At 49.2% G+C, this 69,602-nt stretch overlaps 6 protein-coding genes and 1 long non-coding RNA gene across 9 annotated transcripts in view; 3 read left to right on the top strand and 4 right to left on the bottom strand.

Moving 5' to 3' along the window:
* LOC122372445 (exocyst complex component 5-like) overlaps positions 1-80 on the bottom strand; it is a 7,798-nt gene extending 7,718 nt beyond the window's left edge. Inside the window, exon 1 of the mRNA XM_043349613.1 lies at positions 1-80. This exon is cut by the window's left edge and continues 29 nt beyond it. The gene's annotated coding sequence lies outside the window, so the exon portion shown is untranslated.
* A 1,012-nt stretch (positions 81-1,092) lies between these two features.
* On the bottom strand, positions 1,093-5,884 carry LOC122372451 (torsin-1A-like). Of its 3 annotated transcripts, XM_043349620.1 has the most exons (3): positions 5,719-5,884; positions 4,239-4,304; positions 1,093-2,458 (listed from the first exon to the last, which is right to left on the bottom strand). In XM_043349620.1, exon 3 carries the CDS (start codon positions 2,410-2,412, stop codon positions 1,321-1,323), a length of 1,092 nt encoding a protein of 363 aa, XP_043205555.1. In that variant the 5' UTR covers positions 2,413-2,458; positions 4,239-4,304; positions 5,719-5,884; the 3' UTR covers positions 1,093-1,320. The 3 variants fall into 3 exon arrangements, with proteins under 3 accessions (XP_043205555.1, XP_043205556.1, XP_043205554.1); XM_043349621.1 differs by lacking the exon at positions 4,239-4,304; XM_043349619.1 differs by lacking the exon at positions 5,719-5,884 and having other exon boundaries at positions 4,239-4,477.
* A 1,571-nt stretch (positions 5,885-7,455) lies between these two features.
* Positions 7,456-10,476, bottom strand: LOC122372450. The gene is made up of 3 exons (XR_006254877.1): positions 10,125-10,476; positions 9,029-9,150; positions 7,456-8,300 (listed from the first exon to the last, which is right to left on the bottom strand). It is a non-coding gene; the product is annotated as an uncharacterized LOC122372450 (long non-coding RNA).
* Positions 10,477-10,855: 379 nt separating this feature from the next.
* LOC122372444 (nascent polypeptide-associated complex subunit alpha, muscle-specific form-like) lies at positions 10,856-20,192 on the top strand. The gene is made up of 7 exons (XM_043349612.1): positions 10,856-10,920; positions 14,731-14,881; positions 15,249-15,335; positions 15,551-16,441; positions 16,709-16,882; positions 18,671-19,854; positions 20,139-20,192. Exons 2-7 carry the CDS (start codon positions 14,737-14,739, stop codon positions 20,190-20,192), a joined length of 2,535 nt encoding a protein of 844 aa, XP_043205547.1. The 5' UTR covers positions 10,856-10,920; positions 14,731-14,736.
* A 488-nt stretch (positions 20,193-20,680) lies between these two features.
* LOC122372448 lies at positions 20,681-23,718 on the top strand. The gene is made up of 4 exons (XM_043349618.1): positions 20,681-20,800; positions 21,429-21,598; positions 22,171-22,279; positions 22,814-23,718. Exons 1-4 carry the CDS (start codon positions 20,704-20,706, stop codon positions 22,960-22,962), a joined length of 525 nt encoding a protein of 174 aa, XP_043205553.1. The 5' UTR covers positions 20,681-20,703; the 3' UTR covers positions 22,963-23,718.
* A 6,985-nt stretch (positions 23,719-30,703) lies between these two features.
* LOC122372453 (ankyrin-1-like) lies at positions 30,704-34,756 on the top strand. Its single transcript, XM_043349625.1, has 4 exons — positions 30,704-31,418; positions 32,036-32,279; positions 32,515-32,756; positions 32,999-34,756. Exons 1-4 carry the CDS (start codon positions 30,828-30,830, stop codon positions 33,311-33,313), a joined length of 1,392 nt encoding a protein of 463 aa, XP_043205560.1. The 5' UTR covers positions 30,704-30,827; the 3' UTR covers positions 33,314-34,756.
* Positions 34,757-36,806: 2,050 nt separating this feature from the next.
* On the bottom strand, positions 36,807-56,121 carry LOC122372443. The gene is made up of 4 exons (XM_043349611.1): positions 55,988-56,121; positions 42,293-42,393; positions 36,947-38,178; positions 36,807-36,902 (listed from the first exon to the last, which is right to left on the bottom strand). Exons 2-4 carry the CDS (start codon positions 42,390-42,392, stop codon positions 36,807-36,809), a joined length of 1,428 nt encoding a protein of 475 aa, XP_043205546.1. The 5' UTR covers position 42,393; positions 55,988-56,121.
* Positions 56,122-69,602: the final 13,481 nt, after the last annotated feature.

The raw sequence follows: 69,602 nt of genomic DNA, 5'->3' as shown, positions 1-69,602 counted from the left end.
ACGCCGAATCAACAAAAAATTAGTCAAACCTAAAACAACGATTTCGCTCAATCTCAATCTTTCCCTTCTTCCTTCACGTATACGATAATAGATAAAAAGTCAACACTTATCGCCGGCCTGGGCGTTACTCATTCTTTGACCCTGTTTCAGCATGTGATGCTACCGATGTTGACGTTCGGTTTCCATAGAAACCTGAGGAGATATTGGCAATTGTATCTACGTTTCTATGGAAACCAAACGCCAAAATTAGTAGCGTAAGAACACTGAAACAGGGCTTTTTGTAACATCTGCGCCGCAAGTACTACCATATAGAGCTACCATATCCCAAGACCTCCCTATCAACCTACAAAAAAACTTTTTTTATCGGTGGAATTCGCCATATGGTGTAATGCCCTAAATGACCCTAAACGTTGATGTCGTATGCGGTTTTCCTTGTTTTTCCCCACCAATAAATGGGCGTAGGAACCTCACGGATGGGAGGGGGGAGGGCGGGCAGCGAAACTTCAATGCTACTTTGTGGGAGCCCCAATACCCCCTGTAAAGCAATTCTTTGCAGTTTTGTGCTATCTCACCATGGATGAAGTATTCCCTGCTTAGTTTTGTACATATTTAAATCAAAAATAAATATTTTGCTTGAAAAGTGGCTGAAAAGTGAGGGGCCATGGCCCCCCGCTCCCTCCCTGTTTCAACGCGACCAAAACAGCGTCCAAAGCTCAAAACTGGCATCCGACGTTTTCCGGTTTTGTAATCTACCTGAAGTGTACAAAAACTTCAGAAAGTTTGCTAATCCATGACAGGTGGCCTTTATCATACTGCACTGCAATACGTACAGAAGCGATCGCGAAGCCCGATGAGAAAATCGATTTCTTTAGATGGAGTAGGCCAAGGCCTCCCACAGCGGCTCAAACGTCCTATCGGCTCCGCCAATGTACATATACAATTCACATCTAATTTCATTTCTAAGACGGGCACAGCACAAAGTCATGTTCACCACTAGCACGAGAGATGAGTAACAGGTGCGATGTAGCAATGCCAAAACACGCAACCTTTGTCAGGCTGCGTCAAACTATCTGGAATGTTAAACACAGTGTAGCCAATAACACGCTAAAATGTATCATCAAAAGACGATTAATCACAACGCATCACATTATTTCATGATCGTGACAATGACAGACTTATGACTATTCTGCTGCCAATATCCAGACCAAGAGGCTTAGCTTCAATATGTATGACATTCATAGAAAAAAACTGCACCCGGTGCACACAAGCAATGCCAAAGGCAGTGAATCACAGGAGTTCTCTCAGCCAGTACGGCCAAGCTCACGTCTCTTCAAACATCGAATGGTCCAGCACCATGTTCACCTTATTGGCTACGTCCTTGCAGCCGACACGGGCGAACACCTGCTCGGAGGTGTCGAAGCGCACCTGTCGCAGCACGTGCTGGACGGCCTCCTCCTGGCCGGTGGACACGCCGCGCCGTCGCAGCTCGTCCAGCACACACAGCCGCACGTGCTGCCTCTCCAGCGGCAGGAACGGCAGGTACAGGTCCACCAGAGCTGCCGAGACGATGTCCGACTTGTACAGGCCGCCGGTCTCGCTGAACGCCCTCTTCTCCATCACCGGCTGGAAGGCGGCGATGGTCACCTGATCGCGGGCCACGCCGTCACGCCACTGCTGCAGCATGAACGCGTTGATGGCGAGGCCGCCCGTGTTGCTGAGCAGTATGAAGATGGCGCCGGCCACGTCGACGCCGTGCAGACTGCCGTGGAAGTCCATCAGGGAACGGATGCCCGATAGCACGCCCGGCGGCATCTTGTCCACCTCGTCAAATATAAAGAGGCTGCGCTCGCACCGCGTCAGATTTCCGAGCACGGCGCGGCGCAGGGTGTCAGAGTACCGCTGGATGCTCTCCTCGTCCGAGTACGGAAAGTCCAGGCTGCCCACGTACAGGTGCACGAACCGACTCTGCATGCCGCGCTGGTACAGGCTCTCGGCCACCACGCGACTCACGTGGTTTTTACCGACACCCGTGGTGCCGTGCATGCTGATAACCAGCGGTTTGCGCGGCCGTTGGTCGTGTAGGTGGTTGCTGATCACGCGCGGTATCACTTCGGCCACCAGGTGTTGGCCGTGCACCACCTCGCGCAGACGGTCCCCGAGGTACGGCACCGAGCGCCGAATGTACGGCTCGTCACAGCACTCGCGCATGGTGCACTCCACGGCCCTGACGGGCGCCGAGCGCGCCACCTGGCGCACCAGCGCCGTGTCTCGCACCGACTCCCACACGTAGCTGAGTCCGCCGATGGCGCCCACCGCGCCGGCCACCGACCACGGGTCGATGGCGGCCGACGGACCGACCGCAGCGACCAGCAGCGTCAGCAGGCCGGGCAGCGCCCAGCCGCGCCGCCGCATGGTCCAGCGCTCTGCAGACCAGCGGCGTTCGGTGGCTCAGCAGACCCTGAAACAATGCCAGCCTCATGTCAGACAAATGTTAAAGTGATATGCCTAAAAAATGTCAGCTGTGTAACTGGTGAAGTGTAAGCAAATTCGCTAACATAGCAGGAGGGATTCACTTTTAATTTTTCATTGGATAGATAGGTATAGGTATAGCCCGAGGTATATAGATAATGGACTTTGGGTAGCAGTATGCTATTTGTTGTCCATGTCATTATTGGCTAGGAAATATGTAAGGGTACTCAGTGAGGTTGGAGGTCACAGGTCACAGTTGGCTTTGAGCTGGAGGTGCTTATCTAGCAATTAGCCTTAAATGAAGCAGTGGTGTCAGCAGACACATGGTAGCTTGTTCCAGTCATTAGACACCCTCTGTGAGAAGAACCTTTGTCTGGCTTAATGGACTGACTGCTCCTTGTGTAATTTTGTACTTAGGGCCTTGTGTAATTTCATATGGTGACCTCTTGTGTTTGTCGTCCTCAGTTTGAAAAACTTCTCTCTGTTCACATTGAGCTTCCCTCAGACCCTGACATGCTCTTATAGGTCTCAATCAAGTCACCTCTTTTTATCCTGCCTTATGGTCTTCAAGACTTTTAGTCTGTCTTGGTATGACCTGTGCTTTAACCCCCTCACCAATCTTGTAGCTCTGTGCTGGATGTTTCCTAGCTTTCTGGATTCTTTCTAGATCCTAGAACAATTGTTGTTTAGAAAAAATTACATAATATATGAATAAAATAAAATGGCATCATGAATAAATATCTAATCAAGCAGATTGACCAGACCATAATCTGTGTCAACTGTCAACCAGGACTAAAAAGTTTGTTAATGCCACCAGATATTGGCACTCAGGTTCCACAGACTGAGACAAATAGCCATACTTCAAAGAACCTAGCACCAGTTAAAAGCAGCGTTGAGTATAGGGGAAGGTGAAACCCAAAACCATGTCAAAATAGTGTAATCCACAAAAGAATGAGCTACCTTTAACCTACTGCCTATATTCAGTTACAATATTCATGGGCATTGGGCACTGCTTATAATTTGTTGTTCAAACCTTACCTAGAATATAAGGTAAAGTTTGAACAACAAATTATAATCAGTGCCCCTAAAAATATTTTGTAACTGAATATAGGCAGTAGGTAGCTCATTTAGTAGCTACAGTAGTAGCATCAAAACAGGACTTAAAGGGACTATCCCACCTTCTAAAATGTTGTTAAAACCAGTTAAATTGTGCCCAACTTTATAGATTGGATGACCAGGAACACGGTTCTGGCATTTATTTTTCATTAAACATCTTAGGCTTCCCATATTCCAAACACAAACTTTCAAATATGTGATGTCACAGCCCAAAATTACCTCCTTCCCCAGGCCACATTTCTGTCATAAAGCTGATTCTTTTTACTCTGTAGGCACCACAACAAAGTTCAGACCAAGTTTTAAACGATTTTTCAACAAACAAACCCATTTAAATCAGAATGACTTAACGAGGTGACGTCACACCAACGGTCGCTCCATGTTGAAGATAGGGCCTTGTACAAGGCCCATTTTCAAATGAAGGGAACAAATTTCTTCAACACCAAGAGGCCGTGGGGGTTGCAACCTAGATAGATAGTGGTTTCTGAACCTCGCCACAAACTTGGCTATCTCAACTCAAACCCCATGTTAAAGGTGGGATAGTCCCTTTAACTTTTGAATATGAAAGAATTCTGCCTCTGGTGACGAATCTAGTGACTTTTCCCAAACCGGTGGCAGCATGTGAGATGCTTGCTATAAGAATACCCATATCTTACTCAGTCTATGTTCAGCCCAGTCTGCAATACGTGGCAGAGTTTGACATGTTCTTGCCCGGGTCGACTCTGCGGGGCAGGGAGGAAGCGTCACAAAGAGTCAGCTGGACAAAGATTTGTCCTTGAATTGCTTGAAACTATTCTGTAGTCACTCAGTGTATTAGTCAAAAGTTAGAACACATTGCATTGAAACTAGGGATCGGACGCTAGGGCCTTAGGGCTGTGCGCCCGAATCCACCAACAACTTGAATGGAAGCCACCAAAGCACACTAGACCTCTTGATGCCAGAAACCATTTTAATTTGATCTTCAGATACCAGTTGGGCAAACTAGACCTTTGGAATCAAAATATGGAGGCATCAAAAGATTGATTCCTTATGACCATATTTGGGCATAAATGCAGACCATTTCTAAATCACCAATCATATAAAAATAAGAGAGTGTTTAAAGAAGGAGCATGCCTGATCTTGAACAGAAATGCTGGAACTATCTCCTAAGCAAAATAATATTGCTCCTTTCATAACAATTTGAATTCTATAGGTAGTGAAAGGCAATCAAGGAATGGATTCACTTTAAACAGATAATCATAATATTGATTCCCCATCAGCTGCCTAATCATTATTTTGATTCACAGGTAATGTTAACAGATAGGCAACAATGACTTCCAAGAATACAGCATTTATCTTGCTATTATTCTCATTTAGTGGTATCCTCAGCACCACAACAGATACCTATAGCATTGTTGTACTTTACCTTCACTACATTTGATAACAATTCACAATTTTTAAATGTCAAGACAACATAAACTGAAGCAACAGGTAAAAACCCTATAAATAATATAAAAGCACTACAACAATGATAATTAGGGGTTTATAAATTTCATTTTGCCATTTTACACAAATACTGACTGTTTAGTATGTGATTCATGAAACAAGAATAACATACAGTGTGATTTCCTCAAAACAGCTTTTACGTGATGGACAGTGGCTCTGTCTTTTTCCCATTCACAAGGCGAAAGGGACAATTTCTTAGCTTTGAGGTAACACTTTTTGCAAACCTACCACATTTTTCTACCTTTTTAAAGAAAAATCTCACCGTCATGGGCCTTTTTTCAGCCGTAACGGTACATTTGAATTCAAAAGTGTACCCAAATGAATCAAAAAAATGATTCCATGCCCATATTTGGTCATGGCTCCTCCCACCAGAATCAAATTATTGATGCCTCCATATTTTGATTCCAAAAGTCTAGTTTGCCCAACTGATACTTTGGCTTGATCCATTTGTAGCCTGTAGGGCGTTTTCTGCTACGCGCCCTAACCCAGAACAACAACAACAACTGTAGGGCGTCATCCCAATCGAAACAACGTAATGGCTCATATTCCCAGCATCTTGTTTTTACCCCGGTTGTGCTTTTATTCAACGCAGACATGTAAAATAAATAAAGGTGTAAAATAATGTAAAATAAACTACCTATACATACCTACCAACCAGTGCTACAGTTTTTTTTTTCAGCTGAGCCCGCTTCTCAAAAAACGCCTGCGCCGGATATGTAACAAAAATCATATCAAGGAATTGAAAATATGTGAAAGGAAAAAAACGTCATTTTCTTTGTAAAGTGACGTAAGAATATCAAGAGAGAAAAAGCAAAAAACTTTGATTTATCGTTGCTGATTACCAATAAACAACCTTGATCCAATAAATACAATTAGCAGCAGCCAAGCAAATAGATTTTCCCACAGTGTATATAAATACAGTGTCGGCAAATGAGCCTGGTCACGTGACCGGCGGACTCGTGGTTTTTCGAGGGATCCGCACGTGCGGTTGTGGCGGGGGCACCTCCCGGTAACTGTGGTGCCGACTCGCTCTCGGCCCCCATAGGGATACAATGGGACCTACTTTTTGATTAGCTCTCCTGACTAAACTAGGACGAATTTTTCAAAGATACAACTAGCACCACATGCAGTCGTGTGTAAGCTTTCTAACGGTACCAAAAATATATTTTTATCGGCAAAATTGAATAAGTACAGGCCCATTTTAGGTTCGATTCGTGCTTATGACGGAAGAGAAGCCACCACTAATTATAAATACAACGAACAAGTGTTGAAAACCGGAGTATAAATGCAGTTTTGAATTACATTAAAGCCATTTTCAGTCACTGCAACCGATGAGTGGAAGTGATCGGTGAATTAGGTCACCCGTTACCGTTAGGTATTACTTTTTAACTACCGACCAACAACACCCATAGGTATTGTTCTGATCTATTCCAGACAACAAACTAAGGTTTTGTGTTGAACTGTGCCAGAAAGAGCAGTTAGATCAAATATGGATACGAAGGTAAATAGGACTATACGAGCATCCATGTTGATACGTTTATGCTGGAGCTAGTAGTTGATAGGTGTTCCGTTCTATTGATGCGGGCAAACAACGAATCGGGGTTGTCATGGGCGAATCTATAGGTATAATTGTGTCTTGTATGAAACATGCACGGTATCTGCAAATACTAGAATGCTGCTGCTAAGCTGAAAGAAGGCTCAGCCGGACTTTTATACTATGAACCGGCCATGTTTAGTTTATGCCGGGCTCGAGGGTGCAGTGTTCGTCACGGGCCAGCCAACCCACAGAGCACAGCCCAGCCCAAGCGGGGCCCATGGGCGCCGAACCCAGCCCAGCTCAGGCCCATTGAATTTCACACGCTTTTGAGGCTTTTATGGCGGTCGCCGGAATAGGCAAATGGTAGATCAACTCTTCAAAAATTGTTTCAATATCTACTTCGCTGGGAGGAAATGAGCTTTGATTGTCAAAAAATGCAAAACTTTGCATTTGTTACAGGCACAACATCCGAAATGCAACATGTGCTTACAGTTGTACGCCCGTCCTTAACATGGTTGTCATGAAAGTTGGGGGAGGGGGGAGGCGGCCGCACGTTGAGGGGTCACAGTCCGGTATTTTGACGCCCCCCCCCCCCCTTTACCGCCTGAACGGGAACCTTCACTCCATCCCGTCCTCTGTATTAACCGCCTTTAAGCCCGCCCGATGACCCTGCCGTTTTCAAAGCCAACCTGAGCTGAGCAAGATAATTCGGTGTAAACGTCGACAACTGCAGTGAGTTGTGTGCAGTCCCGGTGTTCCGCTACAACATTATTGCACCTCTCGTTTTCGCCATCATCGACGCCGTGCACTTCCGAAACATGGATGCTCCGGGACAGTTTGAAACAAGTAGATGTCCTACACGGACGCTTTGCACATCCAGTGTCTATACATATTTCCATATTTCAAACAAATCGAGCAGAAAATATTATAACGAAACAGTGGCGTACAGCGTACAGCGTGCAGCGGGGATATCTGAACAATGCACCATACATGACGAAGAGCCAGCAGACCCTGGTGCAGCTCAAGACGGCGGTCGTTGATACCACTCTTGTGCCTGCGCCCAATGCGCGCCAACGTTGGCGGGGGGGGGGGGGGGGGAGCAGTGAGTCATTCAATACGTTGAGCTACTTTGAACATGTTCCATAGCGGCCTGACAGTAGCAAATGTGTGTTGGCTAGCTGCGCAACTGAGTAAATTTTCACACAATTTTACTTCCTTTGATTTGCAAATCCTTTTATCTGGTAAACATGCTTGAAAGTAGAATGATAATGAAGTGATTCAGTTTTTGGAAACGTTTCAGAACAAAACATATTAAAACAATGTCTCATACGTATTATCAGAATAACAACAAAGACCGCCGGCCATCGGTCATGAACACCGTTCACCTGTCACTATCACTGCCAGTGGAAACGCACACACACACGCGCGCACACGGACACACACGTCAGCCGCAGTCAGTTACAGGTAAGCTCCCAGAGGCCTCTCCGACGGCGGCCGGCCGGCTCCCAGAGGCTGCTCCGACAGCGGCTGGCCGTGGCTCCCAGGGACTGCTCCGACGGCGCGGCGGCTGTCGCTACCAGGGGCTGCTCCGACGGCGCCTGGTGCGCCGCTCGCAGATCCTCCTTGGAGTTCTAGCGCGCTGATGGTGGCTGTGTGATCCGCTTTCCCTTTCTGAGCTTGGTGTAGCACAGGCGACCTGCAACCACATCACAAAAACTGAGTTTGTGAATTTGAATCAACTTTGAACTGAACCACAACTATTATGTTTTTTATGAAGATTTACCAAACCAACAATTTCAACTTCCACACTGCGCTGACAGGTATACACATAATACACAAATAAAGGCTAAAACCGTTTTTCCACTTCTTCCACTTGTCATCAATACATTTTGCCCAAGATATGAGTGTGCAACAAGTAATACATATGACTAGCCTGCTGCATCGCTTTGATGGCTTCGTGCAAAATGTAAACCTAAAAATTTCGCTCTTTCTGATTTATGGTACATCACTTTTATGCCAATTTATTAACTTTTTGGAAGGTGGCATTGTCCCTTTAACACAGGCAAGCCCTTGCCGAGCCCGGCATATGCCCGGCCTCCTCGAGCTTAGGCCCGGCAAAAGTCCGGCGGGTCCGATTTTAAGCCCGACACCGGGGCCCTGTTTCACCGGTGATAGCAGCACGATGCTTTTACACGTGTCAAATTGGGTTTCCATGGAGACATGAACAGGCCCATTGCTCCAACACTACCACAAGTGTGACGTCAGCTCGCGCAATTTGATAGCAGCGTGGTAGCAGCGTCCCGTGAAACACCGCCCGGGCCCGTAGGCTCAAGACTTGCATCATTACTATGTATATACTGGTATGGTAAGCAACCTGGCATATGAGTTGGACTCAAACAATGAAGTTAAGTGGCTAGTGCTTACCGGAAATGAGCAATCTGGTACCCGATGTCCCGTTGTACTGGAAGAGTGTTGGGATGCAGCTGCCCTCTTCAAAATGACAGGAACAGAGCTGGGAAGTGCTCCTGGGAACTGCATCTGCACGTCTGTAAATGACAGATGCAACAAATGTAACAACTGGCATACTGTTCTTGCACGTGGACTTTTACATACAAAATGCCTTGTGTTTAGAGGTAAGATATTGACTCAGACAGCACAGCCACAGCTTCTAAACAAGATGGTATCACTGACACTGTATCATGTTATTTTGGCTCCAGAATCCAGAATCAGAAGGTTGACATCCTCACCTAGCAATCAAAATGTAGCTAATTGGCTTTATATCAATGTGAGGTGCTAAGAGTGAACAATTATGATTATTTACAATGCTTCAGAACATGGTCAAACCTTAACTAACCCAACCTACAGTGGTTCGCTAGCAACATTCGTAGCACGTCTTTTTTGTACATAGTAACTGGAATATATGCTAGGTAAGAGTACCTACATCTTTTCTTTTTTTTGTTAAAGAGGTATGCATTTGGCCTGTAGCCTATAACACACCTCTTCAACCAAAAATATTTTCCTTACCCATCCGAACACATCCCTTAGAGCTGCCTGCGGCATTACACTCAACGGATTACCAGGTCAAAGCATTACCTTCATTAGGTAACTTGTGATAAACATGATAAGCTTTTAATGGATTTCATGTTCTCTTTCCTGTAATTAGTTTTATGCAATGGATTTGATTTGTTATGCTCATTATGATCAGCACAAAAATAAAACCTTTATATAAACAATATTTTCTGTATTTTAATAAAAGAAGAACTATATATTGTAAAATTCAAACCCATTGGCTGTTAGCAGCATGCTGATTAGCTGACGATGACATGGCTGCATTCCTCAGCAAATTCCTCAAGAAGGCACTTTTCCAGGACGAGAAATGGAATCTTTGCCTATGGTGATCATTGGGCTGTAAAAGCTCCTGGTTTGTGCTTGTCATTACATAACATTTATTACATTTATCATTACTACATAATGTATTGCATTTATCAATACAGCTAACAAGGACACATCTGGATCTTACCTGACAGCCCTCACCCAAGCGACCCTCATCTTCTCCTCTCTTGTAAACCTCCTAAATGTACCTACATCTTGCAGCGCTGTTGTGGTGGCTGCACCCAGATGCAAAACACCCTGGCATGCTGCTTGCTAACACAAAACTGAATCAGAGTAAGAGCTCTGCAATCTGCAATAAAATACTAGGCAGGTCACAGCAAAATACAAGAGAAAAGATTGCAAATTTGATACAAGCTTAAAATTGTATAAGATTTGGAGCAAGCAGTTTGTTGACGCCATCAAATGTATCAACCGCGCAGTATTTGTCATCAAATTTTGGTGCCGAGTCAAGGTCAAATGTCACGTGACATTTGGCCGACAGTTGGATTTTCCTTTTCTAAATCAAAGGTTGAAATATTTCACAACAGGGTTAATTTGCAAGGTTTTCTTGGATTTTCTCAAATTCTCAAGTGAGAGGCAATATACTTTTGCTGATTGATAAATCTTTATTTTAACCACTTTTTACTAGCTTTAAGCCTTCTAAAAAACCCATCTTTGGATTTCTCTCGATTACACTCATTTTTGCAGCAAATCAATGCCAATGCACTTGTTTTGATGGCGCGTCGGAATCGGCGGTAATTTGAATCTGCGGCGCAATGGGCACAATTTTTGGTTTGTTGTCTGTTGAGCACGCCAGGGTATATAGAACCAAGGCCCTATTATAGAACATAGAACAACACGCGAGGGGTTCAGGTTGTGTGGTGTGGGGATGGGGACTCTATGGACTCTTTTCTTTGCTTTTTGTTAAGAACATATCGTAAAAGGTACTGACAGAGCAGTGATCACTTTAGTACTACTGCAAACAATATTCAGTCATATTGAATATATCTACTATTATAATGGAAAGCTTATTGAATTCAAATTGCAGTTTTGTCATTTTTTCACATTGATTATAAATACCTACTTTTCTTGTTCTTGGTAGTCGGCACATTTCTTATAGGTATCTTGGTCGGCACCGGCCCAAGCCCCTGCTCCGAGCCTGCTTTAACCCTCGCCCGTAAACGGCGATCTGCCACCTTCGCCCATGCAGGGGGGGGGTTGGTGCGACCCCCCCCTTGGCGTTTGAAAACGGAGCGTCGTAGAGCTTAGCGGAAAAGACCAACGGATTGCTCTCGCCGAGATCTCGCGATTGGTGGTATATTTTTTGGTCCTAGGTCAACATTTGACCTACTTTTGACCGGTCAAAGGTCAAATTTTCGGAAAAATAGACTTTTTTCAACTTTCCGCGGCGATTGCGGCAAAACGGTGGGCGATATCGACTTGAAACCTTCACTATCGTGTTCCTTGATCAATTCTCTATCGTTTGGTATGTATTTCGTTTCCCTAGCTCTAAAAATGGCGCGTTGGGAGCGCCGGAAGTCGGCAAGGTCACAGTCGGCGGCAGAAATTCGAAAAATCAAAATTTAAATTTTTGAAATCTGATTGTATTTTTGGATTTGGGAGGTCCATTTGCTCCCTATAGACGCTAATATTGCTGCATATTCCCATTGAGGTGACAAGAATTAGCAAAATAGTGGTTCGGGCGCTTTTCAAAAATAGTACCGGACGCTGTTCCTCTTGTGACGTCATAGCTCCGTGACCTGACCTGACCTGGTCAAGTTTCTTATACCATATGATAGCCAATACTTGCCCCAACATGCATGGGAAGTTTCATCACGATCCATCAACCGATGTCCGTACCACCGGCAGGAAACCTCGGGCGTTGGTACTCAGTTTGTGAAAATCCGGCCGGAGGCTGTTCCCTTTGTGACGTCATAACTCCGTGACCTGACATGACCCGGTCAAATTTTTTCTATCAAAAGATGCGCAAGGTTTGCCCCATAAGGTACCCAAAATTTGGCGGCGCTGCGCGCCGCTGTTTTTGCACTATTTCCGAAAAACCTCAGGGGGGGGGTTGCACCAACCCCCCCCCTACATGGGCGAGGGTTAAGTGATCAAGGTTATGATGTATTGTTTTCCTACTTTTATACATTTGTTATGAACATAATTTGAATTGATGCTTGTGATGAACTCTGTTGTGTCCCACACATTGTTTTGTTACAGCCGCCAATCAATTCCATGTCACCACGCACCATTGACGACCATTGTCACATTCAGGGTAACAGATTGATTGCGCCAACAATTCTGAGCAGTGCCTATTAACCACAACAAATTTTGGTGCATGGATGGACGAAGATATTTTGGCACAAATGGATGATTAATTCTGGTCCAAGATGATGAGGCGTAATCTTAGCGAACATCACTGGCCACTTACTACACTAATAACTCGCTCCGCAAACATAGTATGAAAGTGAAATTTTGGCTACCTGTCCAGAATTGAATTCGTGATCTTCTCTTGCAAGAAATAAGAAAATCGGTTCACAACTTTTCTAGTAATGGCGTTGTAAAGTCAAACATCCTGCCGCGGCGGCTGCCGGCGACGGCCGTTACGCGCCGCTGGATTGTAGACTGTGCCGGGGCGGGACGGTTCCGTCTTTACATCGCGCTCCTTACCGCTGATTATACCTATTCGATTCGCGTCAAATTTTGTGAGAAGACTAAGAATTGTACAGGCAATCTTATGGTAAAATAATTTTGGAAATCGGCAGGTAAAAACTTGAGTTATGTGCGTGTAAACACAAAATTGCGATTGCCGCGTTTCCCGCGTCGGCCGATCCCGCTTCAGCCGGCGACAGCTTATCTTACTCTTAGCAGGCTTCTAACCAGGGCTGCGGAGTCGATGGATTTTAGGGTGACTCCGACTCCGACTCCGGCTTCAAAAATCGACTCCGACTCCAACTCCGACTCCGACTCCGGATGTTTTTTTTTTTTAAATCCATACCATGATATTGAAGTTCATAATGGAGACGTTTTTATCTTGCCTGAAACGATCCCTTGTGCTTTCCAAGGCTTTGCGTTGCAAATAGGCGTTAAAAATAACATGCAGACATGCAGAGTTACGAAGCAAAGCAGGTTCTAAGGAATTCACCGTCTTCTGCTTGTCTCGCTGAAAACGTTCGTTTACAACAGCGAAATGGCCTTTTTTTTCCGACAAAATCTAATTTTGAGCGCAGTATCGTCAATCATATAGGTGCAGTGCATGACGTTGAGCCGCTAGCGTTAACTCGGTAAGATTTTACCGGTAAGATTTTGTAAGAACGGTAGGATTTTGGTGACTCCGACTCCGACTCCGGGCAGAACTGTCGACTCCGACCGACTCCAACTCCGACTCCGACTCCGCAGCCCTGCTTCTAACTGTCATATTCATTGTAAGATTAACTAGAAATTCACCATACATACTCACAATTGTATGTTCTTTGGTGTTGTGAAAGAAAAAGAAAATCGGATGGTAACTTTTTGAGTTATCGGCGTGTAAACGCAAAAAAGTCGCTCATATGGCAGATTTGACCACATTTAACCTCATTTCACCTTGAAGATATTGACCAAGAGTCATGAAATTAACACACAACAGAGTTCCCCAGGGCCCCCACCTACCCACCAAATTTCGTCTTTCTATGTAGCTCCAGTGGAAGCAAAGATCTTAGGAGGGGGGGGGGGGCGACATCCGCCTCCCTTTCCACTGGGCGTAGTACTCGCAACCCTTCCACTGCGCGTGTTAACATGGTTGAAGACACCAGCTAAGGTGACAGATTTACTCTAATCTGCACTTATCAGGCTGGAAGTCTTGACCAGCCAACACCCAACAAAGCGTAGGACTTTTGGTAGGTACATAATGAAATGATTCTGTATTTCTGTTCATGTAGTTGTACCCGTTTGTTGTTTATCTTTTTTTTTGCCACTTGCTGATCCTGTAGTGTCGTTCTCTGCATCTTTTTCCCGGGCAATATCGGCTAGCACAGTGGTTGAGCACAGCAATACAATACTTGGATCTGCTGTTTGCACCATTCCACAAACTTCCTGCTCCAGCTACAACCTGGCACACCGCATTTCACAGTAAATTCGCCTTACACAACACGCAGTCTCATTGCGTCCACAACTCCACACTGACAAGATTTTTGGCATTGTCATTCTTTTATTAGGTATAGCAGTAAGGGATTTGAAGGGGCAACTGGCAGATGCCAAACTTTGTATTCAAAATTTGCCTGTCCCATAGGTAGGTAACTCAGTTGGCAGAGCGTTGGACTCTCAGTAGTCAGGAGTGAACTCGGGTTCGGGTCGCCTCTGCGGCCAGCGCTCGATATTTGAGGCACCTGACAGGGATGGTTGGTGAGAGGCGAGAGCAGCCGCAGCCAGTTGGAGTCAATTGAGTAGGACAGGGTGCATCCTACTTTGACGCCACGCTAAACTTGGACACCTAAATTCTCGCGGTTCAACCCGAAATCGCGTGATCATTCTTGGGGTCGCGGTGTGCGCAACAAGCTCTGCTTAGTGTGGACTCCGACTCTAGCAACTCCTCCATTTACCTAATGGTTCTGTAATCTGTGGTATCTGTAATCGAGCGACATAGTTAGGTTCTCAAACTTAACTTTTCCGCCATGTTTCCGATATCTACCAGCTGAGCTACAGAGCCGACAAGTTAGAGCTGTTATGCAGCTTTACTAACCACAGTCCCCAACCCTGTTGTGGGTTTTCAGTGAACCATGGACGACCTCGACTGGGCGGCCATCACTGGCGAGCCGAGCGAGCCGCTGCTGCGCAGTTCGCTCCTCGATGACTCGCTCCAGCTGCCGCCGGTCAAACCAAAGTACTGGTGGCAGGCCGGCTATGTCAGCGACAATGACGTTGGTGAGTGCTAAGTCGCTATTCCTCTGCATTTCATTATGGACTACAGACTAAGTGGTTCAGGCCGTGTTCTTGTGCTTGTGTCGTGGTGTCGTCATCTGTGTGCACCTTTTTAGATAATGTGTTCAGAACATTGCCATTTTTAAAAAATATGTTAAGGTATTCATTTAGAATTGCGATGTCCATCAAGCTGTATGAATTATAAATCGATTGAAGCGTGTTTTCACGGAAAATCAATTCAATGCATGTTGTGCATTCCCAGTAGGTTGAATGTTTATTGCACACTCGCCTGTATTTTCCCTGTGCTATTGTAGAGCAGCATATGGCTGCTTCCCATGCATCCGTTGATAACGCCCTCGTGCTCCGGCAGTGATCCATTCCGACACGGATGGATCGTTCATGGGACACGCCGCCAAGCCGGCCGCCAAGAGCCAAGTGGACAGCCTGCTCAATGACGGTAAATACGAAGATGTCAACAATCAGCGTTTTGCTGGAGGGCAGAAGCCATATCATTTGGCTGTGGCATACCATAAATTGTCTGTCTAGGATGCTTAGTTATGCTTTCTTCATGGTGGAAAGGTGTTTTGTGAGTACCAGTAGATAATTGCACGTTGTAACATTCTCTATTTCTAATATCTATTTCTAATATCTATTTCCTTATTCTTTTTGCAGTGCTACCTGTAAAATCGGGTAAAAAGGCCGGTAGACCAAAGAAAGCTCCGGTCGAAAAAGCCAACACGACATCAGGAAAGTCAAAATCTGCTCCGAAGGCGGCTACGGCTGCAGCATCTGGAGTTCTTGGTCTGCTGGAGGCCGAGTTTCCACGCCCCGGCGCGTCCACTGCCAATGCCACGGCCGGCAAGAAACCGGCGTCCAAGTCGGTACCGGCCGCCGGCCGGCAGGGGTTTTTCGACAGCGCCGCCCTGGACCGCGACTCGAGCGGCGCCTCGGAGGTGTTTGTCGTGCCTCTGCCTCCCAAGGCGGCCAAGAGGACCAAGAAGACGGCTCCGGTCGCGCGGTCGCCGTCGCCGCCGCCGCCTCCGCCACCGCAGCCGGACCTTTTATCCAACTGCAGGCCGGTGTCGGTAGACCGTATGTCGGTGGATAGCATGGCGTCAGAGGCCATCGTGAAGCCGACGGTGTTCCCAGTGCCCAGAGCGGCGCCGGCGCCGAGCCGCGTCGTGCCGCCCGCCGCCGGTCTGTCGCGGATCATCGACGACGCTGTCCCGCCTGGCAAGCCGCCGGCCGCCGCCAAGCGGGGTAAAAAGCCGGCAGCGGCGCCAGCCGCCGGGCGGGCGAGGAAACGAGCGCCGGTCGTGGCCGATACGTCCGGGGAGGAGCCGACGCCGCGCCCGGCCGCCGCCAGGGGCAAGAAGGCGGCTCGCGGTGGTGCCCGGTCGGCGCTGAGACTGGAGACCTCGCCGGATACGACGGGGGAGGACTGGGAGCCGGCGGCGGCGCGTCGGCCGGCCGCCGGTCGCCGGCGCAGGGCGGCCATACACTCCGAGTCGGAGGACGAGGGCGACGTACTCGACCTAGGGTCGGCGCCGGCGCCCCCGCCCGGTGAGTTCACGTAGAGATGTTAGAGCGCCATGATTGGCCACGCAGGAGGGCGTGTTAATGGCAGTTTGGTAGTGCTATGGAAGATAAAATACTTTACTTTCATGTAACCAATTTATATATTGTTGTTTAATGAGGCTTGGACACACATTTTTGTAATTTTTGGTGATAGCTTTGAAATGCAAGCATGGGTGACAAATCATGTAATCCAGGGTAATATGCTTGGTCGTATGTCAATGGGCCGTCTCTGACCCCCTCTGGTTGCAGCAGGTCGGGCCAGGCCGCAGGGGGCTGCCCGGCTGGTGTACAGGGAAGAGTCGTCTCTGGACCTGAGCAGCAGCCGGGACACGTCGACCCCGGGCGACCTGACCTCGGACGGCGCCGACTCGGAGTACGTGCCCACCCCGGCCGCCGGCCGCCGACCCGCCGCCACTGAGCAGCCAGGTACGGCCAGAGGCACTGTGACGCTGGGCAGGGGCTGGCGTGGGCCCGGCGGGGCAGGAACGGTGGGAACAGGGTGATGACTGTTGAGAATGGTAAAGTAAGGAAGCGTACGCTGCCGTGCAAAGGCAAAAACTACTATGCTGGGTCAAGTCATGTTGGTTCAGATGTTGTTGCAAAAAGATCTGACCCATAGGCAAAAACTACAGGGTTTGGTGTTTGTTTAATTTTTCAAATAAACAAACATAAACAAACTGTTCACGAACAAATGTGTTCGCGAACAAGTGACGTCATCGGTCAAATTTTGGTAAACAAACAACGAACAGTTCGCGAACGTTCATAAACTGTTCGCGAACACGGTAAAGAGGGGGTAGATAAGACCCCCTCCTTAGCCATTTCGCTCCCAATTGAGATAGAACCTCGCGGAAAAAGCCAGCGTGTGCGTCTTTACGAACCACAGCGATTGGTATAAGATTTCAAGGTCTTACACCAACCGGTGACCCCTGAGGTCAGGTCAAGTATCATAAAGTAGGGGTTTGGTTTTTGGTACATAACTTCGCCACAAATGATGGCAGAGCCGCGATTGTGGCACCATCGTGCTCATCGTGGCCAGGCGCTTCGAATGATATGCTTTTTGTTTGGATTAGGTCTTTTTAGTATGTTGACCTCAGGTCAAGGTCAGGTCAAAGCCACTCGGGTCACAAAGCTGCATGGAGGATGTTATGCTGCGTATCATTCGATGTGGCAGTTCTTTCTGGGTCGATTGATGGCTCAACCGACTCGCTAGCTCAATTTGATCGGAAGTTATTAGCGAAAAGCTCCTACTGCACCAAACAACCTTAGTGGCGTCTTATATGACGCCATGCAAGGTCTTAAATGCACAATTTAAGCCTCAGCGTTGGGAGAATAATTATTAATCACGATTACATGTGCTTTAGATATGACTGGTGCATTTTTTTCACATGTAAATCATGTCTGGAGTCATGTCTGCACCGTATGATAGCAGTTGCTCCAAAGATATCAGAAATGATGACTTGTTCATGAACGTTCATGAACGTTCACGAACTGTTCGTGAACAGAGAATCGTTGGTAAACATGTGACCTTGAATGCCAAAATTCGTTAACTATCAAATAAACAAACAAACAAACAAACAAACAAACATTGTTCACGAACTGTTCATGAACAAATATACAAACACCAAACCCTGAAAAACTACTATGCTTGGTCAGGTCATGTTGGGTCAGAAGTTGGGTGACCCAGCGTAGTAGTTTTTGCCTTTGCACGACAGTACGATGCTGCTAGCCGGTTACAACAGGTAAAAGAAGATATGTAGTCGCAGCGCACTTTGTTGCCAATTTTTGTTAAAAGAAGTTTTTCTTGGTTTATGAACTGGAGGATGAATGCGAACCGTGACGCTGTGTGACGTGGTTGCAAGATATCTAACCTTTACGTTACGTATCTTAACGTTGATGTCATTGTTCACGTACATGTTTTGCAACATGTGAAGTCGGTTGAACGATGACATCACGTGCTTTGCCATTTGTCGCATCTCGGTCGCATACGTCGCACCCAGATGGCCCACTTTGCACATACATATGGCCTTGTTGCACCCGTTTTTAGAGCCTTGGTCGCACCCATGTCACCGATGGTAGCAGATGGTAATATCAGGGCCTTAATAAATCTATGAGAGCGCAAGCCTTGCATACGACATACGACTATGTAGTGTATGTACGACTAGAGTAATAGCGTCTCTGCCCATGTAGCGTTCTGACAGTCGTGTCGCGTTTCAGCTGCCCCAGCCGCCGCAGCGGAGGAGCCTTCGTTTGAGATGCCACCATCGCCACCGCCCTCCAATATGTCGCACCTGCCGGACCTGGAGTCCTACAGGGACCCGAAGCCACCGGCCCCGAAAAGGTCGGCAGCGAAACAACGGAAGCCGGCAGCTCCGCCGCCCCGGGAACCCACACCGCCGTCTGTGGAGCCGGTCCAGCCGCCGTCCAGGGATGTGTCTCCGTCTCCAATCCGCAGAAAAGCGACCGCAAACCGCCGCAAACCGGCAGCTCTACCAAAACAGAACGTGCAACCGCCGCCGCCTGAAGAGCCAATCCAGCCGCCGTCCAGGGATGTGTCTCCGTCAACAGTGGGGAAGAAACCGGCCGCAAACCGCCGAAAACCGGCAGCTCTACCAAAACAGAACGTGCAACCGCCGCCGCCGCCTGCGGAGCCGATGCAGTTGCCGTCTAGGGATGCGTCTCCGTCACCAGTGGGGAAGAAAGCGACCGCAAACCGCCGGAAACCGGCAGCTCTACCAAAGCAGAACGCGCGAGCACCACCGCCACCGCCGGTTGCAGAGCCGAATGAACCGTCGTCCAGAGATTCATCTCCGTCAACAGTGGGAAAGAAACCGACGGCAAACCGCAGGAAGCTCACAGCTCCATCGAAGAAGGACGCACAAGCACCACAACAGCCACCGCTGGCCACAGCAGAGCCAACCGATCCGCAGCCTAGAGATCTGTCTCCGTCCCCAGTGGGGAAGAAAGCGGCCGCAAACCGCCGAAAACCGGCAGCTGTACCCAAGAAGGACGTGCCGCCGCCACCGCCGCCAGCCCGGTCGCCATCCCCGCCCGTGTCGGAGCCCGAACCGCCACCAGCCCAGAAACCGGCCTCAAACCGGCGGCGGCCCAAGTCCCCGCCGCCGCGAGAGCCCTCCCCGCCGCCACCCGCGCCTCCGCCAGCCGCTACAGAGGCGGCGGGGGACTTCGTGTTTGCCAAACCGTCAGCGCCGGCCCCGAAGCGTCGGGGGCGCGCTCCGCGCACGAAAGCGCCGGCTGCTGCGGAGCCGAGCACGCCGGCGCCTCAGGAAGCGCCGGTCGCCACGCGTGGCCGCGGGCGTTCACGCAGAGCCGCTGCGACGACCGCCGTGGAGACTGCTCCCGAGCCGGAGCCGGGGCCGAAGGGGGCGGCGCAGCTGGATGTGAGTGTGTCAGGTCGCCGCGCAGGAGGAGCCGCGCAGCCGGCCGCCGGGCTGGATGACAGCGTGCTGAGACGCAGCACTCGCAAACGCCGACCGCCGACTACATTTGAGGCGGGGTGCGATAACAGTGCAAAAAAACCCAGGGGTACGGAGGTGCCGGAACGAAGGGCCGCTCCGTCTCACGTGGATCTGAACGGGAGTATAGTGCTGCGAAGTGCTAAGGCGCGTCAGACAGGCGGCAGCGGGCCGAGTCGTTCGCTGAATGACAGCGTCCTGACGCGCAGCATGAGGAAGCGCCAGCCGCTGCGTCGGACGCCGCCTCCTCCGGCCCGGCGTGACTCGCCGCCGGCGCCCGCCAGTCCGGTGCAGGTGCCCGCTGAGCTGCAGTGGTCGCCGGACGCGGCCACACCCACCACCAGTCGGCGCGGAGCCGGCGCGCTGTCCTCTGACGGCGCGGCTACCTCCGGGGCCACCGCTGCCGCCCCGCCTGCTGCCGCCCCTGGCCCCTCCGCTGCGGCCACCAGAGGCGCCTCCCGCCGGGGCCGGGGCGGGGGCCGGGGCAGGGGCGGAGCCCGAGCGGCAGCCCAGAGGCGACAGGAGACGGATCAGACGACTGCTGCTCCCGAGTCGGAGAGGGAGCCTTTACCGGCCGCCGCGCCAGCCGCTGCGCCGGCTCCTGCACCAGCCAGCGCACCAACCTCAGCTCCGGTCGCAGCACCAGTGTCGGCACCAGTCGCAGCACCAGCCGCGACACCAGTCTTTGCACCACCTGCCGCACCAGTCGCTGCGCCAGCCGCTGTGCCCGCGGCCGCATCAGCCGCCGCCGCTCCTGCGGCCGTGCCGGTGCCAATGCCGTACCAGGTGCCGCCAGGGACGTTCCTGGCACCCATGCCGCAGCAGCCGCCGCCTGCAGCCCTCGTTCAACAGTCGTCGGAAGCGACAGCCGGTGAGTGGCACACCGCCGTGAGTGGCAAAACGCGGGCAGAATACGGGTAGGAAGTCCGAAGGATTCTAGGGACCTTGCATTTTTAACTGTTGTATTTTTACGCAAAAAGAAAGAGATGATGAGCGGTGGCTCTCTAGTGGTACTTTCTTGCAGTTGTTCGTTAGCTGCTGCACTGGGTTTTGTTTTGTTGAATCTTGGAGGTTTGTTGTTCACGCTGAATGTGATAGGCTGACTGACAATCGTTTTAACAACGCTTTTTGTAGCACTCAGCGCTATTCCCTCATTGTTCAATGCTCTCTTTTTCCATTGCCTTTTTCGTCGGCTTCTGGCTTTACCCGCTTCCCGCATTACATGGCCAGAAATGTCCCCGATCTAACACGCATTAGACCTGTCCAGTGTCCACGACCTGGCCATTCCCATGCTTTTCCTTATCGTCTCCCAAACACGGACTTAACCTGCCACTTGGTCTTAACTACGCTTAACTTATGTCTTATCTTGACGAGCTGTTGATCTTATAGCAGGCTCCCCAACCATTCCTAGAGCCAAGAGTTGTCTTCCGCTACCCTACCCTGCTCCACTCACCTATCAGAATACCACCACCTGCGCTGACCCGTCTCGTCATCCACAGTGTCCACAGTGCATCGTGTGGACGCCGCCCAGCGGTGGCTGACCGAGGACAACAGCGCGCTCTCGGCCGAGTCGTGTCGGCTGTATGCCTCACCGGACGTGTCGGCGGGCTATGTGCGGGTGCCGCCCGGCGGTCGGAAGGCCGACGCCGTTGTGCACTGGCAGTCGGTGGTGAGTTCCGGAGCGACTCTCTGTCTCACATACACACTCACTTTCTCCCTCTCACTCTCTCTCTCTCCCTCTCTCTCTCTCTCTCTCTCTCTCTCTCTCTCTCTCTCTCTCTCTCTCTCTCTCTCTCTCTCTCTCTCTCTCTCTCTCTCTCTCTCTCTCTCTCTCTCTCTCTCTCTCTCTCTCTCTCTCTCTCTCTCTCTCTCTCTCTCTCTCTCTCTCTCTCTCTCTCTCTCTCTCTCTCTCTCTCTCTCTCTCTTCCCATTTTTGTTTTCGCTATTTTGTCTCATTTATTCAGGATGTACTGGCACAGCATTGCTGGAATAGTCGTTTTGTCTCCTGGTCCTGGCGAATAAAATCTACCCGGAAAACTGACCCGTTGTTAACACTACCAACCGCAACACTACAACATTATACGCTGGGACTGCTAAGATCAGGTGCTCTGGTTGGCCGCGGATGGTCCCTTTGTCTGTGTATCGGTGCTGACCACCCCTGTGTCTAGTGTATATCAATGTCGACGGCCCTTCCGTCTGTATATTGATACTGACGACTCCGTCTGTGTCATCCTCCGGCAGCACGCGGTGGTGATGTCTGGCGAGGGGGAGCTGGTGCTCTCGGACTCGCTCGGTCAGCTGGTCAGCAGCCACCCGCTCCGCCAGCAGGACGTGTTCAGCGTCGGACCCGGTAAGTGACGAACTCGGTCTGTGTCGGGTTTGCTCTCAGTGTGGAACAAGTTCATTACCAGCCCCCTACTGTACTAACGATGTCCTTATATGGCCCTCGTTCCTCACCTGTGACGCCTATCCTGACCCGCTTCTGATTGGTGCCATGATATGACGTGTAGGTACTTATATGACGTATGTGTGGCGTATGATGTATAGACGACCGATGCTGCGCGGCCGGGCAGTCGAATTGGGTTCACCGTCTCGAGCAGATCGGTCACTTCTATTATTCTCGGCTCATCATTTGGCATCTTTGGAACAATATAGCCGGAAAGTGAATGTTTATTTCACGACGCGAACTTAAGACTCGACTATCACGAACAATATTACACAGTGGCTGTGACCTGAGTGCGGGTGTGTTGGCCGGCAGGCTGGTCGGATGGCGCTCTCAGAACGATATGATGATGATCTGTGGCTTCACCTAGGGTTCTGCGTCCACTGTCCAGTCTGACTCAGGTATATGTCTCGTTTAACTAATCTCTGTTCCGTCCTACAGGTGCCGTGTACCGCGTGGAGAACACTGGCTCGGTCGAGATGCTGCTCTTCATCACCATGTACCACATACGCAGCGGGCTGCAGTTCTACCAGCCGCCGGCGGCCGCGTGCCCCGGGCTGCCGGGCGCGCGTCCTCCCGCGCCGCTGTGAGACGCGACTGAGCACCGGCGAAACACGGTGGGACACCGTATTTACGTACCAATCTCTCTCTGTAGTCTGTTGTATATATTTGATGCGTGAGCGCGTGAGCTCTTCGTTTCTGCTTTGGAGGAGTGCTGTGGAATGGGCCGCCGCTAGAACATGTCGAGCACACGTATTGCTAGAATTGATGCGTGTCAGTAGCGGATGAACGCTTTTGAAATTTCGATTACGTTGGTAGAATTCGGCTTCTGCTTGACGCCTTGAATCTGCTCAATAGATGCTTTCTCGTAGCATGTTCAACGGCATTATAGTGATGTAGTGTACAATGTTAAGTATTTTGTAACCAAGCTGACTCGAGGCGTGGACCAATGACGCAACTAGTTACTTTCATACGATTTGCTAGCAATGTTTGGCATTAGCGTCCTGACGTGTTAGCGGTGTTGTACATACCCTCGGACTTCCCTCTGGCACACATTGGGACCCCGATCAGCGGGTTGGACGTGGTGCCCAGCCGTTCATTCGCGCTAGAGGAGCACCATCGGTCTCCTAGCCTCCTCTCGCAGCGGACATGGTCTCTAGCGGATACTGCTCGGAGCTCTAGTCCGCCGGTCTGCCGCCAGGTGGCAGGCGCGGCAGACTGGTGCCGAGCCGTGCCGCTTACTGCGATGATGATACTAAAATTGCTGCTGAGGTCACTATCCTCGGTCTCAGCAGATGTGGATATACGAACTTCGTGGAGATGTCTCAATATATGATGAAAGTACATTTGGTATGTTACGTTCGCTCCACTACCGTAGAACTCAACTCTTTCAATATCGGCCGTGCCGTTTTCATAACAAAATCACGTCCACGGAGTGCTGTTGGCGACTAGCGCCGATGGCCTGCCACTGGAGGGGGAGAAGGCATTATACGCTCCGCCACATTCGGTTTTTCAGTGTTGCTCTCGTAGCGAGAATAAATGGACGTTCGAAGAACTGTCACCTAAGGGAAATTCTCGAAACACTGCTGTTGGTCGAGTTGGATCCTGGATGGAGAAAAAGGATTGTTTTGCTTTTGAAAAGACTTGCTTTGGTACTAATGCAAACACGCACATGCATCGTGATTTGATATCAATAGCATTCACACCCACGTATCACGTATGATTTCTTATTGCATGCCATTTGCCGACGCCTGTCGTATGCTGCGTTGGTCTGCTATTTGTTGTATGCCCTGTGAACTCCTCGTCATTGGCAACAAGCTGCGTATGTGTAGTGTGTATGCGCTACATATTTAACCCTCGACGTCAATCAACCTCTAGCTACCAGTGTCAATCCACATCACACTCAAACAAAGCCCACCGAACACCCATACCTGGGCGCATCGTGCGTCTTTTGTCCGTCAGCAGAAGTCGGCCAGCCCTCTCTGGTGATTATTTACCGCGCCCCAGCCGGCTTTGTTACCCGGCTAGCATAAAGGACCCACACCGCCGCGCTGGTACCTGCCCCTCGTTGGTACGGGCACCTTCCCACGTGGTCCAGCTAAAAATACCTGCTGCACTCGCGGGCCGCGTGCGTGTGTTGTGACGCCGTCTGAAAACCCACAAGGTCAGAGCGTGGTGAAACACCGCGGCTATTCGACGCATATTGGAAACGCCTAGGCTTCGTGCAAATGCGGTCAGTATGGAATATGGAACCACTGGTGGATCCAGAAAGGCGATCTTGTATGCTGCGGAGGCATACCCCTAAAAAATTTTCTCCAATTTTCAAAAACATCGTATTTCGATCCCTTACGCATTACGCGCACTACTGTGCACTTAAAAGCAAACTTTTTCTGATAAAAGTTGTTTGGTTTTCGTTCTATTCTCGTAAAAACGCAAATTGTTATCCATTTCGGGCGGTGTGTGTGTTGGGGGGGGGGGGGGAGGCAGTTGCCCCCCCCGCCCCCCCCAGGATCCGCCAGTGTAGGGAACTAGCCTTAGGACTTATAATTGCCGACTGGCAGTGGCATCGGATTCCAGCGTGCACGTCGCACTCAGGGCTGGGAAAAATGCTGAATCTGCTACATACCAGATATTACGAGAAACTCTTTATTAGCTACATTGCCACAAATGTTCCTCACATCATTTCTGCTAGAGAAAATGATTTTACAAGTAATCAAAATTCTGGACAGCTTTCCACTTTCATTTTCTATCTATTCTCAAATTGAGCTTTGAATGTTTTTATTTAGTTGGTTGCGCTTAAACAAAAACAGATACAGTGTCTTGCTTATGCCCCCTGTGAATGTTCTTTTTCTTATTTTTTACTCTTTGTAGGTACCTACTCACTACTCAGTTAGAAAAAGCATACAAATATCAAAATAAGGTGCTGTAGGGCTTTCTCAGGGCAAGTTCCAGCACCACCTGAGAGCACCAGAGAGCTCCAGTGAGCCCTAGAATTTTCCTATCAGCATTCCAGCAACTTCAGGATTCAGATGGTATCAGCCTACTCAGGCAGAAAGTATTTGAAAGAAATCAGGTTGATTTGGCTGCTCAGTCTGGTCAACAATTTACAATCATTGTCCATGCCGAACCCGCTGTACAAAAGTTGCCAGTTGCCACCAATCAAGGTGATACAATAATTGAACATGTAAAAAAAGTAAATAAAAAATTCTTTTCTGGGCGTTACTTGATCAATATTTCAATCAGATCTCACCTTCTGCGCAAATTCAATCATAGGTATCTCCCTATATCTTCACACATCTTGCTTTGCGTGCTGGGCGGCTACCTTGCTCTTTAACTGTGTACTGCACGCCGCTTTAGGGACAGTTGTCATTGCAACACTTGAAATTAGGCCTGGAATATCCCACTTCCCTAAAATAGAGGCAAAATAAAAGCTAAAATAGCTGAAATAATTCAAAAACACCCAGAAACACTCATCAAACTCAACTGAACTATCCACGCGAAACGACAACTAGAATTGTCTCTAATGCGCCAGAAACAATGCATCAACAAAATACACAAACAGCAATGACGTAATTTGCATATTTTTGACAAGATTTCTTAATAAAACTTACAAAAAATGTTTATTAGTTCTTTAAAACTCTAATTTGGTTCAAATGAGTATGGTTTTAACAATAAAATACATAAAAAACTGAATAAAATTGTGTATGACATCATCAAAAAGGATTAAAGACGTTGCAGGACACTGTATCATAAAAGATGGCTTTTTAGAGATGCCATGGGCAGAATGAGTTGATTCTTTTCGTATTTTTATTGATCATTGAACAATGCCCTTTTAAAAACAATTTGTTTTGTTTCGTAAATATGTCATTTGAATATTTCACAAATAATGAAACTTCTTTTTGCAATATTCATAAGAAAGATAGCGCATAAAAAGGCGTAGCAGATACCTTTTGTTACACGACTCAGAGTATGAAGAATTAGTGATGCTACAATGGAAACTGCTACAAAGAGCCGCCAGATTAGTCATAAAATGGAGCACAAAGCTGACGTTTTGAACTTGTGTTAGTCTTACAGATGTTTTGTTCTTATTCGCCGACGAGATCACTGGCTGGTGGTACCTTTATTTTAAAAATGTGCGAATTTTGATGTTTTTATTGTATTTTTCTTTATGATGTACGGAAGAGAGAAATGTTGATTTTGCTACAATTGATGGAACAATAAAGCGGTATCTGCTACCTACTGGGGTATGAAAGTATGAGAGATTTCCCAGCCCTGGCACTCACTATTTTATATGATAAGCCTTACCTGTTTTCTACATATTCCTACTGTCTGAGGAGCTAGATATACCTAACCCACTCACTTACCTTCTCACCCCCCAATTATGCTATGGTCCTGTCAATTCGGTACGCCTTGCGGTAGAAAAACAAACGTATGCGACACTGCGAGGAGCAGTGATTGGTACTCAGTTGTCTCGGGGTAACCGCCAACCGGTGGACCTCTCTGAGGTCACCTTCATGACCGGAAGTCCGGGGCCGGACTCCGGTGTTTGGTAAATAGCCGGCAAAAGTGGTCAAAGTGCTATTATTTTTACACTGCTGGTCGCATCGCGTTTGTCTCGGACAGCCCTGTCGAATGCTAATGTCAGCTTGGGTGTTGACCTCAGGTCAAAGTCAGTTCAAAGCCGGTCAGATCGGAACATTGACCAAGGGAACTGGGAAGTTGTGTTTAGGTATCATGTTGCGGGCAAGTTTTTCACATTACTGATTCGGGAAATACCCATTCATTCTTAATTCATTCGTGCCTTTTGTGATTTTAACAAGCATTGGTCGGAAGTTGTTAACGAAAAAATCTGATGCTTTTAAATCACTGGGGCTCAAAAGAATTGCGATGACTCAGGACAGCCCCCGAACTCGGGTGCGCTACTGGTAATGGAATTTCGTGCAGTGGCACCGCCAAGACTACTTTGCTAAAAGGTACCGTACCTCATATCTGTCGTCTTCAAAGGGATATGGCCGGGCTACCGCATGGGGCTGTGCGAACCGCCCAATTCGGGATGAAAAAGGCATGCGCTCAAATCTCGCAGACATTGCTTACAAAGGCGAAGAGTGCCTAGCTCGTTAGTTGTTACCCGCATGTCACTCCAGATACCATTTCTTCGGTTGAAAATCACAGCCCACAATTTTGCAATTATTGCTTATTATCATTGCCGTTGTTGCGAAACAAAGGTGCCGTTCCATTGTCGACAACGTACGAAGCCGCCCTGTCCGCTCTGAACGGGCTCAAACAGCTCCGTCGCGGACGACGCTGCTTCATCGCTGGCGACGCGGCCGCCCTGGCTCGGTGCCAACGTCGTGTCACGTGGGCCGCCCCGGTCGGCGATCTGCGCAATTCGCCATGCGCCTTTAGCGAACATCGTGCCGCCGCTGCTGCGTGGCCGTCGGCCTCGACAGTTGGAGTCTCGAACCCGGGAGGAGAGCAACGTCTCGCTGGTCTTATCGGACAAAGGTGAGTGGGAATGGGGGTTAGGCTCGGTGGGAATTCGAGTAACCATAAGAGGTCAGGTTGTTGACATGGTCACATGCCACGGAAGTCGTTAAACTTGTTTAAAGGGAATGTTTTTGTTGGTTTTGTTAGATAAAGCTCAGTTTTCTTGATGTCCGGGTTCCTGTGCTTACAGGCCTTTGTCTTATGCTTTTGTAAACGTGAGCACTCCACTACCTAAAAGACGGTCATAAAAAGCGTGGACTCTCCCGTCCGATTTTCATTCACTTGTTCATATTATCGAAGAACGTTTCCATCACTTCAATAAGAAGATGGGTAACTACATGACAATGTCATGCGATGATGTGGCTATCTTACAGATTAGCCTAGTCGCCAACCATTTGTGATGTGCCTAGCACTTATATTTAAAACGTAACAAATCGAAATATTTATACACGTGTTTAATGAACAAGGACAGCCGGGGTTCATGGTGTAAAGTCGATAAACCTGCTGTCAATATCAAGCTGTTTGTGTATTTATGGTGCGTTGCTGCACTTGTTCGCCGAATTGCATTGTCACGTACGAATGAATTGCCTGAAAACCTGAGGCTTCCGTCAAAAAGCTGAGCCGTCTGTCGGTGATGATTTGATGTCAAATGTTTACCTTCGTCCTTCACCTTGTCATTGACGGATAGACGGGCGGAAATACTGTGACCTTTTCCTTCGGAAGATGCAACTGCGTAAATCCCTTTAGTAGGGCGAAACTGTCGTAGGTTTTTACTCGGAGAGACTATATTCAGGTGCCGTCCTGGGTTTCCGCGCTGGACGCAGTCAGCTACTCCCGAAATGTCGCCGCGGGTCTCGTGCCGATACGGCCGAGGTCACTCTTTGTTTGGCTCTCCGTGACGCCACACGTGGGTTAGCGGCCCCGACTCGGTCCGCGATCTGGGAGTCTGCCAGGACCTTATCAACAGGCGCTGCCTCTCCGCCGCGCCGCTGCGGTCAAAGTTGTAGCGCCACGCAAGGAGTGTGTCTCCTGCGCACATAGCCGTGGGCGGTTCGTTCGGCTGTCGATTTGATTGTCTCTGGGGTGTTAGGTCACGACTACTGCCGCCCCGTGTCATTCTGTATCCGACGGGCGCCCGCCGGGACTGAGGTCACTGAGAAGACGGACGTCAGAAGCTGTTTTGGTCGGCCGTGCCAACCGGTGGCGTGGGCCCGGTCGGTGACCTGACGCCGTCTCCGACAGAGTTGCCGTCGGAGCGATATGAGAGGTGGAACGCCGCACTACATACTGCACTGGCTTCTCAGCAGTCTTTGATAGCCCTGTTTGATCTGTACCTAGACCGACGGAGAAGTCCCTCTGCACTGCTCTCTTTGAGTTCCGCCTGCCGCCGACGGGAGGAGACGGGAGTACGGGATACTTGGCACCTGCTCCAGGGTCTGTCAATGCGCCGAATGTCAAGGTTGTATTTTGGTCTTGGTGTCTGTCTGCGGAATCGAAACGAGGCTCAGTCATTTATGACACAGGCAGTCACGGCAATCACGGTCTGTTTAGGGTACAATTGACTCCACATTTATCTTATCAAGGCAGCCACACGTAGTTACATCAGGAAATGGACGGATCGTTTTAATTCTTGCCGACTTATTTCTCCCCCTACACCGCATCTACGCCGTTTTTGTTCTTCAGTGCAGCAGTGATGTCGACCACGTGGTGTGTTCTATCTCTGCCAGGTGCGGCCAGTCTTTGTTAGCGTCTGAGGCCGACACAGTCCCGGGGTCCAGGCTGCTTTGTCTGAGAGCAGACCTAGCTCGCGGTGGGATGGTAGGAAAAGGCGTTGATCTCTCGTCAGATTGGCTCGGGGCCAGACCGACGTAGGTATACCTCGGCAGACAGAGCGACTACAACCTACCATCCCCTACAAACAGCTGGTCCGTCGCACTGCGCCAAAATTGCAACAGCTGCGTCGGTTATGCAATCTTCCGGCGCCAGCTGCCGGGGCAGAGTTTGTAAAGGAGCTGAAGCTCGGTTCGAGTCAGTTTTGTTTGTTGAAAGTTGCGGTGGATGTCTAGATAAACGTTAGGCTTTGGTTAAACCGCATGTGATAAGAGGAGCTACCGCTTGTTAGACTAGTCATGAGTCATTTTACCGACAAGCTGCGCCCATGAAACGTCTCTTCGTATCAGCCGATTCATTTCAATGTAATTATCAGTGGCTCAACCATCTTCAGCTAGTATATGCTCCGTCTCGTAGAGACAGCTGATTTTGACATTATGTTCCAGCTGTGTTGAACGATCTCACACGGTAAAACAAGGGCCTCAAAACCACGCCTGTAAGCTCCTAGCCTGTCCGTTGTTGCACAACTCGGCCGCGTCGCAGCGTTCGACGCTGCTGCCCGCTCCTGGGAACGATTACGTAGTCGTGTTGCTGTTGGAGGCAGCGGCCGGCTGGAAATACCCGACGGCGATCCACTTTTGTGACGACGCTACGGCACTGCCAGCAGTTGCACGTCCAGCGGGAAGTTCGGTGACGGTTTCCCAGTAGCACAGCGTGACGAACTATTCAAAGACTTCCATATTTACATCTTAATGGTGCTGCTGTGCTGGATTTCAATGTAATCGCTGGATTGCCTTCCCTCACCTTCTAATCGTAAGATATCATAGGTTCGTGAGTCACAATGCTGATGGGCTGCAGCACAGGCTGTCAGTAGCTCTCCGACATACATTGATCAAGTACGATATTGAAATGAATGGACTATCAAAAATCTATCTCACCAACACAGTTCGATGCTTTTATGACTGCTGACCTGATGGGAATATCGCCTAACTTCTTCTTTATTTTCAGCGCAAATATAAGGCTCAAGCGGCCAGGTGGACAACTCGCTGAACAGCAAAGTCGCGTCTCATCAAGGCCCTCCTCCAGCGCCCCAGTTTCGCCACCTTATCTGACCCTCTGCGTCCAGTCCGGCCCGACCATGCCGATCCAGGTGCTGCGCCCGTCGCCGTCCCCGGCCCCCGAGCCGTGTCTGCAGCGCGCGCTGGCGGACAGTATCACCCGCTCGGCGCCGCTGGACGAGATGCGCATCCTGATCGCCTGCGGAGCCAAGGTGAACGCGCCGGTGACGCTGGGCCTGCGTCCGCTTCACTACGCCGTGTGGCAGCGCTACCCGGAGGCGGCGCGCTGGCTGCTCACCCGCGGCTGTGACGTCAACGCCGCCGACGACCTGGGCCACACGGCGCTGCACCTATGCGCCGAGAAGGGCTACGCCGAGATGGTGGCGCTGTTCCTCGAGTTTGGCGCCAGGGTCGATTTCACGGAGCTGCACCGCGGAGAGGTGGACGAGCCGCTACGGATGGCCGTCAAACACGGACACCTGGACATCGCCCGGATGCTGCTCCAGCACGGAGCCAACCCGAACGCCACCTACTTCCTGGGGCCCGAGCTGAGCCTGCTGAACCCGCTCGACCTCGAGTGGGCCGAACTGCTGCTGCAGTTCGGCGCCGACCCGAACGCGCCCGACCGCGCCGGACTCAGTCAGCTGATGCGCGCCGCCCGGCAGCCCGACGTGAGTAGCCGGCGGGGTCACGGGATATAGATGACGTCAGAGTCATTCGTGCGTCAGTATTGTCCCACGCCACGTGTATCAGTCGATTAGAGTCGAAACACGAGTCGAAAAAGCCCTGCCTCTGCGCTATTCCCGTTCAGAGCGCCGGTGCCTGTAAGTAGACTGTCCCGCCGAGCCGGTGTGTATTGCGGTACAGCCTACCCTCCTGCCGCCAGCCGCCCGCGTAGGCTGTAACGTGTAATATGAATGGCATTGGAGTGGCACTGCCGTGCTGTGAGACGGACTAATTTGATTTATCGACTCGGTCAGCTATATGCTCCTAGTCAAGAGAGCCGGTCAAATCAATAACGATATTATTTGTGTGCATGCATGATTGAATTAATAACGATTGATGTCATAACTGATCTGTGACAAAAACCGAAATGATTACCTGCAGGATGTCCCGTGTTATAAGAGGAACACGTCTTCGGTCTCATACAATGTTATGTACACAATTAACCACTTTTGTTTTCTCACTTTCATGCTCTGATTTGTTACCGACCTCGTGGAGACACCTCCCGTCGGTCCCGATCCCAGCCACCCACTAACCTCTCCCTCCCCCGCTCCACCCTTCGCAGGGTCTTCCGGCCGTAAAGCTGTACGTCCAGTACGGCGGGGACGTCAACAGCACGGCTGGGGAGCGACACGACTTCCGCACGGTGCTGCACTACGCGGTCATGTCGGGTCAGCGGGACACGGTGCGCTTCCTAGTGCGTAGCGGGGCGCGCGTCAACTATCCGTGTGACTACGAGAAGCCCACGCCGCTCGACCTGGCCATCATCAAGGGAGACGTGGACATGGTCCGTCTGCTCATCGATTTAGGTGAGTGGGATCGGAGGCTCACGCATACCTATACAGTATAGGTACAGGTGTATAGCCATCAGTGGAAATAAACTCAAGTTGGTTTTGTTTGTAAGGATGAAAAACCTATTGAAATATATGAATTGTTTATGTCTCTATTTACCGGCTTATCAGCTTATTATTATTCGATTATTTGATTGAGTTGTGATGAAAGTGATGTCATAGCAGTTATATTCCGTTCCTTCGTTCTCATTAGGAGCTGACGTGAACGCTCACTCACCCATCATCGGCTCGCCGCTGCACGTGGCGTGCTCCGAGTACATCGAGAACCGCTCCGTGCTGCTGGAGCTGCTGCTGGCCGCCGGCGCCGACCCCAATGTAGTGGTCAAATCGGAGGATGGCTACTTCCTGCGGCCCGTGCTGGGCGAGTACCTGCAGTCCAACCGGCAGGACCTGTCCATGGAGGTGATCCAGCTGCTGCTCCAGCACGGCACCAGGGTGAGGAGCCGTGGGGGAGGGAGGGGAGGAGCGTGGGGTGGGGGTGGCTCTGATGGGAGGAAGACTAGAGTGAGTCGGGGTGTGTGGTTTGGAAAGAGAGTAAGCTAAATCATAGCCTGTGCCCTACAATATCCCGCTGCAAGAACTGATCATTCAACTGACCTGTATCTTCCTCCCGACTGTCATGTCCGTCCGTCCGCCTTAATACCTTTGACTTGTACTTACTTACCTCTCTCCGACAGGTCGTCCTGAAGAGCCAGTTCCGGGACCCGATGGGCCTGCTCAACTCGCTGCCGGACCTGCACGAGCTGGCCGGCCTGTACGAGGTGCTCGCCTCCAGCGCCGACTCATTCGACCCGCCCATCCTGCGGCGCAGTCGCGCCCTCTCCGAGCGCCAGCGCGAGCAGCTGCTGCTGCTGGCGCGCGCGCCGCGTCCCCTGCTCGCCCTCACCCGTGACGCCATCCGGCGGGCGATGGGCCGCCGGCTGCGGCACGGCGCCGCCCTGCTGGAGCTCCCCAGGGAGCTGCAGCAGTTCCTTCTGTACCAGACGGTGTGAGTGGCCGCCCACGGAAACTGAGGTTCTGTGCGCGGCCGCCAGGGGCGCTGGGATCGGGCTGCTGCTGGTCGGCGGGAGGGGGCGTTCGTAGGTGAGCCGAGTAGTTAATCGGGCCGCCGTAGAATTTTGGATACCGCATGCTGCCTTATATTTATATTTTTCTCCTTGTCTATCAGTTGTGGTCGACCATGACACATAGTTTCGATCGAGTGTGATATTTATTTTCATCGTCCGTATACGTTAGTCGTGATATTTTTAGATTGTATAATGTATAGTTTCTCGGGCTGATGCGTGCTCAACGTGCGCTCGCCAATGGCTTAAAGGAAATAGTTTACATTTAGGACGTGAATTGAAACCGTTAATTTGAAGGAAACAAATTTAACAAAATGTTTTGATAAAACCAAAGTTTATGGTCCTTTTCGACTAAATGATTATCAATTACATGAAATCCAATGTTGTATTCAGCGACATCAATCAAATATTTTCCCGAGATCCAGACTGAAGCCTTTTGCTTTTTTGCATAACTGATCTAATCCTGGAATGGCTAGGTGTTATCGTGCCGCAGTAATAAGTGTTTCAATTCACGTTTTTTTTTTCTCTTTCGCTACTTAAGGCCGTCCTGAGCCCCGAAAATTCAGGATATTTTAAGATTGGTTTATTAGCCAAGTAATTGTCTTCAGGGTGAACTCTTTCCTTTATGCTTGTTTACATGTGGGACAGGAGCGACATGCTCTCGAACAGTTAGAATCTCAGTTGTGATCAGCGCTCTTGGTTTCTGGAGCTGATTTTTGTTTGTGTTTATCGGCTGTATTCGTGACGAAGGGTCCTCCACGAATGAGCAATAGTGATGACTGTGGGGTGGGATAATATTGTGCGTGTTTCTGTCGGGATAATTTGTTAGTCATTAGGTTTTCCTACGTGGGATCACAGGACATGATATAGAAAACAAACAGTGGAATCCAGCCCTTACTACTACGTCTAAAATACATTGCAATAATTGTAGCATTTTGCAGGTGTTGCCTGTTGCAACCCTGCCTTTTTAAAAGACATTCTTCCGTTCTTTTTTGCATAGCTGCTATATAGTGACGTTTCTGATGTTGTCCAAAACCAATCTGCCTTTGCGTGGCTGTAATGCGCTGATCAAATTAGTTATATTTTCACGATTCAGTTGCTGGTGAGCGCACCACTTTGGGCACACCAATGCTATCTACTCGTAGTGTGTTGCGCTGTTTCTTATGAGCCCGTCTGCGCATTGGGTTGTAGTTCAACACTACCGTCAGAACATCATCTGCTGCAACAGAGTTGGAGTCCTGTGCCATTTTGAGAGCTGTGGTATTACTTCAGAGTGCAACTTTTGTACGATCCGTTTATTTATTATCGTTATTTGTCGATTATACAAGGCGGATGCTTGTGTAACGCATACAAATACATGTGTGAACTATATTCTAGTGTTTGACGCATGTTTTGTTCCTTTGAAGGCTCCAATTAAGTGCTATTTTGTTTCAAAACGTGCATTTGTGCGTGCCAACACTAAATATTGTCATTGTCTCCCATGTAATTCAACAAAAATACAATAACCAGTCAGTAGCACACATCAATAACTCAGTTTACGGCTTGATGACTTCAGTGCCGGACATGTTCATACCAACATAACAACACATCACATCGCTCCGGGCATGTGATACTGATAGTGATAACAACCGCGCGATGATAGCAACAAACGCAATTAACAACGGCCAACAATCGTGCACCTAACTCTCGGTCAAACACAGTTGCTTCTCGTCTATCGTAGCTATATAACAAATAATGATAATAAATGTAGCCAAGAAAGAAAGGGTGGCTCACGAATTCAAGATGAAGGCAGGTGTTTGTGACGGGAACTCGTCAGTGCGGACAGTGCGAATGGCTTCATTGACAGCAGCCGAGAAACATAGTCTTCCTATGACCAGGGTTGTGCTCGACTAAAAAAAAATTGCCGACTCGACTCATCATTCAACTTCAGAAAGCCCTGACTCAACTCTGACTCAAACAAGGAGCTGATTTTTTCCCTTGACTCGACTCATGACTCAAGCGGCTCAATGAAAATATGAGTTGACTCAAACTTGACTCAAATTTTTTGTTGAGTCAAGTGTGTTGACTCAAAATTGACTCAGATAAAAAAGTTGTTGAGCAGGGGGGGAATGAAAAAAAAATCCGGCAGCAGGGCCAGCCAGGCCTAAGTTGTTAAGCGGGGGGAGAATGAAAAGCTTATATATTGTTTCTAGAAAGATGAGTCAGCTGACTCATGTTCCTAAATGTTTTTGACTCAACTCAATGTCAAAAGTTATTTTACTGACTCAACTCTGACTCAACTCAACATCTCAACATTTTATCCGACTCGACTCAAACCTGACTCATCTGAGTCAGAGTTGAGTCAAATCTCTGACTCGACTCATGTGTCAAGCACAACCCTGCCTATGACAGCAGTAACACTCAGCATTTCTCGTCAACAGCATTGAAACATGAAGCGCCGACACGGTCCCAGTTCAATGTGCGCCATCGTTCTAACAGCGCACCGAGTATATTGCCTCTGTGGTACACGACACCGTAAAAATACCACACGCGTCTTCCAACAGCTCCTACCAGCTACTAGAATATCGCACCGCGAGGAACATTCGTCACATATACCGTCTCAGTGATAGGAAAATATCAAGTTTTGATATGGGTGGCGCTACCGAGGCATCCTGGGACACTGCGGCTCCGACAGGCTCGGGTCATGTGCGGGACAGATAAAGCGGGGAGCCGCGCAGCGTTCAATGTCACACCCGCGGTGCTCTGCTGGAGGGTTTTGCACTAAGTTGAGCACTATCAGCTCGTACCGCTCTTCTGTAAAACATCCGTACCAATGTTCCAATGTACTCGAGCGTTTCGTTGCACAGACACCTGCTGTTCTTGTAAGCGTGAATTGTGAACTATCAAACTCTGGTACGCCACAGTGAGGGATAACACTGAAGGACTGAGCGTGCACTGGCCAAAGTCACTGCCTAGCGATACACAAAAAGTCGCTTTATAACTTCTCAAGTTTCAGAAGGAGGTTTCTGCGCGATCACGCGAGTTTCCACCAGAGTCCGTTACCGGTACCACTAACGAAACAGAGCCCTCTGTAGGAGAATCGTCAAGGTTATCGTTCACTGGCCTCCGCCTCTCACTAGGTGGCTCTTCCGTTGTGGGTGAGCAGGGACTCGCAGGCTGCGGCGGCGTGATCACGGGTACGGAAAGAACTAGTTCAAAGGATGACTGGTCGGCCTCTGAGTTTTGCCTGCCAGCAGCCGCAGCTCCCTCGTCTGTTATACTGAGGTCATTAGGAGGATTTATGACGTCACTGGATCGCTCGGTCGCTGGCGTCACGAGGCTGCTCTCGCTGACAGTCCTCGGTGCGGTCTCGGCTCCAGCGCCGGCCTCCTTGGCCCCTCCCTCTGCGGTAGCCTCCACCACCAGTCTGGCTTCCTCTCCGCTAGGTGGCGCTGCCGGCTCCGACGCCGGGTGCAGTGACGCCGTCGAAGACGACGACGAAGACGACAGCGACACACTTTGGCAGATGGAGGGCTGTCTGCCGACGACGCCGAGCCGCCGGGTGCGGCCGGCCGGGCTGACTGTCGCCGGCGGCGGCGGGCTCATGGACCTGGCCGGTCCGTACGTCGGTGACGGCGGTGAGAGGAAGTTGGGTGAGCGGCGCGCGGGCGGCGATCGCGGCGCGCCGTGCACGCTGGGCACGGTGAGGAACTGCGGCGAGCTGGGCCGCGGCGAGCCGCCGCCGTCCGGCCGCGCGGCGCGCAGCAGGCCCGGCTCCATGCCCGGCACGTAGAGCAGCTCGGTGCGCGGCGGCGAGCGCGGCGGCGGCAGCGGCGCCTCCTCCAGCTCGGGGATCAGGTCGTCCTCCAGACACACACTGGCCTGGCGCGAGAGCGGCCAGCGGCGCCGGCCGCGCGACGGACTGGCCGCCTCCGAGCACGATGACCAGTCGTCGTCGGCCAGGAACACCGAGTCGGAGCCGATGCTGCGCGCGTCGAAGTCGGTGAGGTCGGAGGAGCTGACCGCGGAGCCGCGCCGCGGCCGGGGCAGGTCGAGCCGCGGCACGGTGAGCGGCGGCGGCGGCGCCGCGCCGTCCGCCTCCTGGTCGGAGCTCGCCAGGCAGTGCAGGCTCGCCGACGGGGTGACGCTCGGAGTCGGCTGGATGACGTTGATGTCCACCCGCTGCCACCAGCTCTCCGGCACCACGGCCTTCTCGTCGAAGCTGTAGGCGTAGCGCGGCGGCCCGCGCCGCTTCGGATGGTGCACGCGCAGCTCGAGCTGGTGACCGGCCTCTGACGAGCCGCCCGAGGATAGCCGGGGCCGCCGCGGCAGGCGCTGTACCGACCCGGGCGCCGAGCATACACACTTTCTACTACCGACCAATGACTGCCGACTGCCCCTTCCCCCGGCCAGCGACTGGCGGCTACCCCGTCCCCCGGCCAGCGAGTGTCTACTGCCCCGCACCGTGCCCGCTGGCGTCGAGTCTGAACTGTGCGGATGTCGGCCCGAGCCGAGACTGAGACCGTCCGCCACGGAGCCACCCAGAAAGGTGACATCCCACGGCTCGAGTAGACTCACATCACCATCTTCCACACTGGGACAGGGCGGGTACTTGCTGCGCCTCTTGCACTTGGACTTGTAGAGCAGCAGCAGGATGAGGAGCATGAAGAAGCCGCCGAGGGAGGCGGCGATGTTGATGCCGGTCCAGGCGTTGTAGGTGTTGTAGAACTGACGCCTCTCCAGCTCGTCAGGGGTGAGAGGCAGCGATCCGGGCGGTAGGCCGGGCTCCAAAGGCGACGGGGTGTGAGTCTGGGCTGTGGGGACACAGAGGGAGACTGATCAGCGCGGGGTGTGAGCCTAGGCCGTGGGTTCACATAATCTTGGCAAGCTGTGGGGCACACGGGGTGTTGGGGCCATCTCCGAGTTTTGGTGCGGCGAAATACGGAGCGCGATGGATGACAGACGGGGATGGTTACGAAAGACGAAATACAACTGTTCGATCCGATTTTTAGTTATTCTAGTTGATATGCGAATTCAGCCAGGTGCAAAGAGCCGATGGACCGCAGCCAGGTTTAACAGCTCGTTTACAGTCTTCTTTGATATGGGCTCATCTACACCTTTTTTCCTTCAGTTTGAAAAAGTTGTAGCACAATTTGAAAAAGATGTAATTCAATTTGAAAAAGTTGTACTTTAATTTGAAATAAGGTAACTTCAATTTGAAAAAGATGAAATTATTTTTGAAATAGTTAAAATACAAATAGAAAAGATATAATTCATTTTGAAACGTATCGGGCTTGGAAGAGAACACACTACACATAGTGTGCTGTGCCCGCGGATGTGCCTCAGGGCTGAGGGCATGCAATCATGTGCAGACGTACAGTCCACAGCAGAAGTAATGTGGGGTTTCAGTCATGGGTATGTTCTGCTTCTGAAGCTTAGGAACGATTAGCCAGACTACAATGAAACTTTGAATGTAGCTTATATGTATCGTCACCCTTGCAGCTGCAACTTTAGCTATTGACATCTTTTTTTCGATCACTCCGCATTAAACAATCGCCAGTCAAAGCCAACCGTTGAGATTGGTAAAACCCTACATTACTTTAGCGGTGGGCTGTACTTCACTGGGTGCCTCGAGGAACGCGACCTCCCGATGGGCGTTTAAGATGTCCCTGCTAAGCTGCGGCTCTGCCGCACCACTGCACTGTTTTCAGCTTTGAAATGTGTGCCCGTGGCCGGGTCGCAGCGGGTCCGACTTCTGTCCGCTGGCAGAGTCGATTACCTGCCCATTCATTCCGATCTCTGTGTCATGGCATCAATACAGATACCAAACATTTGCTCGTTTCGTTACGTGGTACCTAATGCATAGGGGCATACAAGTAAGTACTAAGAAGTGTGGTAGCTGGTAAGGAGGGTATTTTTTTATATCAAATTAAACAAATTACGAATTAGAAGACGTTAACCGGCTCTCCACCCACCCCTTTACGAGTAATAGTACATTAACCCGCGCCTGGCCGGGGGGGGGGTGTTTGAACACCATCCCCTGACGTTTTTCGCAGATATCTCAAAAACGAATGTTTGGTATCTGTATTGATGCCATGACACAGAGATCGGAATGAATGGGCAGGTAATCGACTCTGCCAGCGGACAGAAGTCGGACCCGCTGCGACCCGACCACGGGCACACATTTCAAAGCTGAAAACAGTGCAGTGGTGCGGCAGAGCCGCAGCTAAGCAGGGACATTTTAAACGCCCATCGGGTGGTCGCGTTCCTCGAGGCACCCAGCGAAGTACGTCTGCACATGATTGCATGCCCTGAGGCACATCCGCAGGCACAGCACACTATGTGTAGTGTGTTCTCTTCCGAGCCCGATACGTTAAGAGAGGCCCGTCTGCAAGTGGGACCGGACCGACTGTGCCCCCATCCCATCGAAAGGTCCTGGATACGTCCCTGCCTGGGCTGACCCCGGGCCCCCGGGGGACTCGCGGGCCCCTTCGAGAACAGGTGACCCCCTCCTGGGCAAAATCCTGGGTGTCGACGTACGTCGTACATCGTACATAGTCCTACTGATTTGATTTGTCGGTTGAACATTGAATATCTAGTTAGAACGCTGGATCTCTGGTCTGTGATCTCGCATCCGGTATCGGTATCACCATCGTACATAGTCCTACTGATTTGATTTGTCGGTTGAACATTGAATATCTAGTTAGAACGCTGGATCTCTGGTCTGTGACCGTAGTAGTAGTTCCCTAAAAATTGTTTTAGCCAATGTGTTAGCAACAGTCTCAAGAGTTCATCGAATTTCAAACTACAGCATTGTTTTCCATTTTAAAACCTTGACAATTTCATTTAAAGGGACTATCCCACCTTTACATTAGGTTTAAGTTGAGATAGCCAAGTTTGCGGCGAGGTTCAGAAACCGCTATCTATCTTGGTCGCAACCCCCGCAGCCTCGTGGTGTTGAAGAAATTCGTTCCCTTCATTTGAAAATGTTCCCTGTGCAAGTCCCAATCTCTTAACCATTAACGGCAATATGATGACGTCATTTGCCTTTTGAACGCCTGTCAGGCATTCAAGTGAAGTATCACTTGATTTACGAATAAGCCAATCAGAGACGCATTTGTTATTGTATGCGCCGCGTCATATTTGAGAGCAAATACCTATATTTGCTGCCAAATTTCCACCACATTGACATGAAGTAAATCCTTCATTACGTCACAGATCCGATTGATTGACAAGATGAATTATATCTTTTTCTATTTGTATTTGAACTATTTCAAAAAGAATTTCATCTTTTTGAAATTGAAGTTACCTTATTTCAAATTGAAGTACAACTTTTTCAAATTGAATTACATCTTTTTCAAATTGAGCTACCTACAACTTTTTCAAACTGAAGGAAAAAAGGTGTAGTCTCTTTTGAAGAACTGACTAATCATGCTGGCGTTTGGAAGATCAACAACTCACTCCCGGTTTACATAATCGGATGGTTAAATCACTTTTCTGCATGCATATTCAACACAGAGTCATTATTGGTGCCTACCAGCATGATAAACATTCATATTGCTGCGGACGAGTCTACGAGAGACTCTTATAACCATCCGCATCTCAGAGAATTAGGTAAACGGCTATCACCTTTTCACTAAATCTCGAAAGTTCTTTGGGCATACGACGCTTAAACTCTGTTAACTGGACCAAAACGCATCTATTGCCACTGCTTTCACTGCTACAAATTTATCTGGTCGGCCTCCGAGTATCAAACATGTAATTCGACCTTGATATAACATTACACAGCCCTGAACGTTGGTGGTCAGGTCAGCGCTCGGTGGCCGTCTGATGCGCCACATTCCCCACTGGAGCTACCCCAGCTTGGCTCACCATATCACAGACACAAGCTTACGGGACTACGAGCTGCCGCAGCCATCATAGATCCATGGTTATTGGCTAACGCTGAGACTATAGATACCATTTTATATCGGGATCATGCATTAGGTGAAACATCTATTTGATGCAGTACCCAAAAGCTAAACAGAAGTATGTACCTGGCGCCAGTGCGTCGTTAACTAAGGCAGGCGCATTTTGTAGAAAACGTAATTTCTCGACCCTCGTTAGCACGCAACCTGTCCTCTGCGTGCCTCGGGGCACAGATGAGATGACCTCCGCCGCCGAAAGGTCACCGCTGAGCCTTCACCCCGAGATTGTGGTGGCTCATTTGTATCGATCTCCGGTCCAAATGCCCACATCGAACGGGAACGGGTCGGTGATCCGACTGGTCAATGTCATCCCCGGTCCGCTAACGAGCCTGGCGGTGCGCTTGTGTGTCTGGCTGTTCGTCTGTTTGTTTTGTGTTTTGTCCGTGTTGATGGTTGCATCTGTTGTTTTGTGTTTACCTTGTATTTGTGCTTGTGGTTTAAAATATGTGAAATGCTTTTGTAATTGTATACTTTTCTTGCAAATTTTAAAGCGCTGAGTGGTCCAAAGTTATGTATGGGTCACGTTTTGTTTCGCTACCCTGCTTGTAAATGTGTATTCCCCGAAGTGTGTTCTATGGAAATAAGCGATCGTTTGTTAAGTTTTCCTAACTATTTTATACAAAGACAATTTAAGGCCTGCTGCAAGTGTGAATAGCTACTGGAACTTAGTTTCTGACTACAAACAGAGACACGGCCTTGCAGAACGATAACTACTCGCCGATTATACTTGCTTTCTACTTGCCTAGTTATTTACCTACTCTCACCGTTACCGTCATTTTCATCGTTTTTCACCGGTCCTATACAGAGTAAAAGTTTAAAGTTACTGAACAGAAAGGTAAATGGTAGCTGGCGTCTCACCTGGTATCATGGTGACGGTGTGCAGAGGACAGGGCGGAGAGTGCTGACAGGGATCCCCAGGGACCGCTATCTCACCTGGGGCAGTTGGGAGTCGCTGTCTCACCTGGTATCATGGTGTCGGTGTGCAGGGGACAGGGTGGAGAGTGCTGGCAGGGATCGCTAGATTCTAGAGTCGTCTGCGCGTCCAACCCCTGCTCGGTCATACTGCAACAAACAGACAACACTCAGTCATATTGTGAGAAACAAACAACAATCGGTAATTATAACAAACAAGACGCGCAACACTCGGTCACACTGCAACAAACAGATAAACAAATCTCGGTCATTTTTAGAAGCGGACCACAAATAGACAAATAACACAACACTCCGTCATATTGCAACAAACTGACGGACAACACTCAGTAATACTGTACCAAATAAGCAAAACTCGGTCATACTGCAGTAAATAGATAAACAACACTCAGTCATAATGCAACACACATACACACACCACTCTGCCATACATACTGTAACAAAGAATACCTACTCCGTGAAAGGCAAAAATGCCACTAAATCAACTATAGAACCAAGCAGCTTTATCTGCACTTTTGTTGATAAACTACGGCATTATGTCAGATGGACAATATCGGAAATATATCGCAATGATTTATACAGCTAACAATCGACTACAGGCCATATTTTCACTGCCAGATCGACATCACTCTCCGATGACCAACAAATCAACATCGATTACACGTTGACCGTCATTTCGCAGAGCACATCCGGGTTAAACGGGGCCGATGGCGCCGCGCTCTCATCGGAACCTCCCTCCAAAGTGTAGGTTGCAGGGCTCAACTCCCTGGTCAAAGTTTTAATGATCAGCTGAAATGGTCGCAGCTGCCATTTGAAATGTCAGTTGAAACGAAACTAAAAAGCTCGGAATTCGTCCAATCAGGCAGTTTTAATGAGAGTCAGAGGGTTCCGGATCTATTCTTCCTATGGAAGCTTTTATGCAAGATTCTAAAGGTTCCTGAAGTCCCTGAATGACACACCCAGACAAAGACTACGCAATGAAGAGTAGGGGAGAGTGGGGCACATTCGTGCAAAAAATGGATAAACCCATATATCTGTTCTTTGGTTAGTGCAATGGCAAAATTGTTGATTGTAGTATGGAAAGGAACTATTGCAGATAGTTTTCCTCTTTAAAAGTTATCCTATAAAATTATTGCTTCCATTAGAAAAAAATGACTTTTATTAACTCTGAACATTTGCACGAAACTGCCTCACCTATGGGGCACATTCGTTCAAGAGATGGGGCACTTCCGTTCACCCGGCAAAATTCGAGAAATTACCGGGCATTACCAGGAATTTACCAAAGGAAATTGGCAGGGGGTCATTTCACTTGATTCCTTTCGACAAGAATGCATTGCACAACAAATGTAGAAAGAATGGGCTGGCCAACAAGAATGTGCCAACTGCCGGCCTCCGTGACCTCGCCAAGTTCGCGTGAATTGCTCGTCACGACGTCGCAAGCAGTCGAGACTGAGTCAGGCGAGCGTCATTAGAGAAACCTAGTACAGATAAAGTCATAAATCGCAAAAACTAAAAAAAATATGCACGAATGTACCCCCAGGCAGTGCGTACACGAACCTGCCCCACAACCTTATTAGTAATATATTTCAAAATTTCTTTTTGAAAAAATGACACTTTTTCAACAAACAAGTTTGCAGCAGTTCCGTGAATAGAGTGGGCTTCTTCACCCCCAATTTTGAAAAGCTGAACCACATTTCCGAGTCAGGATCACGAAAATGGATGATATGAGAAAAGTTTGGAAAGCTCACGAATATTACAAATTTGCGTTTTTATCAAGCATGACAGCAGGTACAGTGTTGTCTTCTACGGTGAACGAAGGGCGGCAATGATAGACATATTTCCATAATTTACCTTGAGCTCGTGCAGTCACTCGTGTTCCCATAAACTGCTGAAAACGAATGTGCCCCATGCACGAATGTGCCCCACTCTCCCCTATCGGTTCGGCTGTGAGCTGGAACTTGGAAATTGATTGATTTAACATTTGCCAGAGATACTGCGGGTCTTAATTAAATGTAAAACCATGTAAAAATGCATATGTTGTCATGTACTGGCGATTAACTCACCAGTGCCGTTAGCTTCTTTTAATCGTTACGTCATGGGGGGAGCCTAGGTAAAAGGATGTAAAGGTATTGTGAAATTCGACTGGGACTTATTTAAATATTACAGCGGCACACGAAAAAAAATCAACAGCCATCGCCATCGCCAAGACCACCAGGCCTAATGGCGTATTTATGCAGCATCTACGCTAATGTGAGAACCCACTGTAGCGGTAATGCACCACGCGCACGGGCCATTTCTCTCCGGGTGTGTTCTGCAGGCCGGCGGCCGACGGGTCGACTGAGCGAGGGAGTCACAGGCCGACCCGGCGCCCATCTGTCTCCGCGCGGCGGCATTGTGCCGACCGGCCGCACACAGCCGCTATTTGAGTTCGGAAGTGGCCAAAATGCGATAACTCGTTAACCAGTTGACATTTTGCCAAGCAATTTTTATTGTATGTGAAGTCAACCGTAAGGTCACATATGGGAACGTATGAGCATCCATACTCATACATCATTGCCGTAAAAAATATTTTTGCTTGTAATCCGCGGATGACGGGTATATCCCATAACGTGGGTGACTCGGGAGGGGATTCTGCATAGCTTCCCTGCTGTCTTCGAAACTACTCGTTCAATACTAAAGTTCAAACGGCTTCTGATAGGAATAGCTGACAAACGAAACCTAACTTTGTCACAAAAGGTCATGGAGAGGTCATGGGTCACACAAGGTCATGGAAAAGGTCATGGAAGGAAATGTAAACATTTTTAAGGTCATGCGACACATCTTTAATGGTCCATTTCGGCAAAAGCATCTAAAAATGATGTCATCTGGGTCGTCCGATTCGAAACTATTTTCATTCGACAAATGAAGGTCAGGTCACGGCGAGGTCAGAAGGCCAAATTTTGAAGTTGAACGTTCTCAACAAAAAAGATGTGCATCGGATGCAATTTGAGCTCTGGAACACGATGATGCTATTCGTTTTGGTTTTTGATGTCAAGAACGTACTGAAATTGCCTTTGCAATATCGAAAATTGTGATTAACCGACTACGGTAAAATGCAAAAGCCGATAACATTGCCATTTCTGAAGATATCTGGCTGAAACTTTCCCAAAGCAATGCAAATGTTACATACAAAAGCCAATAAGGTTCATTCTGGTCGATGGCTGCTCCCCAAAACTCTTAATGTTATCAACCATATCGGACATTCTTACGATGTTCTGTTGGCTGGATGTCTTTTTGCTTTATTGAATTTGATTTGCTTTATTGAATTTGATCAGACTACATTCAGTTAAGACGACGTACATTTATTGGTCACCAGAAAGTATGCCCACAAGTCAATCGACAATCGACAACCAACAAATGCAATCGACACGAGCGTCGAGCACCCCTCAGCACAAGCAACTGCCGGGAGCGATTAGACGGACCGCGCTCCTCTCTCGCAGCTGATTGGTCAGCTGCCGAACCGCACGGACGTCAGCTGCACGGCCGCCGCCCGGGCCGACCTGACCGGGGTCGGCCGGGCGGCGACCTAGCGTCACTAAAACTGCAATAACTTTTGCCGGCAGTGTGATGCCGACCTAATTTTTTCAGCAAATGAATAACAATTGTACGGTATATGTTATGGACGTTGTCTCGATGTGAAGCACGCTGTGCGTTTTTTGGTAGGCCTATGTAAATATTGAAATCCTGAAGCCCTTCTGCTTTGTGCAAGTGTGCAACAATTAGCTTACAATAACTGAGTGGGAAGTTTTTTAGATGCACTTTTGTTACCAATGGATTCCGCACATTTTCCCCTTTCAGCTGATATCTTACTTACGCATGTTCAAGCAAAGAATATGACAGGAGACTCGTCAACATTTACATGAAAATCGCAGCACAAGTTCGGCCTCACGGAGCAAAACAAAACGGTGTACTTTGGGAGCCCACCAATATGTGCCAGAATGAGTAATATTTTTCTGGATGATATTTTATACAGTCTGATCAATTTACGACCAGAAAATGTGAGAAAATCACACTTTAAAATTTGTCGAAAATTAGGGTATTGGCCACTTCTGAACCCAGATAGCGGCTGTGTGGGCCGCCACGGCGACACGTGTGATGTAGAGCGTGGCCTGCCTCCGGCCACGGACCAACGACCAGGGGAGGGAGGGGCGTGTCCCCGCGGACGGACAGGCAGGCGGACAGCCCCCGGCCGGACGCAGACGGAACCTGACCGGCGGGGAATCAATGAAACCCGAGGACGGCGCCAATGGCGGCACGGGACACCGATCGACTGATGTCCTCACCGGCGAGATGACTGCATCCTGCCTGAGACATTTCCTGCGCTCCAACGCGCCGTGGCGATGAAATAGGCCGCTACAGAAATACTAAGCTCATGGAACTTTCGTTCGCCTTTTGAGAGCGGGTGCATAGTTAGTTAAAAACCATGCTTGATTCCGTAAACAAAGGCCCAGGATGCAGCAAAGAAAACCCAAAATCAGGAATAGCTTCATCAGTAATCGCATCTTTGTAAAGTATTTGTTGGCTTCAGCGATTACAATTTGCGAGTGAGACTATGCAATACGGATGCATGTTCGCTGACGGGATTGACAGAAACGTTTACACTAAACGTCTACACGAAAGTTTAAGCAAGAATCCAACACTCCCCACAACTGGCATATCGAAGTCTACCTACTCACTGATTCGCCTCGACACACCACGGCGCAGGTATGACGCGGGCGCAGGTCACCGGGGTGAGCTTCCCTATCGGCTGCACCAGCCAACTCGGAGCCCCATAAAACCACGACGGCGCATACCTCCGCCGCGGGCGAGCGCCGTGACCTTCTGCGATCGCTGGTGGCGCCGAGTGCCGCTGGAGAGTCCCCCGGGCGGCTCAGCGCCGACCGCCGACACACCGGAGAGCTCTAGAGCACGTCTCCCGGCGGCCTGGACGAGCTCGGGGGACGGATCGACTCTCGACAGGAGACCCTCGATACAGCTCAGCAGCTCTCCGTGGTCGGTCAGCGCCATTGGAAATCGTTAGTGACGTCCGGATCAGGGCATTGGAAAGGCTGGGCGTGGTAGCGTCCGCTCGTCACATTAGCGATCCATTAGACAGTCGGACAGAAGAAGGACCGGCCAGCGGGGCAGGCGGGCGTCCATAGCGGGAGAGAGTGGAAATTATTTCGGCACTCGCAGCGACATGAATGTGGCGAAAGAGCGGTGATATGCGGCAACTTTGTACGACACTGGAGGCGACTATTACGTTTGTTGGAAGGAGTTTGGTGCCAAGTAGCCTCTCAGCTGGCAGAAGTTCGCGAATGGCCTCTCGTTCAAACGCCACAAAAGCCCAATAGATCCAAAGTTAACGTGCTCGGCAGTTGCGCACTTTCTGGAACAATGTGACGATCTCATTTCGGGAATGAACGCAGACATCGTTTTAACTTTTAACCCTCGCCGGCCGAGGGGGGGGGGGCGGGTGCCGCCCCCCCATAGGGTTTTTTCGCGATAGCTCCGAACACGCTGGCGATAGAGAGCTGAAACTTGGCATACCTGACCTTTGATCCAAGCCGCATCTTTTGACACCAACCGCATTTTTGGGTCAGGTCAGGTCACTGACCTATGACGTCATAAGTGAACCTCTGCACGGTCTTCAGATGTCGCAACTTCGCAACGCCCTCACTGCCAGAGGAGATGTCACAGGGAAATGAAACTTGCAGGATCTAGTATCCATTATGAGTCCCACAACTTGTATATCTCGGATTTTTCCTAAAGGTCATATGAGGTCAGGTCATTTTCGTGACCTCACCATTATAAGTCAATGGGGAAAAATGAAAACTGCTATTCTGGCGCCGGGAACGATCTCCAACTATCTCAAGCACACAAAATCGTGATTTTATGCACTCCTTGCAAGGTTAGATGCGTCACTTTTGCAATGTTGACCTTGCGTGACGTCATTTATGACGTCATCAAGGTCATATTAGTTTTTCGTCAATAACTCTTGATCAAATTGAGCTAGCGAGTCGGAAAAGCCACCAATGGACTCAGGAAGACCTGCCGAATCGAATGATATGCAACATGACCTCTTTCGACCAACTTCGTGACCTGGGGGTGCTGACCTGACCTTGACCTGAGGTCAACACCCCAAGTTGACCTGACCCGGACAAAAAGTATATCATTCGACGCGCCTGAGCGAGACGAACACGATGCTGCCAAAATCGGCGCTCTGCGGCCGTTTTTTGCGAAGTTATTCACCAAAAACTGAACCGTACCTTGGGGCACTTGACCTGACCTCAGAGGTCACCGGTTGACCTAGGAGCTTAAAATCGGGTACCAATCTCTGCGTCTCGTAACGGCGCACACGCTCGTTTTTTCCGCGACGCGCTAGCTCCACCAGGGGCGAAACGGCGAGGGGGGGGTCGTACCCGCCCCCCCCCCCCCTCGGCCGGCGCGTATGTAGAAAACCAATAGGTCCGGCGAGGGTTAAGAAAATACGAGCTCGTTCTTTTTCATATGGAAGAACAACTTAATCAATAGAAGCAATCAAATATCTATAAATCACTAGCCTCGCAAACTTCCGAGCTTGTATAAATCTACCATAAGGTTTGCTTTTCAGAGCTGTGCGACGGTTTGCCCAAGAATAGCAGCATTGAGCGTGAAACCTATCACGATATTCTCCGCCACGCTCGAGTACTTTCCTTTAAATCATTACCTTATTGCCGAGTGTCGGGCATGCCAAAGGCTTTTAAGCCGGTAAATCTAGGGCTTAAATCACTTGACTGATTCAATAGTTTTAATGCATAGCAGAAAGACGAGATGTGTGCTTCTCGCTGAAGTGAAGTGACACGCGTCCTTTCTAATATGTAGAACTTAGTTGGTCCCAATCGTGGACAAATTTGCACAGTTCTACGGTTCTCGGCAAAGGGTGCATGACTTTCTGATACAATTTTATCTTTGATTTGAAAGATCAAAATCTCGGTAGGCACAATAATAAAAATTACCGACAGCTCGTATGTTATGCGCGGTTAAGCTGTGCCGCTGGGCAGCGTTACGACAGTTTCACCCTTCGCCGATAGATGACATTAGTAGTCGACGCCTGAAGCTATGCTGTGCCGCTGAGCAGTGTAGCTAGTTTCGCCTTCGCCGATAGATGACACTAGTAGCCGACGCCTGAAGCTATGCTGTGCCGCTGAGCAGTAAAGCTAGTTTCCCCTTCGCCGATAGATGGCACTAGTACTTGACGCCTGAAGCTATGCTGTGCCGCTGGGCAGCGTTGCTAACTTTTCACCCTTCGCCGATAGATGGCACTAGTAGTCGACGCCTGAAGCTATGCTGTGCCGCTAAGCAGCGTACCTAGTTTCGCCCCTCGCCGATAGATGGCACTAGAAGTTGACGCCTGAAGCTATGCTGTGCCGCTGAGCAGTGTACCTAGTTTCGTCCCTCGCCGATAGATGACACTACCAGTCGACGCCTGAAGCTATGCTGTGCCGCTGAGCAGCGTAGCCACATATTCGCCTCTCTCCAATGCAATGGATGGCAATTGGCATGGCATAGTTGACGCCTGAAGCTATGCTGTGCCGCATAGCACGGTATAAAACGATCGCACCTCGATTGGAATAACTTTGAGATTTGTGCTGTTCGTCAGATATTTCGTAGCAAACAGAAGCAAAACCAATCACACATGTCCATTTGCCACGTCTTCTCTGATCTTAAAAACATCTTAAAACGAATGACCTCATAACACGTGTGATTCAGCAGATCGGATCAGAGAGCAGATGGCCGAGAATGTTTCTGCCTAGGCTGGCAATCGCGAAACAATAGATGTTCTCGACGATAGATAGAAAAGGCTGGCTCGCCGCTTTGTAATTCAGAATCGATGGCTGCTGTGGCGCGATGACGAAAGACAAAAGAGATAGAAAGAATAAAGCGAAGAAGACAGAACAAAGAGACAGACAGACAGACAGACAGACAGAGAGACAGACAGAAGTACAGCAAGAAAAGAAACCTATAGCACATCTATTTTACCACAGCATGAATATTTTTAGATCACCTAGTATCAATTTTATTATTTCTTTATTATGCAGCGTCATGTCATGTTATCATGTATGCACTATGCGCGTAAACGCATATAAGCCTGGTTGCCTTTTTTTTGTTCGGTCTTTTGTGCTGGCGTGTTTCCATGGTTAGGCTATCAAGAAAAATTGAGTTGCTTCAGTGAGGCCACATTTCAGGCCCATATACAGCACATCAGTGCCCCATATTGTTCGTCCATCGCAGTGAATCCCCGTGGCGAGCGCTGCCAAAGCTCCCTCTCTACGTGCGGATATGTCCTGCATCTCATTTCCAGTGCCGGCGCGCCGAATACCTCCAGAGCGGACGGCCCTGTCGCGAACGGCGCCCTAACCGGCTCGATGATGCAATTTGGCACGGCCGCGCTCAGTGCCCCCTGCAGTTTGGCCGGTCGTATTTCACGCCGGTACCTACTCTCCGTGCTGGCGGCGCGTCTGCTGCTGCAGCGCAGGGCGGCGACGCCGCCCCCGCAGCGGTGAGCGAGATGAGCCGGCGTCAAGATGAAGCCGGAAATGACAGATTTCAGTGCCCACGTCAATAGATTGATTGACTCCAAGTGCAAAATAAGAGAAAACAGGGAAAGCATGCATAATTTAGAGGTTGCTTCTTGATTTCAGTGCCCACGTCAATAGATTGATTGACTCCAAGTGCAAAATAAGAGAAAACAGGGAAAGCATGCATAATTTAGAGGTTGCTTCTTGATTTCAGTGCCCACGTCAATAGATTGATTGACTCCAAGTGCAAAATAAGAGAAAACAGGGAAAGCATGCATAATTTAGAGGTTGCTTCTTGTCTAAAATTTGAAGCACGAATATTGCTGACGTGTAATGCCAATGATGGATTTGCCAGCATATTTTATTCACACATCACAATTATCAGCAAAACATACCGAGCAAACCTATGGCATGCACTTTTCACACATGCCATGTAGTCCACGTGTAGGATGTCACTCTCGTGCTAAATGCAGTTTTGCCCTTTGCAAATTGGGATTGTATTCCGCTAGCAATTTGAAAGTTGAAATATTCTTTAGCTCTAGCGGTAAAACCAATTAACCCAAAATATCAGCCTACTTAGCCACGAGCAAATGCATCTGCACATACATGGAAATGAGGCTGTATTGCCATTCCATTGAAATCAAACATTACGAGCAGACAGCGAAGAAGTCATTTTCTGAAATGTTCCCGTACCGCTCTGAACCACAGCGCATCAACAATCGATCTGCGATGTTATTGGGATCCATATGACGCTGAACGGTCGGGGCTCGGTTTATGACATTGGAGGTTGTTCGCGGAGGCAGCCAGAGACAGTATTTACATGCATCGATATGTCGTTTAGCGGCTTTCATCTCAAGTTACGGGGAATTGAAATGCCATGAAATAGGGACACCTGAAATCGAATTGTGCCCCTAAAACTCATATAAAACTCCAGCTCCAACTGCACTAAACCATAAAACGTATTACATGCATCAGACGTCTGCCAACTCCATGCTGTCAATCTAATTACCCGAGGACAAATGGTCGTAATGCCGCGTGCCAGCAGGGCCGCAGTCACCGCTGGTGCCCTTTGCCCTCTCGGAACGACCTTTTGTTTCGACCGGGCGAGCTCACTGGCCTCCCCGGAGATAGCCGAGTTGGGATTCAGCGGCGCCCCGGCGACTCTCTGTGTCGGACCAGCCGCGATTCGCCGGCAGGCCCACCGGCGCCATATTGATTTTCCGCAGAAGTGCGCCACGTTCGCCACAACGCTGACCGTGTCGGTCTTTGGCCACCACTGCGCCAGTTCAATGAGCCGTTCACCATTCGGCGAACGTTAGCTGAAATGCGGCCTGTAATGGATAGCGTCGTCTTTCATCATAAACGCAGCCTACGACGAATCCAACTCAGTCAGTGAGAGCTGAGTCGGCCAGCGCGTGTTCGCAGCTGATGGCTCAATATTTAAATGTCACAATTACAGGCGATGTATTTCACCAGTAGAAATAGAGTTTAGTGGATACACGTTCCATAACTTATATTCCAAAATGTTAATAACATGCAAAGGCAAAATTTGTTTTGACGGTCCTAATTAGCGCTCAGAGTAACTTCACAGTTAACAAAACAGTTTTTTTTTTATTTCAGTAGGGAATTATGTAGTACACCTTATAAGGCAATTGAGCATGGATTGTTGCAGATGTTGGCATGACAGATACATGAATGATCAAGAAATCAATTCCGGACATCAACACATTGAAAGTATATAAGCAGTGTGTTCTGATTAGCTCGAAGCTTTGAAGTTGAGCCTTAGTTCGCTTTGAAGCTCAACGGCATTAGGTTACTAAGATGATTAACTCATTAACTAGACGGGTTTGTTTCAGAAATCCGACTGAACGGATATTACCTGTGGGACGATTCAGGACATTTGGATCGGGATACTTTTCAACTTAACGTTTAAATTGCGACACAAAGTGATCAACAAACGCCAACAGGGACTATCATGAGGAGCTAAAAGGTGTCATCTGGAGTGAGTGAATTACGGTATGATTTGTAGCTTATCATGTTTTTTTTTTACTCACGCTAGAGTTTTTCACGGAGTTAGAACATTTGTTTCGATACTGTAATCGGGTGCGAATATGCAAAGCAATGCATCAGCATCTAGCTTCACTACCTCAAGGAGTTCCCAGTGCAATCAATCAATCCTCAGTCATATCGACCATAAGCTTCATGAATCAATTCATGCATATTGCATTACCGGTTCGCTAATAAATAGGTATTTTACTTACTTATCACACATGCGGAGAATATATATTATTAGTGTTACATCTAAGCACATCTCTGCAGTGTTTATCTCACGTCTAGGCCCATCTTTGAGGTGTCTGTACTCCATCATCACCCTGGAGTCTGTTTGTTGGCCGCCGGGTACAAGTTCTTATCACACCTGCGCCAAGTTTATGAACTTTGGTAAGCATGTAGTATGTACCTAAGCAACTGTCTGGTGCACGTTCATCACACTCCGATCAGGGTAGTTCTTGCAGGATCAGAAAACTGTCTTCAAGTGGACCATGCTGACGTAAAAAGTTCTTTCATTATTAGAGGACGAGTAATTAGTACCAGGTCCTTGATGGTATTCCGTAATCACTATCCCCAGACATCTAAGAACATACTCATATGCCTTCAACATGTAAACATATGTTTGCCTTAACACAAACACAAACACAAACAAATAGAACGAACACCCCCCCCCCCCATACACACACACGCGCCATTTTTATCTTGGGTATTGGCTTTCCATTGCCAAGCCTGGCCCGTCAGGGTCGGGACGGGAGAAGGTATCGATTTTCTGCTTGCACCGTTCACCAATAGCCAGCTAATCGCACCAGGTCCTATTGAAATCCGATAGCCGACCTCGGTGGCTGCCTGCTGGTCCGATTTGCAGCACGGCACAGCCGACTGGCACTCCAAAAACGGCAGAGGAAGTCGATAAACAGAGCACAGTGAAGCGTTATCGCAAGGAAAAACTTAAAAAGTACCGAGAGTGTCAGAAGGAAAAAGGCCCAACCAACTAAAAAGTCAGCAAGTAATAAATGGCAGGTATATATAAAGATAGATCATAAATCTATTGTGTTGACATTTGAAGCATTTGGTTATTGGTATGTACGACTGCGACTGCATGGACAGGTTCAACCAAGGCAAAATATACAAATATATATATATATATATATATATATATATATATATATATATATATATATATATATATATATATATATATATATATATATATATATATATATATATATATATATATATATATATATATATATATTTTTTTTTTTTGCATAACGACGTGCTCATATGCATATCATAGTGGAATTGATCAGAAAACGTTTCCAGCAGAAAGCAGGTTTTTATCGACACCCACCGTTGACTTTGAAAAGGTCAGTGACTCAATCCATTCATTGTGAGTAGCCGTTCCAATAGACTTAACTGACTGAGTGTTGCTGTGATTGTCCGAATGGTTACCATTCGCCACCATTCCCATACATAGCCGTGTTTACCATCATTTGTTTGCCGAAGCACTTATTGATAGAATGCTGTCGAGTGCTGTTATTGGTCTAGAAACTACATCATTCATCATCTTCCCGGCTTAAAATGCCGATTGCAGTGTGTTTCAGTGGTAAATTACATTGTCCACAATAAAGCCGCAATGTAGCTGGCCTCAGAATTTTTCCCAGCACACCCGGGGACTGCATGGCAGAATGTGGAACGGTTTCCAGACCACCAATTGTGATTTGTGACGGCGAACAGTCTGTCCAGCTGCAGCAACGCTGGAACTTCTGGTAAACAAGCGCACGCCTTTTCTCGTCGGCTACAGACCAGCCCAAAAGCAGCCGAACAATTTACATCAGTCTTCCATAGTAATTTAAAAACGCTGTATACTGCACAAGTCTGCATGGTTTGACATTAAGTTGGTACTTAGTTTCACGATACTTACATTATGTATGCTTTGTATGGTAAGCAGCATAAAGTGCAAAAGCATGCCTTAATCTTGATTCCATAAAAAAAGAAAATGGAAGGAACCATAACCGGTAACAATACACCTACCAACTTTTGCAATGCTGTTATTTCGGCCAGAGACTTCAATAAAACACATTATATTTCCATAAAAAGTTTTCGTTTGGTTATATTCACACTCTGGCCGGAACATATTCAATCACAATGCCCGACCTCGCCTATGCCGAGAGACGCCATTGTATGAGACTAATGACACTCACAAATGCAGCGCCATGGGTCACGTCATCTTGATAATGGAATACCATGCATGAATTATGCATAGACCTTCGGCAAAGACAGAAAGGCTCATTGTGGCTGACTTGTGCATAAACTTCCTAGTAGTCTTTCAAGATTTTCATAAAAAACATCTCAAACCTTGCACCAATCGCTCGCTGGGGTCATGGGAAATGTTTGTGGTAGGCTAAGCGTAGCGGAAGAAGAGATAATGCAACAAAAGGACGGTGATTGGTCAGCTGTATTTGCGCTCAGACGCTGATTGGTCAGCGTTCAGGGTCGCGCTATCCGAGCAAACGTAATGAACATTATAGGAGAACGAATTGTATCATTTCTTGCTCTAGATGCTTGATTTACGAACATATCTATTGCGACAGCTTTACGCAGGGACGACTGTCGTTTAGTTTGATCGTGACCTTTATTTGCAATATACCTATGGTACAGCTAACCATACTGTGAGCAAAGGTCACATGACGTCTAACGACAATCAATCGCCGTCACAGGCCGACTGCCTCTGGGTTCAATGGATTTCAGCGGTATCTGGCTCGAGGAGCATTAGCAGTCTAGTTGAAGATGCATTGCTTTTCAGTAACAGCATCATGCTCTAAGGCGCTTTTTTATTATATCCACAATAGATAGCAATGGACAACATACGTCCAGATGATATTCAACAATCAATATGCTCATGATTCATTAGCTTGTTCATTGACAATCGGTTAGCGAATGTAAGGTGCATATACATAAAGTGTATGTACATTTTGAATCGACCTACTCGCCCATCTCAAACAAAGGAATAACTTCAAGCAACATCCATTCCACACTACGCTTAGATAAGCCTCAGACGACCCACCCGGTGGTGAGCGCTCGCCATTCTGACCTACCTGAGGCGCGGGTGGTGACCGGACCGCCAGCACGCGGCGGGGTCAGAGCCGGGGTCATGGCCGCCCCGCGGCGATAGAGCGTCTCACCACTGCACGGGAGCCGCCGGCGCACCGACCGCTGCGACTGCGTCCGCTTCTTGACCGATTGTCTGTCGACAGAACAGTAAGGAGAGTCAATTGAGTGATGCTGCTAGAAACTTCGTTGAAGGGTGACTCCACGAGATTTGTTTTCCGCCGCGCTGTCGTTCGAGTCTCCCGGTGGCGATGTAAAAAGGTAGGGCACCAGGTCTGCGCACTCCTGACCTTATCAGGCGGAGGGGCTGGGCACCATCAGCCGTGGGTGTGCCGCCACAGGACGGGCCCTGCGGCGGATGACAGATGGGTTACCGGAGAGCTGTCACCGTAATGACCGCCATATCTGACAGCCGCTGTCATATGTCACCGGAACTCCGCCTGTTGCGGGCGTCACATATGTAATATCGAGCAGTGCACTGGCACGAACGAGCAAAAGGGAAAAAGAAACAGAATAGCACACACATAAGGAATGTCTCTATTGGAAACTCAGAGTCTACGACAAATACGGCTTGCCGTGTCAATGAAATGGTTTGGTTCTAACTTGAAGATGAACATGAGTTAGCTTTTCTCGAACCGATAAAAAGGTCCCTCCAGTCCGGTTCACCACTTCGATTGAGTCAGATTAGTGGATCACAGTTAAATTACGATTTAGCAAAATATAGCGTGCTGGAGCATTCACCAATGAAACTTACTGCATGCTGAGACAGCCGGCTCTCAGGTTTTCCATATGTCAGCTCAGTCTCACAATGTTAGTAAAACCTCCTCACGTTTCATCCAGCTAACTTCGTCACCCAATTGAAGGAAGGTAGGACGAAAAATTCTGAGGCCTCCCGACGACCAGCGGGACCGGTGAATATAACATCAGCTCCTGACATGTCGAGGGCAAGAGGAACATAATTGGTGCGACGTTCCGCCGAATCGAGTTGATACAGTATTCTCACGACGCGACAGCGGCCCCAGAAAGCATGCAAGAATAATCAGCTCACCGCGCTTGGTTCGATACTTCGACATAAGTGGGCTAACTTGTGGGGGATCGTGTTAAAAGTTGAGACAAGTCACGCTCTCGGTTTCACAGGAAGACGACCTTACATTAACTACATGGTTCTTTGATGACGTTCTTCCCTGAGATATAATACATATCATTCGCCAATTCAATGTGATTTCTTAAGATCGGTGACTTCAATTCTTGGAGACTGAATTGCTGATTTATAGGTCAAATTCAAAACTAACGTCACACGACAGCACATTCAAAAATGACCAGATCGACAAGCTCATTAACTTTATTAGCTTTCACTACAGATAGAGACGCTAGTATAATGTAGGAAATTCCAAAAAAAACTACCACCTTTACTTTAGGATATCGGACATCTGCCGTTCGACCCTGTGACATTTTCAGCAGTCGGCCGGTGCAGGTGGAATCCGTTGTTTGCTCGGAGGTATCCGAGGCTGGCTGATTAAGTGGCGTGCAGTGAGGCGTTCCGGCCCGTTAGCTCCACCCACAGTTTGTCAGTTACTCTCGGCGGCAACAGGTGAAGGTGGAGGCGGAAAAACAACACCCGGCCCGAACGGCCGGGCTACTGCCGACACAATCAGACACCGCTTGGCCGCGGCGGCCGGCCGGAAAATGAACACATTTGTCACACGGTGACACGGTCTCACGAGTGAGCTTCACCCGCCGAGGTTTTCAGATACGCCTTTGTTCCATGGCAGACGATCACGAGTATAAATGTACAAAAGATTGCTTCTTCACTTCACATGATACGAGTAGAGCACGGATATCATTCAAACTGACAACCGAAGCAAGAACTTGAGGTCATATCCGTTTAGCGATTTTTTGTTTGAGAGGCGACTCAAGCAAAGCTGATTGTTCTTCGATAGTTGAATTCCGATGTATCTACGAACTTAATTCCAGAGCAATCGAAAATCTTCGACCAAAGAATTCCCGACCATTGCATCTGGTAGCACCCATAGGTTGTCACTCATCACCCGAAGGTCATCGTGAGGGAGATGATGACTAACGGCGAAGGGATTCCAAGCTTCTGGAACGCGGCTGCAGCTGGAATCTGTGCGTCTGCCGGTCCGAGGATGTTTATCGGTCGACCAAACAAAGACGGGCTCCGGCACGGGTCATGGGCGTGGCAGTGAGCTTACAGAGGATGTGGTCCCCGTGGAAAATGTACATACAAACAATCCCCCCCCCCAGTGCCACCAGAACGCACCACGGTGTGAGCCATCAGCTGATATCAAGACCTTGATTTGTATAGGAGTCGGAGAGGAGTCAGTTAGAGTCAGGAGAAAAGTTTATGTCATATTCAAGTAAGGTCAGAATCTCTCAGAGAAACTACGGAAGTTATGAAGCCACATGGTAATTTCACAAATCACCGCATTCTTTGGCCATATGCGTATCATAAGAACTGCTCCTGCTCCATTACGGCGTTCAACAAACACATCTTATCACATCCTGAACCTGTCAGACAGGATGCCAGCCAGCACTGTGTCACAAACGTGCAGAAGAGCTGCATGCCCGTGGCGGTGGCCGTGCCAAGCCGTAGTCATAGTTGTAACGATACTACCGTAACCAAAACTGTATCATGATCGAGGCCAGCCATGGATCCGTCAATCCGTGCTCTCACCGTGCCGACCTCTCGAATCAACTGCACTGCACCAGTGGCAATTCCTTGGTGACATGGCGAATCAGCTGTAGCCTACTGACGTGCTGGAGCCCAGCCACGATCGTGGCACAGACAGCCGCGCCGGTGCAGCGGAGCCGCGCTCTCAGTCGATCGGTGATGCATGAGCCGTAGCCGTGCATGGCCGTAGCATGGCACGGCCGTGGCCAGCTACGTCCGCACCGCGCCATGCCGTGCCGTGCCGTGGCCGGCGGGCCAGGTGCGGTCACGGTCAGCGTCGTCGGGCGCCGGGAGGCCGCGCTGCGCTCCAAACAGTTGGCCCGTTTGTTTACCGGAGCTGGTCGAGGCAGCCGACACAGCCGGCCTCAACGGCGCCGACGGGCCGAGCGGGCCGACGGGGCGAGCGGAGCGCCGGGCCGACGGGCTGAGCGCACCGGGCCACTCCTAGACGAGCGACCGACCGGGCCGAGCTGCTGCGAGTCAGCAGGGGACGAAGACACGGCGAGGAGAGGATCGCTGACGAGCAACCCTGAGGAACACGGTACAGAAGATATTTGCAATGATTTCAGAGGTGCAGGTATGCAGGTGCAGATATGTAGTTAGGCTTGAGTGATACGAAACATTGGTGAGGCCGTGTGGCCCGGTGACGGGTTAAACACGGGTTAAACGGGTTAAACAGATATTTATGTGTGCGACGCAGCGATGTTGCATCACCTATCTATCTGCGAATAAATGAAAATGTGTGTGAAGGTTCAATCCACGCTAGTTTTTAATCCTCGCCGGTCCAGCTACGTATTCATAACGTGAACGGCCAGGAGCCTCCCCCCGGGTATTGGCTGCTCCTGCCCCTTACAGTTTCGTAATGTTGCTATTTAAGGCAAATATTTAGGAGATATGACCGGATATCGAATTTGAAAAGCTCGCTGGTCTTTTTCAGTAATTTATGACCAGCAGCTTTTGTTCCTAAAGATACCTAAGGCCGGGGGGATCCAGGGCGTCGCAAGTCCATCTACGACACGTCGCAAGTTACGACACATGTCCCGTCGCAAGTTGTGTCGTAGCGAAAAAGGAGGGATGTTGAGGAAAGAGGGGTTTGTCGGAGGATACGACAGAACGTAGCTGCGACGAGGCTTAAATACCCGCTTTACTCGAGAATTTAAAAGGCTACACGATCAGCTGATCCCGTAGTAAACGTCAGTAAGGTCGAAAACTCTATCACGCATAAAGGAACATTCGCCTTTCTGGTTTGCGAGCTTATGAGACAGCAAGGTCAAGCATGTTCTCTGATTCTGAAGCTTTGTATTAACTGGGTGACTTGTGGTTGCTAACGCTCACGTGATTTGCCATAAAATTTGGGATCGATCACAGGAGATTCGTGGCTATAGGGCATCTAGAATCGATGCTTTAGAAGAAATGAGTTCCGAGAGTTTGAGGTCACAGAGAGGTAAGAAATTTGTAGATGGAGGTCACAATTGGAGGTTACAGAGGTCATCTGGGACACGTCAGGTCACAGAGGTCAACTTGGGGTCATCACAGAGCTCAATTAGAGACCACGGAGGTAATCTGAGACACGTCAGGTCACAGAGGGCAACTTGGGGGCACGTCAAGTCACAGAGGTCAACCTAGGGTCATCACAGAGCTCAATTGGAGGTCACGGAGGTCATCTGGGACACATCAAGTCACAGAGGTCAACTTGGGGTCATCACAGAGCTCAATTGAAGGTCATTGGGGCCATCTGGGACACGTCAGGTCACAGAGGTCAGCTTGGTGCCATCAGAGAGGTCACTTAGAGGTCACAGAGGTCATATGGGATACGTCAGGTCACAGAGGTCAACTAAAGGTCATCAGAGAGCTCAATTGGAGGTCATATGGGACACGTCAGGTCACAGAGGTCAGCTTGGAGTCACTAGAGAGCTCAATTGGAGGTCACGGAGGTCATCTGGGACACGTCAGGTAACAGAGGTCAACTTGGGGTCATCACAGAGCTCTATTGGAGGTCATGAGGGTCATCTGGGACACGTCAGGTCACAGAGGTTAGCTTGGGGTCATCATAGAGGTCACTTAGAGGTTACAGAGGTCATATGGGACACGCCAGGTCACAGAGGTCAAGTTGGGTCATCACAGAGCTCAAATGGAGGTCATCTGGGACACGTCAGGTCACAGAGGTCAGCTTGGAGTCATCAGAGAGCTCAATTGGAGGTCACGGAGGTCATCTGGGACACGTCAGGTCACAAAGGTCATGTTGGGGTCATCACATAGCTCTATTGGAGGTCATGGGGGTCATCTGGGACACGTCAGGTCACAGAGGTCAGCTTGGAGTCATCAGAGAGCTCAATAGGATGTCACGGAGGTCATCTGGGACAGGCCAGGTCAAAAAGGTCAACTTGGGGTCATCACAGAGCTCATTGGAGGTCATCGGGGTCAGCTGGGACACGTCGTTTTTGGAATTGGGAGAATATTTTGGGAGATGCCCCTTGCAACGTCCAAGACCGCCTTTCTGGATTCGCCAGTAGTTGCTGGAATGGTGTTAGGCTACTTCATATCCCCGAATAGCCAATAAATGTGAATATAACATACTATGCACCATTTTCAACACTCTCGCTGGCACCGATTGAGGCCTCATAGACGACCCGTCAGTTCAAGCTCTATAACTCGCGTTAGCGTCAACGGATTGCAACCAAATTTTCAGGATCTAAAGTTTAAACAATTTTACACCTACCATGTAAATTTCGTGACCATGACCCGAATGACCTGTGACCTGTGACCTCTTCCTCAAGGCAAGGTCAACTTGCGACACAACTTACGACTGCTATTTCAAATTCGTAAGTTGTGTCGCAAATCAGGCTATTTGCGATAGACTTTACTACTTAAGTAACGCTACTCATCAATTGATCCCTTCAAAAACGACTTACTACACAACTTGCGACACGTCGCAGCTACGACGAGGCTTACGACGCTCTGGATCCCCCCTGCCTAAAAGTCCCTCCTGCCAGCCAGAATCGTGTGTCCGGCACGAATGCCTTTCCAGCTTCTGCATCGGGATGATCGATGTGAAGATTATCTCAGCCGTGTGCTGTGCGGCTTGATCAATACCATCTCGACCAGGAATTCAAAACACATTTACTGAACTTCATTCTAAAAACTCGATTGAATGTCCTTTGGAGTCCCAAATGTCTCGAAGCTAATTAATGTAATGGACTGCCTTCCCATTTGACCTTTCCAACCAGCGGCGAAAACACAAAATATATAAGTAACAGTGAGGTAGGTAAGAGAAAGAGCGATCATCTTTGAACGGACCTTGTCCTTATCATCGAATAGCAGTTTATTATATATTATCCCAGCATAGAAGAGTTTGTTTCATTTTTACTTTGCTTCAAACGATGTGCAAAATTATGTAACTGAATGAACAAAACACCTATAAAAATAGTTTTCTGAATGTCACCGATCCTTTCTGTGCGTATACCACGCCACATCTCCCGGCATCCCGCAGGCCCGGCTCGTCAGGTTAATCCGCCAGTAAATGATTCCCGGATCCCGACCGGCCGTCCGCGGCCATCGGATCACCGCCCGCTAATAAATACCCAGACCGGACCGGAATCGGATGCTCGAGCTTTCAGCAGGGCGGCGGTGGCGGCATCTGAGCACTGCCTGCCGAATGGCTGCCTAGAATTGTTTCATTTTCAGCTAGTATAAATATTCTATTTGTTTTTACTATAAGGCTTACGTCTAAAAATGATACCTACCTTCAGGTAAAATTATAATATAATAGTAAAATACCATAAGGAACACAGTAGCGTTTCGATCTGTTAAATCTCACCTACCTCAATGTCAATTTATAGTGTTCCGAGTAGGGAAAGACGCTGAACAGATAAATACTGATTAGATAAGTCTGTAAATGAATGGACCACATGAGGTACCTTGGGGGATTGCATTGCACCAATAGGCAACACAGGCGCAGAGGGGCTTCAGCTGCCTGCGCTTACTGCAGTGGCTTTGATTCGCGCCGTGCCAGCTGACAAATTCTTATTATACGATTCTTTATAAGGGCCGTGTTTTGCTCTGGGTCACGCAGCAACAAAAGGCTGGAGACGCGTCAAGGTCCGTCAAAATAGTTCAAAATTAGTTACGTACTTCATATTTATAGTTAAGGGCGGCGTCATAAAAGCCAGTGTCATCAAAACACTTCTTAGCTTCAATCGTTAGCCCGTCTCCTGCTAGGCCATATAAGTCATTATGGAAAAGCTTGCGTACGGGCAGTGCTGCAAGAAAATGCCACGCTATTTATTTGAGCTTCAATTGTGGTCGTCACCACATTTAGCGCCACCCACGTTGTGATTGGTTAGAGTGCCACTGACGTCATAGATGGTGCTGAGCTCAGAGCGCGCTGGCAGGTGGGAGAACCGCTCCGGTCACGGGTGCATCTGTCAGATGAATGAGCGTAATTCCCCGTGCCGCCAGGGCAGCCCAGTGCTGCACTGGCATTACGTGGGCAGCCAATACAGCACTCGTATTAGGTGGAGGTTCAGAAACGGAGACTGACCTTTGACGGGCTCGTGTTTTAAAAGAAAGCGGTTCTGTTAGGGTTTAAATGTAGGTAAATACATGGGTTGGGTAGGTCAAGGTGACTTAAAATGGAGGATGGAGTCGACGTATTTACCTTTATTAAAACGTTCTGTTAAAGCTACTTGCAATTAAAATCTGGCTTCACACCTTCGGCGAGAAGCTCCTGTCTGAAATTAAACTAAATATAATCCAGGTCTATTGCCCAAAGCACCCATAATGCCCATAGCCGTGTGAGATTGGTGGTACCGTCCCACTCCAATGCCTTTTTTTACTTTGTTGACTTTAACGTCGTTGACACAAAGCGCCCGTAATGCGACGGAGCTTGAGCAGGGAAGTGTAATGAGCTGGATAATCGACTGGGCCTTACGAGTCCGGTCACGAAGACCACACCATCCGTGAAAGCCGACCGGGTCAATGGCTCTAATGGCTATGGCGCCGTGAACCGAACGATTAATGCCAGTGATTCAGAAACGCTAGTGCTACTGCTGTGATTTGATGGATTCAAAAATAGAACCACTTGTTCCAGTGTGCCCACCGTGACTTCAGGGTAACTTTGCAATACCTACTTTTAGTTGACGTTCTCGGTCCGCTCTGCACGGACATCACATTCGCATATTTGGCTGATGTGAGGTCGATCCCCCGCTGACGAGTTCTCTCGAGAGAACCGCCGCCTGCGGGTTCCGGTGCCCCCTTAGACGAGAAAAAAAACTAGTTACCTAATAAAAAAAAATCACTGCCGCGTGGCTGTTTGTCTCCACGGTTTCATCTAATATCTGTTTCCATGAATTATTCGCTTTATATTTAACTTCGTAGGTAGGTGAAACGTTTCTTCTTCATTTATTATAGAGCGGACTGCGGAGCCTACAGCACCGATGGACAAAATTTGTGGGAAATAACTGTGGAGCAAAGCGATTTAGGTGAAACATTATATGCTTAGTAAGCAAATCTTTTCCGTCTACAGGAGGCCGGCGCCACGGTTCACGTCAACTACCTGGAGCCAGCGGTTGGTGAGACGTCCGACGGCATTACTGCAGCTCTGGGGAAAGACCGGCAATCGCCGCAGCTTGTCCCGGGACTGATTGCCAATCGAGAGAAGCCGCCTCCCGCATTGCGTCTCTCGCAAAAAAAGCGAACGAGGTTACATAACAGTGGTAACGAGAGTCGTGTAACATCTCCAAAGTCGAGGCGCGTGCCCAATGGTCCATTCACATCCACACAGTTCATAGTTGCCATCGCTGGCTCTGACTTAATGTGAATACAAGTTCAGCCAAGCCAATTATCTGTGTGTTTACGATCGATAGATTGTAGCATATACCTCTGTATACCGAGGCATAGAGAGGTTTATGATTGTAGGCATACTAAGTAGGCCTACCTATATGTATACTATGTTGTACCATTTATCAGCTCAAGGCTCCATTTCAGTTTTACTGCCTTCATACAGGATACTAAATGCGAACAGCGGATGAGGAACGATTTCCAGAGTCGGAAAAAATAATTTGGTTGTCACTGACTTTGGTCTTCTATATTATGATGGAAAAATTATTATGAATAAAATGCAAATTGCAATATCATAAATACTGACTGAAAGTGAAATCTCATCTAGGTATGCATCTAGGTTTTGCTAAGGCTTCCTTGAGAAACTAACAGCAAAGTGAAGCTCGATTAAGCCTAATCTGACAGCCGCGGCATGTGTGACACATCCGTAATGTTGCATTCAGCATTTGCACATAACTAATGACCTTGACAGATATGCCTACCTATAAAGTTTTTATGTGGGCGAGGATGGATGACATGATTATTATTAATATAACGAGGCTTGAAATTGTAACGCTGGCGCGTTTCATTTTTCCTCCCCAAGCCAACCCGTTCCCAAATTCATCCTTCATAACAGCAGCGCGCCGGCGACCGGACACCGCTGACCCGCCGACCATCTGGCCGACACCGGACGGCAGGACAAACACGGATCTGAGACTGCGCCGCCAAACGTCATTATCCTGCGGCCCTTACAGAGCCGTCTCACCGCCGCTGACCGTGGAAGGGTCCAGCAATGGGTCCCAACCCCGGTCAGGGGGGGGGGGGACGGACGAACAGAGGCACGCAGCCTCCCACGCGCGGCGACCGGACACCGTCAGCCTGGAAACCGGGACACAAACAGCGCCGCTGCGGCAGCGGGAGGCCGGGGCGCCCGGGACCAAATTGACCACCGGTATCACACTTCAAAGGCAATTTCTTCAAAACACGGCTCGAAATAGCACATTTCCAGGATGTGCCGAGACTGGCGCCGACAATCAGCATCGGAAAACTGGGACAGCCGACAGAGTAACAACATCCAAATTCCAGTATGGCACGGCACATCCGCATTCCCGGGCCCATCTTCCCACGCTGGCAAACCCGGCCGGAGGCTACGCATCGCCAGGGGCAGAAGATTCATATTCACCAATCGGCGCCAGAATATTTGAAGGGAGGAGGAGCACCCAGAGAGGACAGCAGTCACCATGGAAATGGCACGCCGGAGGCTGCACAGCGGAAAAACGCATACGTTTCGGCCCGACATAACGTTAAATTTAATAGAAATCTCACCCTTTCGGCAACCAGAGTCAGCAGAAAATACAGAAGAATGGTTAGACGGAGAGAAGACCTGGGAAATCGGCCCTTATTGGAAGCTGAGAGAGCAGCAAAACTCGGGGAAAGGAGGCGGAGCGAAGACGGCAAACTCCAGAGATACCCCGGGGCAGAGGGGGTTCCAGGAAAACTCCTGAGAATTGGAAGAGGGACAGTTCGGTTCTGGGAGCAGTTGAGGGCAGTTGGAGAGTCGGAGGCGTTGGGGACGCTGACAGGCGGCAGTTCAGTTGGAGTTGGAGAGCTGGGAAGTGGAGTTCAGAGGTGGGCGAGACAGTCAGTTTGTAGCGGCAGGATGGAGAAGGACAGGCGATGGAAGGAGTGAGTTCGAGCGGAGAGGAGAGTTTGAGAGGAGGAGTCGGCGGTGATAGTTCTGGAGGAGGAGGATGGAGGACTGCCTGCCACTGGAGGACTCTGCGTCGCTCCGCCGTTCTGCCGCCCGCCACCACCGCTCCGCGGGCTGCCGCCAACTCTGCCACCCGTCCGTCGTCGCTGTGCCGCCCGCCCGCCGATAAATCTGCTACCAGCCGGCCGTCAGCCCTGTCGTCCACAGCCAACAGCTAAGCGGTAGGTCGGCACTGGAGGTCATGAAGCTGCTTTCCTATCATAATCCTTCCCCAATGTGCCCCGCCTGCTGCCCCGGCTTCTCTCTCGCCCCGGGGATGTAATCATATTTAGGTCTAAGAGAGGGGGGGGGGTTTCTCGTGTATATGTGTGAGCATGTGTGATTGTTGAATGACTGGATGGGTGTTCCGACCGCGGGCTACTGAAAATGTGGTATTCAGGTCAAATTCACAATTTTTAGTACTATCTAGATTGTACTCGAAAAGGGGGGGGGGTCTTGATAGAGTACGTGGGCTAGTGTATGTATGAATGCGTGCGTGTCAGAGTGAGGCTCTTGAGATTAATTTTGGCTATCATCCATGTTAGCGGAGCTAGAGGTTTCTTCAGTACTTCTACAGTGGATGGCTGCGTTCAACCTTACTATTCAGCTGTTTCCTCTATGTTCAGGTGGTAGGACTAGGCAAATCCGCCCTGTGCAGTGATTGATTAGTTTCTAAGTTGGTTAGATTTTCTTTTTTTTTACACCGAATTTCTAGCCCGTAGGCCGTAGGTACTGCTTCGTCAAGTGGTGCAGCTAGCGAATGGTTCGAACTAGCTTTTGTTTTAGGAAATTCGGTCGTTTCATTTTTTCTTCGGTTTGGTTGAATATATCTTGGAAAAGTACTCACATCTGTTGGGGCTATTTGGGAGGGAAACATGAATGGATTAACTTGACGAGATGAAAGTGCTGAAGGAGAGAATGAGAGAATTCGGACTTCGGAGAGAATGGGAGGGCCGAGCAGAACACCGTTTCTGACACCGTTCACACGTCGGCATGTTTTTTTTTTTGGAACACAGGCACCGGTGGGAGGTCACACTACATCATACTGGGTTGTTGTCGTCCTCGTGGTAATTGTTTGACAGAGCTCTGATTCGAGACCGTCAAAGTAAACAGGCATTGCGTCAGTAGAACTATCAGGTTTTCTTCAGTTGAGAGATCGGAGTTGTCGTAAATCAGCATGATGTGATTCAGTTCGTTTTGACAAGGTGTAAATCAACGTACAATCCAGTATATAATCGATCGCCTTAATGTCCAGTTAACGTTGTTTATTTCTCATTAGCTGCAAATTAATGTAACGTAATGTTTTGAGTGTTAAGTCGCGAAACTCCGTGCGTATACCTCAATTCGGTATAAAGCGTAATTCAGCACTGAACGGCTCGTGTCATTTCTGGGTCTCAGGCAAAGTTGACATGTGAAACAAAGCCCATCAAAGCCCTTACCTTGTTGACGATTAACAATTTGTCATTTCCGGCGGGTTTGGGTGCCCGAGCTCAAGCAAAGGCCAGTCAAATTTGATGAAATTTAACGTAAGCCCGAGAAGAGATTAGTATCTTGACGACTCAGTTATGATTTAAAATATATTCTATTGGCCGGCATTTTTGTTTTCGCCCCACTGTCATCTAATCGAGACGTGACCTACTTGTGAAATTAACATACTCTACCTAACAGTTAACGTTACCTGGTTTGTATTTCCGGCAATATACCCCATAATCATCATTTGATTTCACGATTTTGATTGAGTGTGGCCAGAACGATTTTGCTAAGCTTAATTTACATTTGCCCGAACGCCGCTCATTATCTCCGACAATTAACGACGATATCAATACCGTTTATGAACGATTTAAATGTCTCTGCCCGCGCCGTCCGGACCCATCAGCCGGCTGCGGCGGCCGACCCGGCTAATCCCCAGGAATGTGTGTGAGGGAGGGGGTGTCCCGCTCGTGGGGAGGGGTTACCTGGCGGCTGGTCAGACGGTGACGCCGGCGGTGGGGGGCCGGCGCCGGTCGGGAGAAGCGGCCATCTTGGGTACCGATGCCCGGCCGCCGGTCCTGCGGCGGCTAGAGCAATTAACGCGTGCCACTGGCCATCCAGCGCGGGTTCACAGGGAAACTGGGATGGGGCGCTAGGTCCGACGGCGGCACACGATCACTCGACGCGGTGGTAGAGCACCGACTGAAGACGGAGCATGGATGCGACGCGTGTAAGAATGTGATCTATCGACATTCCACCTTTCCTATCAGTCTTCTCCGAGTGATCGTTAATGCAGTCTCTGAGTGTCGGCCAGTCGCTCTGTTGGCTTGTCGGCCTGTCAGTCAGTCAGTTTGCCGTTCACGGTCTGATAGTCTGTTGGTTTGATGGTACGTCGGTCTGTAAGTAGGGCGGTCTGTCTGTCTGTCTGTCTGTCTGTCTGTCTGTCTGTATGTCTTTCTCTATTCTCTCTCTTCTCTCTCTCTCTCTCTCTCTCTCTCTCTCTCTCTCTCTCTCTCTCTCTCCCTTCTCCCTCTCTCCCTCTCACTTCTCTCTCTCTCTCTCTCTCTCTCTCTCTCTCTCTCTCTCTCTCTCTCTCTCTCTCTCTCTCTCTCTCTCTCACACTTTCTCTCTCTCTCTCCCATTCATGGCCCCAACACGCGTTTCATGTCGTCAGTCGGTAATCCGAGATTGTGTCGTCGGGTCTGCTGCGTATATGACGTCACGGAGGAGGTGCTGTCTCGGGACGCGTGGGGAGGACGGGCCCCCAACGGCCGCGGGCGCGGCGACGCCCGGGCCGGACGGGCTCGGCCGTACTAATGATCAGGGGATCGGCGGGTGACCCTCGCTGCTCGCACCGCGCTGGGGTGCGGGTTGACAATGGCTGAGCCGAACCCGCAGTCAGAGGTGACCTGTGGCCCACTGAGAGCGGCTTATCACTACACGGACCGTCGAGTCATTAACAATTATACCCGGATTGACATAAACATTACCGATGATTGAACTAGGGTCAGGCAACGATTACAACTTCCAACTGTTTGAGCCGGACAATGTTTTTTTTTCTCTTACAAATGGGGTGAGGTAATGCTTTGTCAGAGTTATATGGTTTGTCGAAATTAGAACACGGTCTTTTATCGCACTACAAAATGCTTATCGGTAAAACTCGAGGAAAGGAGTCAAGATAAATCGTATCTAATTAAGAGGTACTATATTAGGGAATGATTCGGGGCTGCGAGGCCAGTCTATGCGTGTCGTACCCCCGTGTACGTTATGTTCATCGACACGGCTGTTTACACTTACGGGTGATGGGGAAACAGGGACGGGTATTTGTCTGGGTTGAAAAGATAAAATGTGTAGCTATGATTGATCTGATAGC

This window comes from Amphibalanus amphitrite, unplaced genomic scaffold (assembly GCF_019059575.1).
Source record: "Amphibalanus amphitrite isolate SeventyFive unplaced genomic scaffold, NRLGWU_Aamphi_draft 001361F_arrow, whole genome shotgun sequence".
NCBI lineage: Eukaryota > Metazoa > Arthropoda > Thecostraca > Balanomorpha > Balanidae > Amphibalanus > Amphibalanus amphitrite.
Note: the sequence above shows the minus strand (reverse complement) of the source record. Positions and strands in the feature narration are given on the sequence as shown.

Excerpts from the sequence above, each read along its gene's own strand:
- LOC122372451 (XM_043349620.1), bottom strand. The coding sequence starts at position 2,412 with ATGCGGCGGCGCGGCTGGGCGCTGCCCGGCCTGCTGACGCTGCTGGTC.
- LOC122372444 (XM_043349612.1), top strand. The coding sequence starts at position 14,737 with ATGGACGACCTCGACTGGGCGGCCATCACTGGCGAGCCGAGCGAGCCG. Across the intron at positions 14,882-15,248 it reads TGTCAGCGACAATGACGTTG|TGATCCATTCCGACACGGAT; the intron begins GTGAGTGCTAAG and ends GTGCTCCGGCAG. Across the intron at positions 16,442-16,708 it reads GGCGCCGGCGCCCCCGCCCG|GTCGGGCCAGGCCGCAGGGG; the intron begins GTGAGTTCACGT and ends TGGTTGCAGCAG.
- LOC122372448 (XM_043349618.1), top strand. The coding sequence starts at position 20,704 with ATGCCGTACCAGGTGCCGCCAGGGACGTTCCTGGCACCCATGCCGCAG. Across the intron at positions 20,801-21,428 it reads GTCGTCGGAAGCGACAGCCG|TGTCCACAGTGCATCGTGTG; the intron begins GTGAGTGGCACA and ends CGTCATCCACAG. Across the intron at positions 21,599-22,170 it reads TTGTGCACTGGCAGTCGGTG|CACGCGGTGGTGATGTCTGG; the intron begins GTGAGTTCCGGA and ends ATCCTCCGGCAG.
- LOC122372453 (XM_043349625.1), top strand. The coding sequence starts at position 30,828 with ATGCCGATCCAGGTGCTGCGCCCGTCGCCGTCCCCGGCCCCCGAGCCG. Across the intron at positions 32,280-32,514 it reads CCGTCTGCTCATCGATTTAG|GAGCTGACGTGAACGCTCAC; the intron begins GTGAGTGGGATC and ends CGTTCTCATTAG. Across the intron at positions 32,757-32,998 it reads TGCTCCAGCACGGCACCAGG|GTCGTCCTGAAGAGCCAGTT; the intron begins GTGAGGAGCCGT and ends TCTCTCCGACAG.
- LOC122372443 (XM_043349611.1), bottom strand. The coding sequence starts at position 42,392 with ATGACCGAGCAGGGGTTGGACGCGCAGACGACTCTAGAATCTAGCGAT. Across the intron at positions 38,179-42,292 it reads CACCGACACCATGATACCAG|CCCAGACTCACACCCCGTCG; the intron begins GTGAGACAGCGA and ends GTGTCCCCACAG. Across the intron at positions 36,903-36,946 it reads GCCCGCCGCCGCCGGCGACA|ACAGCCCTCCATCTGCCAAA; the intron begins GTCAGCCCGGCC and ends CGTCGTCGGCAG.